Source organism: Acomys russatus, chromosome 18 (genome assembly GCF_903995435.1).
Source record: "Acomys russatus chromosome 18, mAcoRus1.1, whole genome shotgun sequence".
In the NCBI taxonomy this organism is placed as follows: domain Eukaryota; kingdom Metazoa; phylum Chordata; class Mammalia; order Rodentia; family Muridae; genus Acomys; species Acomys russatus.
Genome location: NC_067154.1, coordinates 18,994,946 through 19,067,034, shown reverse-complemented (window position 1 = coordinate 19,067,034; position 72,089 = coordinate 18,994,946). Strand labels below are relative to the sequence as shown.

Sequence of the window (72,089 nt, the reverse complement as noted above, 5' to 3'; positions counted from 1 at the left end):
AATGACTTGGAATCACCTTCTTTGAATCTGTAAGAAATTAAGTCCAACGCAAGCTGATGTACCCAGCACAGCCCAAAGATCATGCTCACTAAGGTTCAGGGGGCCCCTGGACTCTGTATGCAAGCAAGGCAGCTCCACAATTTAGACAAAACTCTCAAGTTGGTAATTACAAGAAAGAAAATGGAGGCATGGAGGCTGTGGGCATTTCCTACATAGTTTTCTCCTCAAGAACAGGTACACAGGGAGCTGACTCAACTTGTTGAACATCAGAACCGCGTGACCCCAGACTGTCCTTGGTACTGCTGTGCTGTCACTATGGCCTCGTCCCTAGAATGCACAACCCAGCTGCATGAACAAACCAAACAATTGTATGGCTGTCTGTTTCCACAGGGAGACATTGAATGATAGCTCTGGTAAAGAAAGAATGAGAGGAATGGCATTAGTGAAAGCTTGGTGAGAACTCTTTGATGGTGGCAGTGTCAGAGGACACCTTGGGTGATGATAATATGTTCATAGCCCTGTTAACACCTTTGTTCCTCATTGGGCCATTATATTTCTCCTCCGATATATCAAACCTTCCCCTGGTCTCATGTTCTGACACTGAAATCTCCTAAACACTGTCTCTTCAAATCCTTGTCAGCTTCTTGCTCTAACTGTGCTTTGCTGCCTCCTAAGGGACCTGAGTCTCCAGCACACTTCTCAAGTAGGGACCCCTTGTATACTCAACCCCTAGTCACTCACTAGGCTGACAGGCCCCCCACTATCATCACCCTAGACCTCCCTGTGTAGTCACCTCTACATCAACTGCACCATGTCAGCACTGTCATGATGGCTGCCATCTTCAACATTACTCCAGCGACAGGCACAGAAATGGCTCCCAAATGTCCTTTAAAGATGGCCTGTATTAAAATGGAGCCTTCCTTCCTCTCACTGGAACTGTGATAAGAGCAAACCAAAGCTTCTCCTGTCCAGACAAAAGGCCTGTTGAGGACATGGCATGAAGACACTGTTTACAAGCCAAGGAGACAGTTGTGGGAAGAAACCAAAACTGCCAAGGTTCATTTTGAACTTCTAACCTCCAGGACTGTGAGAAAATTGGTTTCTGTGGTTTAAACCCCCAGTTTGGGAGGTTTGTTATGGTAGATCTAGACCTAGGCATAGAATACATACAGGGACATGAGGGAGTTAAGGTTGCAAGCAGAATTAAGACTGCTCATAAGCCAGGCATGGTGGCTCATGCCTTTAGTCCCAGCACTTGGGAGGCAGAAGCAGGCAGATCTCTGTGAGTTTGAGGCCAGCCTGGTCTACAAAGCAAATCCAGCACAGCCAGGGCTACACAGAAAAACCTTGTCTCAAAAAAAAAAAAAAAAAAAAAAAAAAAAAAAAAAAAAGACTGCTCATGAAGTGGCTTTAAAAGAGGCAGAGTGGGGTCTGGGGTGACAACTTGGTTGCTGGGGTACCTGCTGCTCAGGCAGGAGGCCTTGGGTTTGGATGCCCAGTATGCATATCAAACCTGAGCACATAGGTGAGCATCTATAATCCCAGTGCTGGGAGGAGGAAGGAGAGATGGGGAGGACTCAGGGTCTCCGTGGCCATACAAGCTAGTCAAGTTGGTAAACTCTGGGTTCACTGACAGATGCCATCTCAAAAATTAAGGGGGGCGGAAATTAAGGAAGACACTCTGTTGACCCCTGTCCACATGTACACATATGAAAGTACACCCTTAGAAATGGATACCTGAACACCACACACACTATACATGATATATCATGTATTATATACAATATAAATCTGAAATATAAGATCTATTATATATCATATATCCTATATACATGTATTATCTTATATGCATTATATATCTTATATGTATATATCCACATTACACATATATGCAATATATATGTATTATATCTTATAATAATGTTTATGTGTATATAATATATAAGATATCTATTTTATATATTATATATAACATATATCTATATAAGACATACAATATACATAGATAGATGTATTTGCATATAGATATATATGACATATATTTTATATGTGTATATATTTTTACATATATCTTATGGATATGTCTTATATACATTATGTATATAACATGTATAAAACACGTGTGTATTAGATATAATGTATGATAATACATATGTAAATTGTGTATTATATACATATATGGAGATGGCCTCACAAGTTCTGAAAAAGACAGGAGATAGTGCCTTCAGGTGTGATTACTCTTTCAGCCCCTTGGCCCCAACCAAGAAATCCATGAGATGCCTGTGTTGGATTTCTACCTACCCCACACCCCCCCCCCAAAAAAAAACCAATACACTGCTTTTATGTTGCTTAAACCACTAAGTTTGTGTTGATGTGTTACATCAGTGATAGGAAATACATCTTGGCACACGCCCGTGTGATTTTAATATCCACACAGATTAGGCAATCATTGCATAACCTTCCTGTGACCTCACTTTCCATCACCACCCTCTTCAATCTCCACCTCTCTGCCCTTTCCACTTTGCATTCTCTGGTCCAGCTCCCAGACGCCAAAAGTCCTCCCCTACACTTTCCCTCCCCAGCGAACGCAGTAGTGGCCATGAAGGCTTCCTTCGTACACCTCATTCAACTCTATCCTTCTTTCTTTACCTAATACTCGCATGGGAAAGAAAACCAGACCCTGGGAAAATCCACCACTCCCACACCCACCCTGTACTCAGTCCAAGGGAGATTCTCTGCCAGACTCATCTGGCTCCACTTAAAATAATGACTCGTCTCCCAGGAGTATCTGCAGTGCTGCCAGCATTATACCTCTTTCCACTCTTGCCGTTTCTAATCTCCTCGATAGACATACTACACTTGAGCTCTGATCTAAGATACCTACTCCTACAGGAAGCCATCCTTGATCTCCCCCCTGAGCACCCCAATGTTGTGTAAGGTACATTCCTCAAGGCTCCTAAATATTCTGTGTACTTTTTCCTTCACCAGCTCAAATTTTATTTATTTCCAGACCCATGGGATAATAAGACCTTAGGAGGGTGGTGACCATGGGGATCTCCTACCTTTTTGTTTGTTTGTTTTTGGTTTTTGGTTTTTCGAGACAGGGTTTCTCTGTGTAGCCTTGGCTGTCCTGGACTGGATTTATAGACCAGGCTGGCCCTCAATTTACAGGTATCTTCCTGCCTCTGCCTCCTGAGTGCTGGGATTACAGGCAGGTGCCACTGCACCTGGCTACTTTCCCCCTTTTTATTCAATAATACTTAAAGAATGGATGAAGAAACAAATGTCTGTGTGAATCAAGAAGGTAAAGCTGAAGGGAAGAGGCATCTGGGAATCCAGAAACATGCAATGTTATGTGGTGTTTCATTTTCTTTTCCTCTGAACCACTTCCCCCACCACCGCCCAAAGAGGTGAAAGTAAGACGGCCTGCCAACTGACCCAAGGCATTTAGTGCACTAGGTAAATATCTTGAGCTCATTGAAGCGGACAGTACACATGTTTGGCCCTTTAGAGACTTCTCAGAGCCTCAATCATGAGTTTAGACTAGAATAGGACCTTGGGGGTCACGTGAGAGCATCTCCTCTGAGCTTCCACACCCAACCCCAGGAAAGACCTTGGCTTCTAAACACTGCTGTTCTCTGTGTTAGTAAATTTACTAATGTAATAATTCATCCAACCCCAAGCTCTTGGCAACATCCAAAGGACATTGGAAAGTAGACTATTCGCCTTATAATGAGTCAGATAAGATATCCACTGAAATAATTATGTTTGTTTGAAACACTGGGCGAAACCAGGAAGAGATGTGAACCAAGGGCTGAAAATCAAGGCTGATTCTGCCCCTGGGTGTGCGTATGCAAACCTCTGATCCACTCTTGGGTTTTGGCCCATACAATGAATAGCATTGCAACTCCCATCTCTCCTCATAGCCCGGACCGCATCGGGTAGTGCTAATGCGTATAACTCCACTGAGTCCCAAGAGAGTGGGTCTGAGCAAAATGTATGCCTTAAACACTTTTCCACTATTCCTATATGTGTGTGTGTGTGTGTGTGTGTGTGTATACATATATATTCTCATATATATATGATATTAATCATAAACCACATGATGTGACCCAGCCAAATAAGAAAAACACCCCTAATGATTTGGCCCGGCCAAGCCATGAGATCCGCAGCTGGCCATCCTAATGCAAGTAGAAACGTCAGTATCTTGGCTGCTTTTCAGAAGAAAGGTTTGAAAGCCAACGTAAGGGAACATGCTCCTCCCCAGCCCCTTCTCTGTGTTGTCTGTGGTGCTATGATTGGATGTCCACTCCAAACCTTGGGTTAACGTTTCACTGTCCTTGACACAGCATTAAGAGATTTGGGTCTTTAAGGGGTGCTTCGAGGGGTTAGGGGCACAGCTCAGTGGTGGAATGCTAGCCTAGCGCACGTGAGGTCCAGGATTCAATTTCCAGCATTGCAGACAAAAAAAAAAAAAAAAAAAGGAAATAAATTATTAGACACTGAGGACAACACCCTTATGACAGGTTAAGGCATTATCACAGGAGTAAGTTATTTACAAAGGGGAACAGTTCAGCCAAACCATCTCCATGTCTCACGCACATTGCCTTGACTCACGGCCCTGTGGCCTTCCTCACCAGACAGATGCTCTTGGACTCCCCCAGCCTACAGAACCACAAACTAACTAAACTTGCACCATTTACAATTTGTGAAGCCCGGGTGTTCTGTTATAGCAGGGGGGAAAAAATGGAGACACATGGTGTATATTTATTCGTTGTTGTTGTTTGTTCTTTTACCTTTGAATAATGGCAGGGCTGGTCCTTCTGCCAGGGCTGGCACCAGTGGTCCTCCACACCCTGGTGCTCAGGGCTTTCGCCTAGCCTGAGACTCACACATCTGCTCTGCTGCTTTACAGACCTCCAGGCTCTGACTGATTTATGCCACTGGCTTCCCTGGGACCGTGGGACTTCTTGGCTTCCATAACTATGAAAGCCAGTTTCTATAATAAATGTGCCAGTTTCCTTCTGATACAGTGTGCCTCATCCAGCACAACTCCAGGACTGGACCTGACTCGGGTGGAGAAGGAATAGAGAAAAACAAACATAGACAGACACACAGACAGAAACACGGGACTTACAGAAAAGCTGAGATCGGGTGTTCTGGGCTCTCCAGTGAAGGAGCCTCAGCACCCTGGACGTTTGTCGTGTTTATTATATAGAGTTGAATAGAGAGGCTGCTAATTGCATGCAGCAGAACAATGAGGCAACTAACACGGAGGCGGGGCTTATGGTACACAGCTGACAGGGAGGCGGGGTTTATGGTACACAGCTGGATCAAGGGAACAGATTTAGCATTGTCAGTAGGAGCAGCCTCTGTAGGGGAACAGTTTTCAGGATGTAAATATCTAGGGGCTGGGAGGAGGAAACCATGTTGGACATTTTCTGCACAGACTATCAGTGTTCACACTCAGACCCCCATGGAGGGCTCTGCCATCCCTGTGAGCCCGAGGCTGTGGAGTCCTTGACACGGCTGTGCCTGAGTCAGCTGCACACATTCACTCAGGATTTCACTCCCCGGGGGGTCAGTTCTGTTTCTCTGGTTAACTGTGACTAACACGTGCTCCTCATCTCACTTGGATAAGTCTAGTTGCTTTCAACAACCGTAGCCCTGCCTGTCCTGGACTCAGTTTGTAGACCAGGCTGGCCTCAAACTTAGAGATCCACCTGCCTCTGCCTCCTGAGTGCTGGGATTAAAGGCTGCGCCACCACACCAGGCTTGTTTAGTGTCTCTGTATCTGTGTTCCTTTTAAAGCTGATTAAACGAGGGCTTTTGACCCTGGGTTCACTGCTGAGTCCTTGGCAATTTCTTAGGATTACTGCTGCGCCCACAAGGCTGGGATCTTCTCTCCCAGCCTCCTGGTCAAAGCCAGTACCACAGTTCCCACCTTCTCTTAAACCAATAGATACTTAGGTACCAAGGTGGAGCCTGCCTTCTTCTACCTGAGGCCGGATGAGTGCATCATCCTATTGGGCAGGATGGTAATGGCTCCTCACACAGCCTCCCGTGTGTTTACTCCCTAACCACACAGACTGGACTTACTTCCTAACAGACTGAGCAAGCCAGGGGAGCCTTTCCAATGCAGCCAGTGAGGATCTATCTGCAAAGCCTCACTCTGACGCTCCAAGAGTAAGCTTGAGCAAGGGATGCATGTATTCATGGGACGGGGATGCATCTGCCCTGTCTACAAATGTGGAAAGCCAGAACTAGCTCAGGACAGAGATCTGGTGGCAGGACAACACAGACAGGGCATTTTCTCACAAATACCTGACTACCTATTATCACCTGTTTGTCACCTACTTGGGCTGCCCCTGTGATGGTGTTTTCACCATAGCCTATTAGCCTCTGGTGCTTTTAAGGGGTTGTGCGGCTTGTAATTAAGAAGCAGGGCCTGATTGAAGGAAGTTAGGTCACTGGGAGTGTGTTCTCGAAAGGGATTTGGGACATCTGCCTCCTCTCCATCCCTGTTTCCTGGCCACCACGAGAGGAAGCCTGCTCCTTGCTCTGGCCATGTGCTGCCTCACCACAGGCTCTAAAGCTACAGGAACAACAGACCTTGGGCTGAAACCTCCAAAAGCATGAATCAGAATTACAGCCACGAAAAGCTGACCAAATGCAGTGAAGGAGCTAAGAACCTACAGATAGCGCAAAGAGGCACTCAGAAAACGTACCAATGAAGAGGCAGATAGGCGATGCCGAGGTGGACTTACAAATAGAAGCAAAGTCAGCAGAGAAATAATCAATTCAATCCCACCATTTGAATAACAAGAATTATTTACATGGTATATATATTTTTTGTAGGGGAACTTTAATTTGGAACATGGCTACTCTGGCAAGAGATCACATCCAAAGACCTTCTAGGTTTCTGCGATCCAGCTGAAATACAAACTCACCTTTAATCCAGGAGACAGAGGCAAGCAGATCTGAGTTCAAGGCCAGCCTGGGATAGAGCACATTTCAGGCAAAGAAAAGCTTAGGTCCAGGCATGGTGGTATATGCCTTTAATCCCAAATGAAGGTAAAGTTAGTTTGTAGAGGGAAGCACCCATGTTTGAAAGTGATGCCTAACTGGGTGGCAGAAAAAAAATGACGAATCAGAGAAGATTTGACGGAATAGGGTCTGCCCAGCTCTCATGAGAAGAGAGAGGGAAGGGAAGCTACTAAAGAGTCAATACAGAGAGGACGGAGGAGGCAGTGTTCCAGGGACAGCTTTACAGAGGTTGAAGGAGAGAACAAGCTGGACACAGGTGAAGACTGAACAAGCCAGAGAATGAGAAGGAGCCAGAAGATTAGAGCAGATTGCTGGAGTTAGTTTGAGGCCACGCAGAGAAATGCAGAGTCTCAAATAGAAGCCAGATCATATAAGTTAACTGGAGTTTGGAGAGGTGTTTGAGTCAAAACAGCTGAGTCGAACCAACCAGCTATGAGCCTATTAAGCAGTAAGCCTCAGAGGCTGAAAACATTCTCGGCCTAGGTTAGATTGTATGGAGACTAGCAGCTTCCAGGAGTAGGCCTAGGTTAGCAGACAGAGGCAGTAAGTCTCCAAGACAGCAATTACCTCAGGAGAATAAAAGTGCCTTTTACAGTTTTTAATATATAGTTTTTCTATATATTATTGTACATATATGATTCTACACCTTATAGTATTAAAAAACAAACAAACAGACAAACAAAACAGCTCAATGTGGTGGCACACACCTTCCCCAGCATTTGGAAGGTCGGTGGATGGATCTCTGTGATTTCAAGGCCAGCTTGATCTACAAAGCAAATTCCAGGAATTCCAGGGCTATTATATACAGAGAAACCCTGTCTGGGGTTGCGGAACAGCTCAAAGACTAGGGAAAAACACAAGTAACCTAGAATTTTCAGTAGACAAGACACAAAATCATTGTTTTGTCTATCTCAACATCTTTCATTATTTGTTCTGGAAAAGAAGTTTAATTTTATTATATTTCACTTTGCAGAGAATACATTTATGTATAGAAAAATAGTTATTCACTTAGAGTACTGATTGTCTTTCAACTTTTTAAAGTAACATTTGTAGCATAGTTATAGGTAAAATGTGAACAGTATAGAACAGCTTCCCACAGTTCAATATGCATAAGAATCACTTGGAAAGCCTTGATTAAATTCAGGTCTAGGGTAGTGCCTTAGTTAGGGTTTCCATTGCTGTGAGGAGACACCATGATCAAAGCAACTCTTATAAAGGAAAACATTTAACTGGGGCTGGCTTACAGTTTCAGAGGTTTAGTCCATTATCATCATGGTGGGAAGCGTGGCAGCGTGCAGGCAGACATGGTGGAGGAACTGAGAATTATACAACTTGATGGGTAGGCAGCAAGGAGGAGACTGGATGCATTTCGCACTGAGAGTAGCTTAAGCATTTAAGACCTCAAAGCCTCACCTCCACAGTGACACACTTCCTCCAACAAGGCCACACCTCCTCCAACAAGGCCACACCTCCTCCAAGGCCACACCTCCTCAAACAAGGCCACACCTCCTTATAGAGTCACTTCCTATGGCCAAGCATTCCAATACATAATCTATGCTCAAACCACCACAGATAATGTCGGGGGGGAGGGGGGTGTGCTGCTTCCCTGGTAAGTCCCAGGCAATGCTCCTGAAGGTGGCCTACAGATCACACTTTAAATAGCAAGAAAATAGCCAGTACTAGAGCAGGCAAACAAACAAACAAAAAACGCCCTTGTTGTGATGAAAGCTTGGGGCAGCTGACACTATCAAATGAGGTAAATTGAAATGTTGAAAGAATGTAGTGACAGAGTCAAGATCAGTCATCATTTTCCAGCTCACAGCAAGCTACTTTGTCCTCTGGAGCTGAGGGGATGGGGCAGGAGCCCTGGAGAGCTGCAGCCTCTCTCTCCGAGACTGTTGACGATGGGTTACTGTTGTCGTTGTTGTTCCGCAAGAGTTTCCATGTTACAATCTCCCTAGAGCACTCAGGCTCTGCCTTCCTGTTGGATGAGTTGTTTCTACAGCATTTGTCCTGAATCATTGAGACAAAGAGCAGGCTTCTTGTGACAATCAATTCTGTGAATACAAATGAAAAAATAAAACAAAAAACAAAACTAAACTAAAATCCTAGGCAAGCTGGGCATGGTGGCACACAACTTTATTCCCAGAGGCAGGCAGAAGGAACTCCATGAGTTCAAAGCCTACCTGGTCTATGAAGATCTAAGCCAGCCACAGCTGCTTAGTAAGATTGTCTCAAACAAACAAATTAGAGCAAAGCACCTGTCTTTGAAATTTGAGCCTAGTGGCACTCTTTTGCGTTATGTATATATGAACATTTAGGAGTTTATTGCCCTTCTCCTCCACTTATCCAACAATAAAGAAATTTTTTTTGTTTGTTTTTGTTGTTGTTGTTGTTTGGGTTTTTGAGACAAGGTCTCTCTGTGTTAGTCTTGGCTGTCCTGGACTCACTTTGTAGACCAGGCTAGCCTCAAACTCACAGCGATCTGCCTGCCTCCTGAGTGCTGGGATTAAAGGCATGTACCACCATGCCTGGCTCAAGAAACCATCTTTTTTTTTTTTTTTCTGTAAAGAAACCAACTTTTACGGAACTCTGGACTAGCTCCACACAATGCTTTCTGTCAGTAGTGCACAACATCCCTAAGGTCAACAGCAGGAAGACACAAACAAGCAGACGAATGGACTTTGCAAATAGGTCTCTACAGGAAAGTGGCACCGGACAGAACAAGAGTCTGATTATATGAACACATATTTTAGAAAGAGTTTAGGGAGGTATAATTTGAACACCATAAAACGTACGTATCTTGTGTACGCTTGGATGGATCTCAGTAAACTTGCCGAGCTGGAGAGTCATGGCCTCAGTCCTGACTAAGCCAGTAGTCTAACATCTGTTGCTTCTCAGTCTCCCACTTGGCCTCAAGCTCCCATTTCGCCTTTTCAGGAACCTCTTGTAGGCTTTTGTTGGGCTTTCTCTGTTTTGTGCTTCAGAGTCTCTTTGATGTTGATGTGTTTTTATAATCCATCCTTGTTATTGCTGAGTACAATGAGGTAGCGTGACTGTATCACTTTCTCTGCCCACTCACCCGTTGATTGACATTTGGAGCATTGATGACTAATACTGGTATGACCATTCATACACAATTCTTTGCTTCATATGTATTATAATTTCTCTTGACTTTATATATAAAAGGAGAATTACTGGACTCTAATTGTATGCCTAGTTTTCTTTTTTGTTTCGTTTCGTTTTCTTTTGTTTTTGAGATAGTGTCTCACTGTGTAGCCTTTGGTGATCTAAAACTTACTATGTAGACCAGGCTGGTCGCAAACTCACAGAGATCAGCCTTTTTCTGCCTCTGCCTCCCAAGGCTGGGATTAAAGATGTGTACTTCATGACCTAGTTTTAAAAAATTTTAGTAGCTTTCCAAAGAGACTGAACCAATCTTAAATTCACACCAGCTGCTTGTGTCATATTCTCTCCAACACTTGGTGGCGTTTGTTGTTGTTGTTGTTTCTTCTTCTTTTACAAATGGGCATGTCCTGTCATCTCAGTGTGCTTTCATGTGCATTTCCCTAACTAATGAGATAAACATCTTCTCCCAACTTTGTTTTCACTTCGCTTTCACGAATCTGCTGGTGATTTATCTATTTCAATGCACTTCATTCATGTTCTTAATGACATATTTAAGGAACTACTGCCTAACTCCGAGTTCACCAAGGTTTTCCTCCAGTGAGGAAGGAAAATCTATCCTGGTTTGATTTCTGTTGTTATATTAAAATACCATGATCAAAAGAAAGCTGGGTAAGGAAGGGGTTTCTTCGGTGTGTCCTTCCACATCACAGTCCATCCTTAAGGGAGTCAAGGCAGGAACTCGGAGGCCGGAACTGAAGTAGAGACCATGGAGGGGTGCTGCTTACTGCCTTGATTCCAGCAACTTTTGTTATACAATCCAGAACCACCTGTGTAGGAGTCACACCGCCCACAGTAGGCTGGGCCCTCCTCCATCAGTTAGCACTCACAGACTAATCTGAAGGAGGCGAGTCCTCAAATGAGGCTGTGTTTTCCCAGGTGTGTCTACTTTGTGTCACATTGACTGAAATGTATGCTAGATCTCATGTGTAGATCTGTGATACATTGTGGGTTCATATGTGTGTATAGTACTCATGATAAATCTAATGAAAAAAAAAAAAGAAAGAAAGAAATATAAAAGGAAAACATGACCGCTCCTAAGTCTGGTGAAGGAGGAGGTTTATTGTAGCTATTAGGGAGAGCACAGCCAGAGGCAGAGACATCTGGGAGAGTCCAGAGTGAACATGACCCTGAGCCAGGCCATGTGAGAAGAGAAGGCAGGGAAGAGCCAGGGTACTAGGAGAGTAAAAAGTAGACAAAAACAGCCAGTAATCAAAATGGTTGGATTACATAGAGAAGGCAATGGCGGGAAAAGCAGCCCAGGCCCTGGGATGAAGAAGTTTAGGGTAGAGGGTGGGACATGCCAGCCATGCCCTGTAACAGGTAGACTGAGGGGTGCTGGGAGAACCTGGAGGTGGGCAGGTCTGCTTTGATATGTTAAATAGGCTGTCAGTTAGAAGTTTGTCCCTGTATGAGATCTATCATCAAGTATGTCGTTCTTGTTATTATTATAAAAGTAGATGTCCATTTTTTTTCCAGAATATTTTCCTCCATGGTACCCATTTCAAAATTAACTGACCGCAAATATAGCAGTTATTTATAGACGCTAGTCTTCACCATTGATTTATACACCAACCCTTTTGCCCAAACCACAGGCATTTGATTATTATAAAGCTTTGAAATTGAGTAGTATACATCCTCTAACTTTATTTTTCTTTTTTGAAAGTATTTTGGCTATCTTAACTATTTCAGTTTTTCATAGTAGGATGAAAATAGGAAAAACATGTTCATTTTTTTTTTCCTCCCCACTGTAGCCTTTATCTTATGGAAACAATTTGGTGTTTCTTCTATGTCATTATTTTTTAAATTCTGAATTCTGAGAATTCAGAATTTAATTTTATTTGAAGGGTGCTCCACAGTCTCAAGTATATACAATTGGCCTTAGGGTACAATAGTCTCTAAAAGGGGTACATTTTCCTTCTACCAGAGCTTAGACTTCAGAACAGCAGGGATGCAATCCTGCAAGGATCACTAACCAGGTAAATCATTAACCTCACTGAGCTTCACTTCTGTCCTGTACAGAAGGAGACTGCATCTGCCTCACAGTGTTGTCGCGACTATCAAATGTGAGGTGCCGGGGCCATTAACAGGTTTATCCTAACAACTTATGAATGAGTAAATCAATGCAGGAAAGAGTTGGTGCTTATTCAAACTAAGTCAGAGAATGAACTAGTGACACTCTGAGGCTGTGTGAGAGCAAAGAGCTCGCCTCCAACTTCCCATAGGCCATGTGGGATGTGAAAGCCATCTTTAGACTCAGCTGGCCTCCCGCAAAAGATAGAAAGGGTATTCATCACCCAGCTCTCAGGAGGCCTGGTTAAGACTCTAGAATTTAGGGATTAGCTTTTCTCTTTCTGGGGTTCTATTTAATGCCCTTGCAGCTTAGTACTTTATTTAGTCTTCTGATAAAGAAGTCATTTAGCCAACAAAATTACCGAATGCTCAATTAATTTGAATTTTGAGTAAACAAAGAACAGTTTTTAATCTAAGAATGTCCTATGCAGCTGGGCACAGTAGTGCATACCTGTAATCCCAGCACTCAGGGAGGCAGAGGCAGGTGGGTTGGTGTGAGTTCAAGGCCAGCTTTGTCTACAAAGTGAGCCCAGGATAGTCAAGGCTACATAGAGAAACCCTGTCTTGAAAAAAAAAAAGAAAGAAAGAAAAAAGAATATCCTGAATGTCCTGTGCAATATTTGGGACATACTTATATTTAAAAATTATACCAACTATTACATGGCATATAGCTATACTGAATATCAATCACTAAAATTTAATTGCCTGAACTGTATTTTACTTACATTTGTTTAAGGAACCCTGCATATTATAAACATAAGTAAAGCAAATAATAAATTTAGCAAAAAAAAAAAAAAAAAGCCATCAATATTCTGGCAATATATTTCCAGTCTTTTATACTATTACTAATTATATTATATATGATATATAGTATAAAATCTTACCCATAATAGCATAATTATTGACTGAGCTGAAACAAGGCAAGACAAATGAATGTGTAAGAAACACACAATATTCAGGCATTATTCGCCTCTCTGTTATGATCTAACCATTTCCAGCAGGGAAGTGGTAAGAGAAAGAAGGAAAGTAAGGGCTGTCAGTGGGGGCCTGCACTGGATTCAAGGACCCTTGACGCTCACGGCCCTGCTGAAGCAGGAACACCAAGATGTTGAGTGAAGAGGGTACCACACATGTGCAGGTGCCCGCCGAGATCAGAAGAGGGGGCCAGGTCCCCTGGAACTGGAGTTATGGGCAGTGTGAGTGAGAACAGAGCTGGCTGAGTCCTCAGGTGCCCAGCAAAGAAGGTCTTCTCTTAGTCACTGGCCTGTAATCTTCCCAGGGATAGAGTTAGGGGGCATACAGTGGCAGGTTATATTGTAAACAAGAGCCAGGAGGCCCTACTGTGACTAGCTGAGACTGAACCTAAGGCCCCCCACCAAGAAATACAATTAAAACTAGGCTGAAAACTGTCAGGGAAAAAAAAAAATCACTAAAGCTAGCACTGTCCAGAAGAGCAGACAAAGGTTTGCTTTACTTAACTGACTAGCTGTAGCCTGCCTCTGCATTACCAGAGGACAGCAAATCCACCAAGAGACCATCAATTGTCTGCTCCTGCCGGAGTATTTGGCAATACCCCTTCCTTCCAGGTGCCCTTTGCCTTTAATCTGCAGGAAGCTAGGCACCTCGCCCTGCAGCCAGGGTTCTCCTAGCCCTGCCCTCCTCTACCCTACAGTCCTTCTTTCCCAGCTTCCTTTGCGGAGCCCTACCCATCCCCACTGTCCATCTAATGCTTCAGTTACTTGCAAAGGGCTGGCAGGTGCTCCTGGGCTGTTGGGTATGTGCGTTATGATCCTTATGCCCCCACCCCTCCCATCCCCTTCTTGCTTCTAATTGAACAACACAAATCTTCAAGACCCAGTGTAGATCATCAAGAAAGTAAAGGGCACTGAGTGCTAGTAAAAAATGTAGCCCACTGACTATGGAAATTGCTCAGAAAACTAAATTGTACAACCTAGCTATTCTAAATCCTATGCATATACCTGCGGGAATCTAAGTCCACCTTATACAGAGAAAATTGCATATTCATGTTTTCTGCAGCATGAGTCACAGTAGCCAAGATATGAGTCCAGCCAATAGATGAATGGATAAAGAAAACGTGGTAAATATATGCAAATGAATTTTATTTTATTTTATTATAAAAAGAATAAAATTGTGTTTTAGATCAGATCTTCTCACAGAATGAAATTATTAGCAGAAAAAAATATAGATAGATAGGACTAGAGGTCATGGTGCTAAGCAAAATAAGCCAGACTCAGAAAGACAAATAACACATTTTCAGTCAATGGTGATGGTGGTGAGAGAGAAAATAAAGAAAAATTCATTACAGTACCACTTCAGGACTCATGGACAATTTCACTTTTTGTTTCTAGTATCTGTCATTGTGCCTTTCCAAGGCTTGGCACTCAAAAATGTGTGTCTGAATTGGACATAATCTCATTTGATTTTTTTTCCAGCACCAATCAGAAATCAGTGTATTATCTCATTTACATAACTGAAAACAAAGTCTCAAAGAAGTTTCTAGGCCCAGGCTATTCTAACTACTAAAGTGGTATAAAAGGCTTTCTACTATATTGTGAGTATTAAATTAAATGGCTTTTTACTAATGAGGTTTCTCCAGCTGTTCTGTTTGAAGCAATTAAGCACTGGCCATGCCCTTCAGAGTATACCTCAGCCAGTGACAACTGTTTCCGAACCTTCCCTTTGCATAAAGTTGAGTGGGTGCCATTAGTTGGGAAATAATTATATAGTATATAACACTCAACCCACAGGAGTCTCTGCTTTGTTTTGATTCTTTAATCAACCCTTTTACAGGAAGTTGGTTTTCACCCAGGTAACTGTAGCAAAATATTTATCCAGGTAAGAAAAACATTAGTCAGCCAATCAGAAGCCTTTCTGTGGTGAGACTTCATCTACCTCATTACCAGTTTCTGCCCTGGCCAGCCAAATTACCCTCTGGATGGAACACATCCTGTTTCCACTTGCTCAAACTCTCTGACATGCCCTCGGCTTTCCAGAGCTGGCTGTGGTCTCTCCCAGGAGGCCTTTCTTTGCACACAGCCACGGGGTTGGTCCTGCTCCTCACTTGGAGACATGTTTGGTCATTTGGAAAATAAACACTAGGGTGAGCAAGAACCTGGTCACCATGAAAGGAGGTGACGCCCACCTTGGTATACTAGCCAGTGTCCTGAGGCTCACACCTGTACACCCTCGCCTCCGCACACTCCTCTCCAGGAGAACTGCAGGCCAACCACAAACAGCAGACCACTTACGCCATCAGAATCTCTGATAAGCTAATTTTCTGTCCATTGACACAACATAATGAGGCAAAGATGGGCTTGGTGTTCTAAATGGCTGTTTTTTAAGTACCTGCTCTGACTCTTTGTAGCTGTTCGACCTTGGGCAAGTTACTCAAGGAGCTTGTGTTGTTTGTAAGGAGAGGATAATAATACTATGTAGCTGAAACAAGACAGCATGTTACCGCGCACAGCACGGCTGTCTAGTACAGAACCAAACCCTAGTTTCTTCCGTCTTTTCTTCCTGTTCCTGAACACTCTAGATCAGTGGTTCTCAACCTGTGGGTTGTGACCCCTTTGTTGAACCTCTACCGCCAAAAATATTTACCTTACAATTCATAACAGTAGCAAAATTACAGTTATGAAGTAGCAACAAAAATAATTTTATGGTGGAGGCCGCCAGCACAGCAGGAGGCACTGTATCAAAGGGTCACAGCTTTGGGAAGGCTGAGAATTGCTGCTCTAGCCATAGACTGTATAAATCTACCTAGGGAAAGAGCGCTTAACCATTGTGAAGGAGGCGCAAGTATAAGCTGCAAATCCAGATTCTACCAAGGTCTAAGATGGGAATGTATTTTATTTTGACTTTTATTTTCAGTGTGTGAGTGTACGTTTTTGAAAGGGTTTCATACTAGCCTCAGCAGGCACTGAGTAGACTATGTTGCAAAGAAATGAACTCCTGACTCTCCCGCCTCCACCTCCCAAGTGCTAGAACTACAGGTGTGCCCACTGACTCAAATGACTTTATTAGGCATGCTCAGTGTATACACAAGAGACCATGCTATAGGGAGGGGCCCTGGGGATTAGTGTCAATACATGAGCCCCTGGTCCAGTGTTACTTAATCCTAAAGTGTTCTTTTGTTTGCTTGTTTGCTTGTTTGTTTGTTTGTTTGTTTGAAATACAGGAAACCAAGGCACTCATTCGAAAATTCCCAGCATTAAATGTGGTGTTAAATTAAAAATTGAAATACTTTACAAGTAAAAATAAAACCAAAACAAAACACATTTCAAGCTTATGAGATGGCTCTGTGGATAAAGGCGCTTGCTGCCAAGTCTGATGAAGCACATTTGTTTTCTGAACCTACTTGGTTGAAAAAGAGGAGGGCCTATAACTCCTACAGGTTGCTCACCTGCGTGTGCCCTGCCATGAGCTCAGCCAAATGCATGTGTGAGAGAACATGTAAGTAAATAAATGTAATTTTAAGAAAATATATATTCAATTTGTAATCTCCGTACAAGGTAAAAATTCAAATAGTGCCATGCATGGTGGCGTAGTAGGCTACACTTGAGTGTGAATGTAAATCCTATGACTTCTGCGTCCTTTCTCCATGCCCTGCAAGCCCACACGCAAGCCAGGTAGTGATGACCAGGTAGCTGACACTTAAGGAGCTCTGGTGAGCGGCTGCATTAGTCCACTCATGCCCAGGCTCCTGCAGCACAAGTGTTATGGTGATTGCTATCTCACAGATGACAGCGCTGTCCCAAGATCATCTCTTTGTTAACAGGTAGAGTTGACATCAGCTATCTGTGGTCCCTTGGTACCAGGCAACATCTAGCTGGGAAAATGAAGGCAGGGCAGCCCAAAGGGGAACTTATCAACTTGAATGACACAGGGGTGGTGGGGCCATGGGGTGGGCGGCAGGGGCGCAGTCCTTGTAGTTTAAGCTAGCTTTGAATTTCCTGTGTAGCTGAGAGTGACTTTGAACTCCTGATCCTCTTGTCTCCACCTCCTAAGTGCTGGAACTTTAGGCATGCCCATCTGACTCAGAGAATGTAGTGTGTGTGTGTGTGTGTAGGGCTATGAACCAAGAGAATATGTTCCATAAAGAGGGACCTCTGAGAGTATTACCAAAACACAGACATCTGGCCCAATGTTATTGAAGTCTAAGTTCTTTTAAGAAACAAGAAAGTGGACTGGAGAGATTCGGAGGTTGAGAGCAATGGCTGCTCTTCCAACAGTCCGGAGTTCAATTCCGAGCAACCACATGGTGCCTCACAACCATCTATAATGAGATCTGGTGCCTTCTTCTGACATACAGGCAGACATGGAGGTAGAACATTGTATACATAATAAATAAATCTTTAAAAAAAGAAAAAGAAAAAGAAAAGAAACAAGAAATCAAGGCTTTCATTTAAGAGTTTTATCTACATGAGTGCTTGGCATGGATTTCTAGGCATAAAGTGTTGTGTCTGTCTGAAGTGGATCATTTCCTACTGACCATCTTTAGCTGCAGGCATTTTGGGCTGGGCAAGCTCTCGAGATGAGTGGCTTCCAATCTGCTCAGCCAATAAACAGAAGCCTACACTTAGGAAAATTGGGGTCAATATTTGTTATGGTCATATAGTCCTGCAGACTAACAGGATGTGGGCACAGGGGTAGTCAACAGAGTGTGACACACCTCCCACATGCATTGGGGGGCCACACCCTGGCCTGCCCACCCCCACTGTCTTGCCTGGAACACTGAGGTGAGGACAGAGGGTGGGTGGCAGCTGTGACTCCCACAAGGCTGAGGCTTGCACTACTGTAGACAGAGCCTACATCCTGATGAGGCTAGCATATACACTGGCAATAAACCATCAACAGTGTATTAAAACAACTAACACCATCCTGAACAGTTGTCTGCCCCAACGCCCACGTGTGCTGAGAGGTCTTGGCAGGGCTCTGCCTGAGCAAACTGGTCCAGTGTAATTATGGGGCCAGTTATACTGTGAAAGTCAAGTGTAACTCATGATTGAAAATTGAGAGAAAAAAGGGAAAAGAAAATGGAGGGAAGCCTAGCTGGATGTGGGGCTTATCATCCCAACATTTTAACTTTGCTGAAAGCGAGATTTTAGCTTTTCACAGGCCAACATGAAATAAAATACACTATGGCATAGTAATCTTTGGGCTTAGACAAATCTAGACTTCAATTCTAGAGTTTTTAAATATATTTTTGTATCCCATACTCCTTATCCGTCAAATATGGAAAAGAGTCTGCTTTCGGGGCTAAGTGAATGAACTGGGTCCTTTTTCATTTTTAAGCTACAAGAAACACTGATAAATATCCTATATAAAATATTTGAAATCAGAACCAACTCACAGCAAGTTACTGTAAAATTCTAAGTTGTGGGTTTTTTTTTTTTTCATATTTTCTACAGTGAACAACATAAGCCCATGTCTTATACTTGAAGGAATTTGACCTTTATGTTTCAAATAATAGTTACACCTAAGCAGATAATTCAATAATGTTATTAGTACCCTAATTCATATTGTCAGCCTAAGAAAAGTGCTCATGAGAATCAACGTCATTATGACAGTTTATTTCACTCTGTCAGTGGGTCTCAGTCTTCCTTATGCTAATACAATTCCTCCTGCTGTGATGACCCCGACTATAAAATTATTTTGTACTACTTCGTAACTGTAGTTTTGTTACTATGCAGGATATCTGACATACAAGCCCGGTGAAAGGGTTGTTCAGCCCTCAAAGGGGTGGTGACTCACATGCTGGAAATGGCCGCTGCTCTAGGGGAGGAAGGGGGACGCGTGTGATGCTGGCCCTGATGGTCTGAGTTTGATCCCTGGGACCAACATAGGAGAAGAGGGGACAAACAAGCCCTGTGAGTTTCACATGTGCTACCATGGCACATACACGTGCGCGCGCGCGCACACACACACACACACACACACACACGCACGCGCGCACACACGCACGCGCACCCAGAGATGAGGAGGAGGAGAGACGGGATAGAGGAGTAAATCAAAGGAAGCGTCTATAATAAGAACACACATGCTTTGTATTTCCCAAAGACCACTCATCTGCTTTATTCAATTCCATCACCACTTTGTGAATCAAGAAAACACTCATTTTACACACCCAACAAACAGAAATATAAAATGGCTGACTCATTAAGATCACACTAGCAGCCGAGTGTGGTGGCACACGCCTTTAATCCCAGCACTCGGGAGGCAGTGACAGGCGATCTCTGTCAGTGCGAGGCCAGCCTGGTGTACAAAGAGAGTTCTGGGACAGCCAGGGCTTTTACACAGAAAAACCCTGTCTTGAAAAAGAAAAAAAAAAAAAAATGATTCACAATAGCTAAGTAAAAATCAGAATGATATAGATATTTAAAGTCTTATCTTAAGTTCTTTCCCCCTCTACTCTGAAAGTAACCAAGATGTAAGCCTACTTAGTTAGGCAGCTGGCTTTCTGACCAACTTATTTCATAACCAACAGCCTTGAATTCTTCTTTTTCTTCCAATTTATGAGGCCATAACACCATTTCTTAAGGAAAATAAACTTGATAATCCATTGTGACAGCAAAAGCCAATGTATTCACGTTCATTGTATCCCAGCCTGGCAATTTGCCTGCGTCTTCTGGCATATTCCAATGAAATTACTATTCAACTTACAGTATCTGTCCTCACAGGCCCGAGTAAATTCCCCCGGCCCATTAATCTGTATTTTCATCTAGCCAAGATGTCAACTTGATATCTTATTTTCCATTCTGCGTAAACTCACTAGTAACACAATCTGTGAAACAACACATCGAAAGGGAAATTGCTTCTACGATATGTAGTCATAAACATGTGTCAAGTGGATCACGTGGCAGCTTTGTAAAAATGCAGTTCAGATAGAATTAGGAGATTTAGCACCAAAGATCGATCTGCGTTTTTATTTTCAAACCAAGAAAATAAGATTCCCAGAACTCTGAATTTAAAGGGGATGGTTTTGAGATTTAACCAGCTTCTCTTTCTGGCCCTTTCAGGTCACACATCCATTATATTCACATGCAGGGAATGACAGGGGATTAATCTGTATCCTGTGGAGCCTTCAGCCAAAGCACTTGATTAATCATAATTACTGGTTTTCATTGGATGCCTATTGTGTACCAAGAGTTTTGCACACTACTCCAGGAAACCTGAAACTACTGAGCTGGTTTCATAGGTGACTAAAATTGAGGTTTGGGGAACTTAATAAAGTTACTTAGACCACACAGTAAGTAGAAACTCAGGATTTGAACTAAAAATTTATGCCCTTGACTGCCCAGATAGGAGTTTAATTTGGCCAGAACGTTCATCTTTTAAAATGGAGTTTAAAAGATCTAGGACTATAAACTGCATAGGATGTTGAGTAGCTCCTGGAATGATTCTATTTTTTTGTGTGTTCAGTTCACTGATACTATCTTCTCTCATTCGGCCCAGCCCTGGATGACCTGGTGACCAACAGCAAACACAGTGCTCACTCTCATGGAGCTCGCAGCTCAGAGACACCAGTGCTCACTAAACAGTCACACAAGCAAAAGTGAAACCCAAGGATGTTACATTTAATGCTAAGATGAAGACATATGATAGTCAGAGGTCCCAATTCTTATATTTAATAATTAAAGCAATGATAGAAGGTACCAGGCAGCAGATATTATGTTATATGGAGTTTATTAAATGAGCATGGGAAGAGAAGGAAAAGGGGGGGGGGAAGGGGTACCAGAGAGAGAAGAGAGAGAGAGAAGTAGAGAGATGGATAGAGAGTGTAGAGAGAGGGGTAGAGAAAGCGAGCCGCGTGGAGGGTTGTTCCTTTATACAGCCCTGGGGAGGGCCACACCCCTGTGGCAGGAAAGCCATGACATCACAAATAGGTGGACTGAAGCAGAATGCTAACACCAATAGTTACGATAAAGAAGTCACAACAGCCGGGCGTGGTGGCTCATGCCTTTAATCCCAGTACTCGGGAGGCAGAGGCAGGTGGATCTCTGTGAGTTCGAGGCCAGCCTGGTCTACAAAGTGAGTCCGGGACAGCCAAGGCTACACAGAGAAACTGTGTCTCGAAAAACCAAACCAACCAAACAAACAAACAAAAAAAGAGTCACAGCAGAAAGTATGAGATTCATAGCCTATGAGACACTTACTTTTGAATTTAGTGTATAAGTTTGTTTTTTGTTACTGTGATAAACATCACAACAAAAAGCAATTTGGTGAGGAAAGGAATTACTGGGCTGGCACATCCCAATTACAGGCAATCTTGAAAGTGGTCCAGGCAAGAACTCAAGTAGGACAAAGGCAGAAGGAATGGAGTGCTGTCACTGTTTTGCTCAGCTTGTCTTCTTTTCTTTTTTTCTTTTTTTTTTTTTTCTTTTGTTTCTTTCTTTCCTCTTGCGTTGTTGATATTGTTTTTCCATACAGGGTTTCTCTGTGTAGCCTTGGCTGTCCTGGACTCGATTTATAGACCAGGCTGGCCTGGAACTGCCTTTGCCTCCCAAGTTTTGGGATTAAAGTCATGTGCCACCACGCCCGGCTTCAGCTGGTTTTCTTATACAACAAAGGACTACTTGCCCAGGAGTGACACTACCCACATTGGGTGTGGCCTCACACACACACACACACACATACACACACAGACTTGCCCAGAAGCCAAACCCATGGAAGGCAATCCATCAGTTCAGGACCTCACCCTCCCACTCCCCGACCCCCGCTTTCCCAGGTGACTCTAGTTTGTGTCAAGTTGAGAAAAAAAAAAACCAAACCACCAAGGAAATAGCAAAGACATTAAGTAGGGGTCTCTAACCGAGTCTGGTGGTCAGTGGCTTCCAATGGTAACTAGTGTGGCTCCCTGCCAACTTGGCTTCATAGCGATTCTCCTATAGCAAAAGACACCATCTCCATCCGAACCTAAGCATGTTTTGAAGAGCATATCTGTTGACGACTTGAATGAGGAAGACGACAGGTGAAATAGCATCGAGGATGACAAAGAGAATATAACTGGAGGGGTAGGAACTGGCGTGGTCATTTACAAGTAGATTTGTATTCTAACAGCACCTCCCATTTTAGACCTAGAAACATAAGTGATGCTGAAAATGCCTAAGTGAGAATATACATACATACATACATACATATATACATACACATATGTGGAATTTGTCTGCCCTCTGTAATAGTAAATTTTTATTAAATCATTGTGACCGCCATTCTCTTGGTGCCTGCTCTGTGTGCCCACACTTCGTAGCTGTTGAATAAGCCTGTAAGGTGGGCACCGTCAGCACCTCCGTTGCACCAGATGGGCGTCTCAGAGGCAAGGTCAACACAATAATGCTGAGCCAGAATTCAAAACCATTCTCTATACAGCGGTGGGTTCCAGCTCAGGTGAGCATCTTCTACACTTCACTGCTCAAGGCCACCCTTTAGAGGAAGCACTGCTTCCCATAGACGGGAATGCAAAGCCCTCGCTAAGACACAGAGCTCTAGAACAGGAACTCGTACCTTCGGGTCCCACATAAAGTTTTCTCTCTACTCTCCTCAAGCTGCCCCCCTCAAAGTTCAAGAGCTCTGCTTTGAGAAGCCTGGAGAGAAAGCAGGAAATTCCCACAGGTGCTGAGAAGAAAGGAAGGAGCCAAGACAAGAAAAAGAAAGTGGGGGTGGGGCAGACAACAGTAACTAGATAGCTACTTCCTGCTGAGAAGCCCCTGGAATTGTTGCTGATAGCCCGCTGTGGTTGCAAGGTTTGGGGTCTGATAGGCAAAAGCTGAGCTTACGGTTCCTGTCCTTAAATGAGCACATTAGGGAGAAAGTCGTGCCTCACAGAGCTGCACATCTGTCAGATGATCGGCTCAAAAAAAGAGTGGCAAATTTCCAGAGAAGCCAAAAAGGACTTGAGTTATCAGAAAGGACTTCATAAGCTGTGCGGTTGGTGGCCACACACCTTTAATCCCAGCACTCGGGAGGCAGAGGCAGCTGATCTCTGTGAGTTTGAGGCCAGCCTGGTCTACAAATCAAGTTCCAGGGCAGTCAAGGCTACACAGAGAGACCCTGTCTCAAAATAAATAAATAAATAAATAAATAAAAATTAAAACAGATAAACAAAGCCAACTTCATGACTCCTGGAAGGATAACGGATAGCAGTGGGTATTCTACCCAGAATCCTTGTCTGCTCTGACTCTTCTGTTTTTAAATACATTTGTTTATTTATCTTAATTCCTTCTGAACCAAGATGGGAGATATATTCATTTTTCTTACCTAAGAAAAATGAGGATAAAGACAAATTCTCTGACTACAGTGTGGAGATGGCTATCTGAACATCTGAATGGCTCCTTGCAAAGCTCTGGTGAGAGCCCAGAGCTGAGGTCTGAACTGCAGTCAAGCAGCACCCCCATTCCCCCAAAACTCACCTCCTTTTAGAATCAGCATTCCTGGTGCTAGAGAGTAGCAATATTCAAGAAATAGAAGTAGTTTTTGGCTCTTAGTATTGACATGTTTAGTGAAGTGACTTCCTTAACTAATGTAAAGAAATCACAAAAGGCGGGCCCTTTAGTAAGGAACCCTCTGGGCTGTACATCTCTGTGTACATATCCAGCATGTCAAAAACAGACGTGTGAAATGAAATGTTTTACATATCTTCTCCCTCGGGGTATAGAACCCCCTGTGGCTGTGAGGTGGGGGAAGGGCTTGCCCGATAGGCTCAGGGGTTCCACTAGTGATGAGTGTGCATGATGGTGTGTGTTACCCCAATGCCATCAGACCATATCCTTAAACCTGGCTAAAGTGGTCAATTTTATGTATATTTTATCTTTAAACCTTAAATGTAAAGAGAATCTGTGCTAAAAGCCAACTAGCCAAGTGTGATTGTGTACATCTATGCAACCCCAGCACTTGAGATGCTGGGAAGCAAGTTCCACCCAGGCCTACACAGGCAGACCTTGTCTCACACGTTTAAAACAAACCAAACAAAATTAACTAGAATCGGAGTCATGAGTAGGGCAACTGCTACCTTCCTCAGTGACCATCAGTTTTCAGTAAACTTTGGAAAGCATCGCAAATGGCCGAAAGAAGAAGAAGAAGAGCTTCTAGAAGGCTCAACGTGAAGATGACGCAAGCTGTTTGCTGGAAGCCGAGTGAGTAACTCGGGTGAACCATGGCTGTTTCCTGAGTGTTAAGGACAAGTCCTGCCATCCATGTGCTTATCCAGCGTCTCAGAGCAGCTGTAAGGCTCTTCCAGGCAATCGTGTTGAGTTAACAAGACTCAACTTCTGTACCATCTCAACCCTAGAACATACAGTTTCACAAAGAAAAATACAGCAGAAGCTACTGCGAGAGAGGGTTGTTTGTTTGTTTGTTTGTTTTTGTTTTGTTTCTTTTTAATACATTGAGTTTTCATTGGAACAAAGAAATTCTAGAAAGAGGGTTGATTGTTAACTGACGGTGAGTGGGTTTTTTTTGTTTTTTTGTTTTGTTTTGTTTTGTTTTTTAGTGTACAACTGGGTCTTGTTTCATATGCATATACTTAATGTCAAATTGTTTTTTTGTTTGTTTGTTTGTTTGTTTTGAGACAGGGTTTCTCTGTGTAGCCTTGGCCATCCTGGACTCACTTTGTAGACCAGGCTGGCCTCGAACTCACAGCGATCTGCCTGCCTCTGCCTCCCGAGTGCTGGGATTAAAGGCGTGCGCCACCACGCCCGGCTCTTAATGTCAAATTGTACATTTGGAAACATTTAAACTCTATGTTACCAGGACACAAAATAAAGATTGTTTAAAAATCTTAAAAGAAAAGACTATTAAAGAACTTGTGGCCACTGAGGGAGGGGCTATGTATCATAGAACAGGTTGCTACGGATACAAGGCCCATTTAGACCACAGCTCTGCAGACATGCCGCCTGGGTCTTTGGCTAGCAAGGCTCTGTTAGGCAGAAGTTTCTAAGAGACTCTTGACTCTTGGGTCTTCCCTCCCACTCCAACTCCCCCTTAACTTTCAGAGCCCTAACTGGACATTTTCTTATTTTATATCGGCATACACCCACGAAAAACAAACAAAGCCCGCAGGACGGAGGGGGATGGTGAGGTCAAGGCCCATTTCGGAATGAAAACAAACAGCCAGGAAAGTGTAAGAGACTAGGGCTGATTCGGACCAGCCCAGCTGTGGAAGTAAGCTTCACACTCGACAATTGTTTCCAGATCTCAACAGGTCAGGGGTGGAGAGAGCGACCGGTGCCGGTTATCAGAGCGAGTTCACACAGGGTGGAGTAGAAGTTAAGGAAATAGATGGGAAAAACACGAAAGCCCCTTTGCGTTAAGCTGACACTGAGAAAATCGAGTGTCATAAAACTGTTGGACGCTGATTAGACTGCGGTTCGGTTTGGGGGCAGGGAAAGAAACGGATTACCAGGGCAGCGGCAGGGGAGTCCGGAAAGGGTGACTTTAGTGTGGTGCTGACAACCACACCTCTACCTCCCAACGGAGCTGAGCAGAAGGGCTGGGACAAAGGCACACAGACACTTACCGAGTGGCTCATAGGCTGGCTCATGTATGGGATTCTAGGAGGGATAAGGAAACCGGAAGAAACAAGGGTCTTCTGCACTCTCGACCCAAGACAGACTTAGACGGCTTGTGAGTTTTTAATGAGCTCTTATCAGATGCTAGGGCACCAGGGCATCCAAAGCCTTAGGAAATACCAGGTGTGAAGCCAGGTGTGGCGGCACATGGCTTTAATCTCAGCACTCAGGAGGCAGAGGCAGGTGGGTCTGGTTTACAAAGTGAGTTCTAGGAGAGCCAGGGTGAGTTCTAGGACAGCCAGGGCTACACAAAGAAACCCTGTCTAGAAAAAAAAAAAGAAAGAAAGAAAGAAAAAGAAAAGAAAAGAAGAAAGAAATCTGACATGACTGGCTGTAGATAAAGTCCCCTGAGTCCCCAAGCTCAGACTCACAGCTGCAGAATGAGGCAGAAGTGAGCTCGCTCCTCCTATGCTCACTCTTCCCTTCCAGGACCTATCAGCACAAGTCCAGCATCCTCCCATAGCATGGAGCCACCACGCCGTTTGCCGTGGAGGCAAGACAGTTCTCTTAACACAGACTCTTAACACAGAACGACTGTGTCAATTGGAAGCCTGTGTGCCTGAATGCCTAAGTCTTTGAAGTACCCACTGAACCCCACCCGTGCGCTGCAGGATCCTCGACCTGAGAAAGGGGTGAAAAAAATCACGAAAACATCAACCAAGTGATATGACGCTCTCACCAAAAACAAACAAAACAAAACAAAAACAAAAACAAAAAAACAACAACAACAAAAAACCAAAACAAAACAACAAAAAAAACCAAAACAAAAAAAAAAAAAACCCAAGGGTAGCAAAGGGAATGAAACTCCAAAGGAGCCCCACAGGGTCAGAAGGACCAGGGGAAACAGTTGAGAAGGTCCCTAGAGAGCCAAGTAGACGTGTAGAAGTGTGACTGCTTGCCACACTAATCCAGTGATGCTGATGCTGCCCACAATTCATGCTAGGAAAGCATCTTTTGCACTCCCCCAAAGGATGGGGGTGGAGGTGCAGGGAAGAAACCTTACTTATATCAGTCCTATTTTCTTCCTTTTATACTTAATTCCTTTAACTGCCAAATTCTCTTTATGACTTTTACGAGAGGATTATGATTAGCTGTGCTAAATAAAATTTAACTATACACCCTACATACTATGAAAACGAGAGAGCAGTGGAAAGTGAACCCCACCCTACAAACACGGTCTCAAATTCACTGAGCCTAGTTTTGACACCCGAAAACCATCTCTCATTATCATGCACCTCACCCCGCCCCACCCTACATGATCTGTTTTTCTACTGTCTGACGGTTGTTTGCACCCCCTTTATTGGGAGGGTTGAGCTGGACGCCCTCCAAGTCCTTTTCAAGCCCCAGTTCCCTTGAGTCTGTGAGGGACTGTGGGATCAGAAGTTGTACAGGGTGTTCTGACAAGGAGCATGGGGCCAGGCAAGCTGAACTTTCACCCAGTGCTGGCCTTGGTGACTGAGAACTGCTGCCTCCTCCCTGTGACGTCACCGGTACTGTGGGACACGGAGGGTATCAGGAAGGGGAGAGGGAACAGCGTGTTTGAGGTTTTGTCTTTTATAAAAAACAAACCAGTGTGCAAACACAACTTCAAGATGTTCCTGCCACTGCCCTTCCCTTCCTGCTTCTGACTTGTCCCCTCAGGTTCTCCCATATAGAAACTGTAAGGATTGCTATCTCCCTGCTAGGGTGCAGATCTCCGGGTGGTGGCAGTGTGAAGATCGAGCAATTAAGCCCTGCCCAAAAAAAAAAAAAAATTGCTCTGAAGATCGCACAATAGGACAGCCCACCTGCCAGAAAGGAGTCACACTACTCCCGGAGGCCTGGCCTGAGGTGCGGGCCGCAGCACCTGTCACCCTAGGCTGGCATTTTGTCACACTAGGACAAAGGACTCTGGAGTCAAAGGGCAGCTCTTATAAGCCACATGTCCAATATGAGGCTAAGGGGAATTCTTGGGAATTGTTACTGCTGAGGATTGCCAACTGGCCTGCGTCACATCCCTTTTCCCCAACTCAGCTCCCTGATGAAGCCAGGTACATGCATTTGTTGAGGAAGGACCCACCATTGTCTTGTCCCTCTGCCTCAGAGCCCAGGTGATGTGAGCTTTTTAAAGCTAGTTTGGTTTTTGTTTTTTTTTTATTTTCTTTCAGTTTGTGGTTTGTGGTTTGTTTTTGTTTGGGTTGGTTTTCAGAAACCGGGTCTTCTTATATACCCCAGGCTGGCCTTGAACCCGCAGTCCCCTTGGCTCTCCTGAGTGCTGGGATCACAGGTGAGCCTCTGTGCTGGCAAACATGAGGGCTCTAATGCTTCTTTCTACCATAAACTAGATAGCAACTTCTACCCAAGCTTCCTTTTTCTATTCTCTGCCTAATTCCAACCCTGCCTGAGGCTTCCTTGCAATACTGAGTGACTTTCAGGCCACTCTTGCCCAAGAGGCAGCTCCACCCACATGAAGCTGGGGAAACCAGTGGCCTGGAGGTGTTGTGTGGTTCCAGAACCACCTTTATCTCACTGAAAACCAGCTGTCCTTGCACCTGGGTTTTCTACAGATGGGTCAGTAAGCCACATACAGCACTGCCCATATGGTCTTCATAAAATCTTTTGAAAGCATGTTAGATATGGCAGGTTTTAGGAACCATTAGAGGCTGGGATCCCGGGTTTAGCATACAGGCATTTGGAAGGCAGAAACACTGCTGAGGATTTGGCAGCTTCCTTCAATGACTCGTGATGAAGTTGTTGAAAGAACTTGAAACTTGATTGATAGAAATAAAAACAATAACTCTGAGAAATACATTAATTGGATCTATAAAGCCTGAATGTTAATGGTAATTTTTTTCCATTTATATGACGAGTAAATACAGAAGCCACTCAAGAATGGCCTACATCTGTGCTTGATGCCTGATATATGAATTTGTGTTGTGTTTCTAGCACAAGTTGACTCTGAATAAATGAAATACAAACCACATAGGCTGCTGAATAGACAGTTCAAGTAACTAATTTATGACTCAAATCTTTTCAAATCTCGTCCCATCATGCTTTTCGTCTCTAACACACCTTGATGAACAGTCTTGGCTCTATCTCGGCAGCCTGCTGCCTGCGTATCTGCTTTTTCCTGTGCCTTTCTGTGATTCACAAACTGCACAAAGGCACACCTTTGGTTAAGGAGAAGTCAAAGGTAACTGGCTTGTCAACAAATGTGGCCTTGATCTCATAAATACAGCACTCATTCTAAGTGGTACACTTTATAAAGGAAGAGAAGAATCATTTAACACTTAACCAAGGTTGCTTATCCAATACCACCTAAGTGTGAGAAAAGGAGTCTGATCTCATACACGTTATATTGGGTTACGAATTAATGGCGCCCCTCAGAAGGACAACTGGACAAAGGCCCTTTACACTAAGATGGGTATAACCTATGAATTACTCTTCCAGAAAATTACCAATTAGGTACACGCATGTATGCCTACAAAACACTGAGCAAGCTGTTGTTGGTTTGTGGTAGAAGAAAAAAGAAAAGAAAGAACCAACCTAAGTAGTCACCAGGAGAGGATTGGCTTACTCAGCTGTGACATCTAAATATGAAGCAACACTTTGCCACCATTTTTAAAGATGTCTATTTAGTGAATGTGTGAGGACAACTTATGAGAGCCGGTTCTCTTTTTCCATCACTGTATCACCAGCGATCACACTTTGGTCATGAGGCTTGGCGGCAAGCACTTTTATCCGCCAAGCAATTTTGTCAGTCCTCCATGCGACCATTTTAAAAAAGTGACAGCTACCTAGATGAAATTATATGGCTGTATATTAGCTATTAAGTGAAAATGAAATAAAATACAAATTAGATACATATTATATTAAGTTATATGATAGTATTTGGTATTTTTGGAATGTATGGGTTTTTTTTAATCAATTATATCTCAATAACGCTAAAAGGAAAACCAAGTCTGTTTTATTAAAGGTAGATATACATGTTATAGGAAAAAAGTATTAAAAGATACCTTTATTTAAATAACAAAATATCCACTTCTATTATGTGGGGGTTTTTTGTTTTTTGGTTTTTTTTGTTTTTGTTATTGTTGTTGTTGTTGTTATTTGGTTTTGTTTTGAGACTCGGTTTCTCTGTGTAGCCTTTGCTGTCCTGGACTCACTTTGTAGAACAGGCTGGTCTAGAACTCATAGAGATCTGCCTGCTTCTGCCTCCCTGAGTGCTGGGATTATAAGTGTGAGCCACCGTGCCCGGCTGCTAGAAGTTTTCTATTGTGTACATATACCCCATTTATAATTGTGAACAGTGCTGTGACAAATATCGACATACAAGTATCTCCGTGATATGTTCATCTGAAATCCTATGGGTAAAACCCCAGGAGTTATATTACTAGATCATATGGTAGACCTATTTTTAATATTTTTGAGAAACCATATTGATTTCCACAGTGGCTGGACTGGTTTACATTCCCAGGAACAAGGAGTTCCCATTTGTCTATATCTTCACCAGCATTTGTTGTTATTTGTTTTCTGAATGATTGCCTTTCTGGCTAGGGTGACACAGAATCTCCGTGCAGCTTCGGCTTGCATTTCTTTGATGACTAGCGAGGCCCATCAGTTTTTCTTACACTTACTGGTCACTTGTGTTTCCTTTCTTGAGAACTTGTTCATTGTCCCTTGTATTGAGTTGTCCTTTAGTCCACACAGGGATTAAATGGGTTTTACAACAAGTTTATTCTGATACTAGATAAATAAGCAAAACAGGTATAACTATATATCATGCAAGCATGAAAAGTGGGGGACAATGGAGGTTGGTTTTAATGCAGAACTTAAGGAGTATGCTATACTTTTTTTTTTTTTTTTTTATGTTTTGCTATGATAACAGCTGAATTTCTTAATGAAAAATTTTAAGTAATTAAGGAAAATATGGAGATTTGGGAGGACAGTCCCCCAATTGGGAGGACAATCTCCCACATCCATGGTCCTTTTTTACTATCTGCACTTCCAAGCTAATAAACAACGTGGGTCTGAGGACCCTAAGTGAGCTGCTAGCCATGTGAGTGCAGGGACTATGGCTCACTTACTGTTTTTATTGGGTTGGGTTGGGTCAGCTTAGTGTTTTGAAATCAAGGTTCCTCATGTAACCCAGGCTGACCTTGAGAGCTCACTATTTAATCCTTGATGACAAATTCAAAACACCTCTCCTACCTCAGCTTTCCTAGTGCTGGGATGACAGATGTGCCCACCCCATCCCACCCCATCCCACCCCATGGCTCATTTGTTTTGAAGTTCCCTGGGGACTGACTTAGGTTTTGTCAAATTGTCTCTTCAGTGGTAAAGCTGAGGTGCTGGCCACAGTGCTAGTGGACATTCCTTAGGTGATGCTCCTGGGCCCAGTTTCTTCCTTGTTACTCTCAGCGTGGATTATCTCACCCCGTCTCCAAGGAAACCTAAGGAATATCAGGAGTATGGCTGTAATCACACCCATTTAACAGATGGAGAGGCTTACGTTACAAAGGTAGAGGAACCAGAGCCGTTCTCAGGATCCTTGGGCTTAGGGGGCTGTGACAGAAGCAAGAAAGAGCAGATGAAAAGACAGGTTTGGCCCTTTTAGGAAATGCTTTAGCTGTGGTGACTAATGTCATCTCTTTCCCTCTAGGAAACTCTCCTAAGTGAATCACAAGCATTTACCTGGTTGAATGAAAACAAGGTAAGATGACTAACAGAATTTTAGCAGGGGCCTGGCCACACTTGAGGTGGGACATGTGGCAGTACCTCTCACATTCCCTGTGCCGGAAGTCACCAGGGAAAGGCTTTCAGTGGGGGTGCATTTTCTTTTCCTTCGAGATACAATGGCTTTCTTGTTATTAGTAACAGACGTGGCCAGGCAATTACAGACTTAGCTGGGTAATCACGCCTCCATTTTAAGGCTTAATCAGATCTTCTCCACAGCCAAGGCCTCACACAGCCATTGTGGCAGGTCAGTTCTGTCTCTTGGCTTTTGATGACTGGCATTCCTCTACAGTGGGACTTATCTTTGTTTGTGCACGTATGTGTGCTCACATGTGTGTGATTTCCTCTCCTGCGCATGTGTAGCGGGTTGCTCCAAAGCTCAGCCTCTAAAGAGGTCGAACTACTCTGCCTCCCACTTGTTTACCTGGTAACTACTCTGTTGACCGAGAATGGAGGCGGGGTCAAGAGGCTCGGGTCCTGCTTTAGGCTTGCTATAGCTTCCTCTGCAATGCCAAGGCTCCTGCTCACCTGTGAAAGTGGGGCAATCTCACAATACACGCTTAGCTGTCCTTCCGCCAACTGAGAGCTCCCTAAAGCAAAAATCCTATTAGCATAGCTGGGCATGGTGGCGCATGCCTTTAATCCCAGCACTTGAGAGACAGAGGTAGGCAGATCGTTGTGAGTTCAAGGCCAGAAACGGGTCCACAGAACCTTCATCTAAGAACCAAACGGACTCCAGGTAGCATTAGCTGTCAGCTTGCATCCTGGCTACCTTTTTCTCTACCCACCATTGACGCGTCAGCACAAACATTTCCCCCGAGGGGTTAATAGAACTTTATAGGGGCATGGCTTGGGACTTCCCTGATTTTCTTCTCGCGTGACCAGGAAGCTGAACGAGACTGAAATCTCAGTGCTGTGCTGGCTTCACCTTGGCAGAATGTGCCTGTCAACCACCCCCAGCCATACTGAGGAACTGCCCCACTAATTGCACTGTCTCGGTAGCCTCTAGCCTCAGTTTACCTCTCAGGAGCAAGCTGAAAGAAATGCCGTTTGTAATCAATGCCTGATGCTTCCGCTGCGCTTACCAGTTTTCCCAGGTGTGGAACAGGACATTCCAACATTCTGGGTGGGTGGGTTTGTTTTAACGTGCATTGGAGCTCTCATGTACTTACACCTCTGGATATGTCTGTGAAAGAGTGTCTAGATTAGGTTAACAGAGGCGGTAAAAATCCACCCTGCATGTGGCCAGCACTATTCCATGAGCTACATAAAGAGGAAAAGCCCCCACTGAACAATAGCACCGTCCATTGCTACTTCCCCGGATGTTGTGACCAGCTGCCTCAAGTTCCTGGGGCCACAACAGCCCTGCCGTGACGAATTACCCTGAGGCTGTGAGCCTAAGTAACCCTTTCTTCTGGAAGTCGCTTTTGTCCGGTGTTTTGGCGTAGCCGTGAGAAGAGTAACTAACACAAGCGGTTTTGCTGGAATGGTTCAGAGAGCTCGGGAAGCACTGAGCGTTTATTAAAAGGCTTCGCAGAGCTGCAGGTGAAAGGCCAGATGGAAAAGGGCCACACATCAGGGTAAGGGGAGCAGCCCACAGCTCCCACACCCCTCCGAGGCCCTCCCTGTGCTCTGCCATCCAGTGGCTCACTCAATGAAGTCCTTCAGGGATTCTAGAAAGGCTTTATTATAGTGATGCTGCGGTTGGCGGCATCATTGGCTATTAGTAATCAACTCAACTTCTGGCCTTTCTTCCGTCCCCGGAGGTTGGGAACAGGGCCAAAAGTCCCCATTCTCATCACCACGCTTGAGTCTCTCTACTGACTGTTCTCCAACTACGAGCTACCGGGGACCCCTCCAACCCCAGGGTACTTGTTAGCAAACAGAAGGCGCTCTGATCACTATAGAGCTTCCGAGGTTGGAGAAGCTTCCCAAGAAGTAGTTACAACAACGATATGCTCTGCAATATCACACAGTTATACCTAGAAAAGCACATAAAAATACGCGCACAAAAGATGCTTTATTGAGCGTTGCTCAACCAGTACATATATTATTGTTCAATGAAGGGTGTTGGCAATCACCTATCAATGGCATCATTCAATATAGTGCTATATGTTCATATTCAGGGGCAAGTATAAAAACAGGTATAGAGTTACAACAGTGCTTTTGATATGTTAAGTGTGGAGACAGTGAGGTGACAGAAGAGCATCACTCCATTTGTCATGGTGATTTTGTGTTTGTCTTTTTAAAAGTAGGGTCCTCATATTGGGGAGGGGGAAGCTTAAACTGGAGACTCCCCTATCAGCCTCCTGAATGTGGGAATAGGTATCCTCCACCACACTCAGCTTCTGTTTGGACTTTTGAAGGGACCTTACAAATAGGCAGGCCAATGACAGATGGGTAGGTGGGTAGATAGATAGATATAGATAAATATTGGAATACTAAGAATGCAACTTAGAAAATATGGGAACGGAGGAGTTACTTTTCATTGGACTTTTTACTGTGAGCAGGTCCTCTGTTTATAATTAAAACTAATCTTAAATGCCATAAATTAAAATTAAAGGAGTAAAATTATTCCCTAACAGGCAGAAAACAACAAGAAATAATAAATCTTCCTCAATAAGGTTGTCTCTGTGGAGCTAAGAACACTGGGCTTGAAGTCTCGAAGTGGAAACTGCCTATCTGACCTCACTACTCTACCTAGTCACTGACATAACAGAGTCAGGCAGAAGCCCCTTTGGATCTCTTACAATAGCCATGCTCAGTGGGTGGCCCGGCAGAGGTAGAGGTGCCTACCCCCTCTGCAGAAAAGCCAGTGGTCCTTAAAATCAGGGACTAGAATGGGGCAGACTTGAGTGATCCTGTGATGACAGTGGCTGTTCATAATGATTTATGAAGCCAGTCGTTGCTCATTCAAGTGAAAGGTTTCCTTTTTTTTTTAATTTTTTAAATTTTATGTATTACATATACAGTGTTCTGCCTGCACATATGCCTGCACAGATCTCATTATAGATGGTTGTGAGCCATCATGTGGTTGCTGGGAATTGAACTCTGGACCTCAGGGAGAGCAGACAGCGCTCTTAACCACTAAGCCATCTCTCCAGCCCATGGAGAGGTTTCTAACCAGCGGATAGAAGGGTGTGCTGGCTGGTTTTGCGTCAACTTGACCAAAGCTGGAGTCTTCAGAGAGGAAGGAGCCTCGGTTGAGGAAATGCCTCCATGAGACTAAACTGTAAGGCATTTCGTTAATTAGAGATCGATAGGGGAGGGCCCAGCCCCATTGTGTGTGGAGCCACCCTTGGGCTCGTGGTCCCAAGTGCAATAAGAAAGCTGACTGAGCAAGCCAGGAGAAAGCAAGCCAGTAAGCAGCACTGTTCCACGGCCTCTGCATCAGCTCCTGCCTTCAGAATCCTGCTGTTTGAGTTCCTGTCTTGATTTCTTCCTTCAGTAATGAATAACAACATAAAAGTGTAAGACAAATAACCCTTTTCTCCCCAACTTGCTTTTCGGTCTTGGTGTTTCATCGCAGCAGCAATAGAAACCCTAAGACAAAGAGTATCAACAAAAGAGCTCTTCCTAACTTCCCACCCACATAGAAAATTCTGCCCATACCAGAGCCTATTGAAACTCAGCCTGCAGCGCCTGCAAGACTGGACCAGAGCTGCATCAGCCAAATTGCTGTCCTTCCTCACTCTGCGGTGCTACTGCGTGTCGCCCTAACCTCTGGACCACCACTTCTTCCCCAACTCTTCCTTCGTTTCCCCCTTTCCTCCTCCTGAGCTCCAAGGAGCTAACTCCGCCATGCTCGGTGCGGTTAAGATAAGCAGTAAAGGCCTCATCCTCAATCTATGTCTCAGTATCCCCATTCGGAGATTCAAACATTGGTTTTGTCCTTTCACTGCAAGGAAACTCCCAGTGCTGTCTGGGAGTCCACACCCAGCAGCCCCTGAAATAAAGGTGCTGGAGATAGTCCAAGATGCCCCCAAGGCAGTGCTGGTGGGGAGTTCAAGCCCTGGTCAGCGCTTTGGCTATGGGTAATGACCACCCAAATCTTCGGGTGTTGTAAGGCTCACGACCTCTTCCATCCTCTGTGCTCTACTCAGCTGTTCCGATGGCAATCTTCCAGTGTTATGCCCACCACTACCAAGGCGAGAAGGCCTGGTCCAACTCCATCCTCAAGACCTCTGGTTTGTTAGGGATTGAAAGAGGCTTCCAGATTCCCTCTTCCTATGTCACAAAGGGTCTCTTCGCACAGCCCTATAGAAGGCCTCAAGTGAGATTTCATCAGACACCTAAAGAGCAGGTTCCTTTGGGCTATCCTCCAACCGTGCTACCTGAAACTGGTCAGGTTCAGCTTGCCTTTTGAAGACCAGGGCTCGGTACCTAGACTAGGGTCTAACCTTCAGCCTTCAGCACCGGTGCCCCAATCCTTGCCTGGCCTGAGGTGGTCAGGAAACACAGTCAGGGGTCGCCAGGCCAGGTGGGGCTACGTCCCCAGCCCCCACGCATGCACAAACGCGGTGTCGCCCGAACCCTGTGCCCCGCAGCGTTCGATCTCAGGACCGGGACACCCTGGGCCAGGGTCCCCCTTGGCTCGGCGGCGGCGCGCGGCGCTGTAGCAGCGCCCGCCTCCCGGTTCCCTCCTCCTGCCTCGGTGGCCGCGCAGGGTAGGTAGCTGGGGGAACCGGAAGGATGGCGAGGAAGTTGGAGAGGGTTTCCTGAGATGAGAGATTACTTCCGTCCGCGCGCTGGCCTCTCTCCGGAGCCGGCTGGCTGGGGCTCGGGGAGCGGGGTGCGCGGGGCTCTGCCGCGCCTTGCCACCTGCAGCGCCGGAGCAGGCCCCGGGGCCTCGCGGCAGCGGCTCACCAGGGCCATCCTTGCAGGTGGGAGTAGACAGCATCTCTCCAAGCGCCCAAGCCATGGTGGCCAAACAGCGGATCCGGATGGCTAACGAGAAGCACAGCAAAAATATCACCCAGAGGGGAAACGTAGCCAAAACCTTGGTAAGGCGGGGGCGGTGCCGGCCGGGCGGAGGTGGCAGGACCCGCGGGGCGGAGCAGGGTGGAGCGGGCGGGCCAAGGGCTCAGTGCCAGGTCTCCCTGGCCCCTCCTCCGGGGTCCCGCAGACTAGGGGGACACTGCGGGGCTCTCGGGGCGCAGACTGCTTTCTCGTGGGCGGAGAGGGCTCTGGTTGGTGGAGCCTCCCCACGAGAGAATGAGCCACTGTCCTTGAAACGGGTTAAAGGCTGCAGGGGCCAGTGAAGCCAGCTGGGCTGGGAGCCTAGTAGGTGAGTGTGATGAATGAATGACTGAATGAATGCATGGATGGTTGAACGAATGACAGACCGCCACTTATCTTCAGCTTCCAGACTCCGCCCCTGGACTCTCCCCACCCCTATACTAAGGTTTCCTTTCCACTTTCTGTGATGATCTGTCTCGTCTCCCTGTATGTATTGAACAGGCTTAAAAGTAGGGCGTAATTCCGACCCACATTTTTCTCCACCTCCTCTCTCTCCTGCAAAATGAGGCCTCCAGCCGTTACTGGGCTTAAGTTTACTGCCTATATCGTTACCCTATGGATTTGGGCTAATTATGATGCTGCAACCGTAGAAACCAGCTTATTGCCCGGGGTTCTTTGCTCCCAGAACTGCAGATTAAAGCTTTACCCCTGGAATCTTAAGTAAACTCTGTACCTTAGATGCAGAGGTTTCCTTCAGTAAACCAAGTTGTCTGATACAGAAAATGTCAGGCCTGTGACTTTGAACCATCCCGAGCCTTGAGTGGGTTGTGTCCTTGCGGAAGAGCTGGTTTGCAAAGGCGCCTGGAATCTATTATCCCATAAGATTAAGGAGAAGTCCAGCCGAAGCTTGGGGTTTGTCTGGAAACACAGACTTGATGAGGCAATGCCTTTTAGCCAAAGAAATTATGTTGGTTTGATTAACTGAGGGAAAAGCTGGGTGTGTAGTCATCACACCGGAATTCTTGCTAAACGAAGCAGAATTGTGGAAGAGAAGCCATAGCATCAAACTCAGAGCTTTATACACGGCCCCAGACTTAAGTAACCCTTAAAATTCATTCTTTTGGGGATTAGGCCATTTAGCTGTGATTAGAGGGAACAAAATGCCAGCCAGGGCACCATAGAATGAGAACCATATTTTTACGGAGATCTGTTTCCCTTATATGTTTTTACTGGGCGGGGGCAGGGAGCCACTGTCCAAGTGGACTTTAGAAGCAATTATGTTCCTAGGAGACCAGTTCTTCCTTTTCAAGGTGTCAGTCCTATTTGCTGACATAGTGGAAATATGTAGATGTGGTTCTTTCTAAGGAATCAGAGTTCAGACGTTAAATGATCTCAGTTGATGGCTTACATGAGGGCAAAGGGAACAACACAAGGACTGATTTGCAGGGCCGTTTTCTCCATCAGCCTCGTTAGACTTGAGAAAATGTTGGGAACCTAAAACAAGATGGAAAAAACCTGTTGTCTTTAAAATCAGGGGGGAGGAGAGGGAAACAGAGCCTGGAGTGGTGGCCCATGCCCTTAATCCCAGCACTCGGGAGGCAGAGGCAGGCAGCTCTCTGTGAGTTCGAGGCCAGCCTGGTCTACAAAGGGAATCCAGACAGCCAGGCTATATACAGAGAAACCCTGTCTTGAGAAACAATAAATAAATAAATAATAGAAAGAAATAAAAAGGAAATGGGAAAACGCTATACAGTGGGCGTAACTAGTCGACTGTAGTTCAGCTCAACTTTCCCAGCTACATTTACATTATATGTAATGTGCAGCATAAGTGCATTTAACTGGTTCTGCTGTTACCATGGACGGCCTTCCGCAGCAGTGCCTGGCGCCTGTGAAGACCTGGAATTGGCCAGACTAAATCTGTAATGAGAGGTTTCTAAACCAAGCCCCAATAAACGTTTATTTTCAGTTGTTTTGAAGGGTCTTTTGGTATTGTAAGTGGATCAGCATCAAAAAAAATTTTTTTTTCTCTCTGTAAACCCCAAACCTTGTTTTGCTGATTACAAGTTAAGCACGGTTATACTTTGATAGAATTCACTTCGAAATGATGCCTAGTTCTGGGTAGACTTAAGTAAGTGGGAACAGATTTGCAAGTTCCAATTGAGAATTCAAGTTCCGAAGTCCAACCTCCGTCAGTCACTGTGTGCAGATGCTCCCATCCTTCATGATTAGCTAATGGCTTCTGGGTAAGCCAGTGTTCTCCTCCCAAATAGCAGATTGCTATGAGAAACAGAAATGGAAGGACTGCTTGGGGTGTTGGACAGTAGGAATTTCTCCCCAGTGAAAGGGGGATTTAAGTTGCAGAGTTCTGAGCTGCCCTGCAAGGATTTTATCAGAAAATAAAGACAGCCCCTCCCATGTTGGGGTCCCATGCTGAAGGTGAGCCTTGGTCTTTACAGACTCGCTGTAGGACCGTTTCCCCTGTCTTTTGTAGCAGTAGAATGGGGCTTATGTGAAATGTCCCAGTGGGGTTGTATTGGCATTCTTTAAAAACAAGCAAACAAACAAACAAAAACAAACAAACAAAACAAACCCTCTATGAAGAACTGTGCTGGTATTATGATCAGCCATGTGCTCCAGAGCTCTGGCAGTCCACAGGTAACCTCCATTCCCTGGGGAATGCCTTCCAAAAGGGCTCTGTGTTATATACTCCAGGCTATGCGATGGTGCTTTGTGTTTATCTGTATGTATAAAATACAGGACTCCATTTGGCATCCTTAGGAGCTCAGTGATTCATATAGAGACTCCTGGATTCACTTATTGGCTTTTGCTGGGAATGGAGCTGGGATAAATCTCTTTCTAATGTGCCCTGAGTTGCAATAGTGCACACTTGACTTCTGAGGGAAACTAAAACCTAGTTTTGGGTGCTAAGGAGTGACACAGTACAGTTCTATTGTGCAATTCTTTTGTTGTTGTTTTGTTTTTTGTTTTTGTTTTTTAGGATTTTTTTGTTGTTGTTTGGGTTTTTTGTTGTTTTGTTTTTTAGGGTTTGTTGTTGTTGTTTGGGTTTTGTTGTTGTTGTTTTGTTTTTTTGTCTTTTGAGACAGTGTTTCTCTGTATATCCTTGGCTGTCCTGGACTCGCTTTATAGACCAGGCTGGCCTCAAACTCACAGAGATCTGCCTGCCTCTGCCTCCCGAGTGCTGGGATTACAGGTGTGCATCACCATGTCCGGTCTTCTATGCAATTCTTAAAGACTTACTTGGTTCTTTTCTGGTGAAAAGCAACAACCTGTGACTCCCCAGCACACATGTGGGTCAGAGCCAAAGAGTGAGCAGCTTTAATCTTGACTCAAAATTGACCTGATGTTGACACACTTATCTCTACTTCAATATCTAGTAAGTGAAATATAGGGATGACCCACCCATTACTACCAATTATAAAGTATTACTAAAAAGATGGCTGAGCATGTAGCTCAGTTGGCAGACTGTTGTCCTAGCATGCAGACAGCCTGGGGTTTGATACTCTAGCACCACATAAAACAGGGAGTTGGGGTGCATACTGATATTCTCAACATTTGGGAGGTGTAAGGCGAGAAAGAAGTCAGATTATCATTGTCTTCATAAATTGAGAAGGTTATATCATCCTTAGCTACATGTCAAGTTCAAGGCCAGCCTGGGCTAGAAGAAAGCCTGCGTCAGTCATCATCATCGTCGTCGTCGTCATCATCATCATCATCATCTTTGTAGACTCACATTTTACCTGACTTATAAAATAACATTTAATTAAACATGCACGCTCATTCATTCTTTAACGAATATTTATTATCTTCTTTAAGTCTATGCCATACAGACTTATGCTATACAAATAGGTTGCTATATGTTGGTGTCTCAAAGAAACTCATTGCCAGCCCTTGTGGGGCCTGCAGTATAGTGGAAAGATTGACATTAAACATGCTCCCTGGGGAACCAATAATTCTAAACTATTAAAAAAAAATGTCAAGAAAACACAAATGGCCATACAGATGACAAATAAGCCTAAGTAAGGTAGAGAGGAAAGGCTAAGAATGCAATAGGTAAGTTGAGACCTAACAAGTTGTAGCCTAAATCTATTTTTAAAAATGAGAAATTCCTAACTTTCTTTTTTTCAGTACTGGGGACTAAGGCCAGGCCTTTGTACACGCTAGGCAAGTGCTCTACCACTGAGCTATGTAATGAAATAGGGTTGTCCTATGTGGCCCATGCCGGCCTTGAATTTACTACATAATCTCAAGCATACAAACTCCTTAGCAGTCTAATTGCTGAGATTCTAGGTATGTGCCATCATGCCCAGCAAATGGAGAATATGATTAAATATGGAATGGCAGTTTATTAATAAATACAACATATTTTGTAGTTTTAATACAATGAACTTTTCGGGAAAGCAAATCAAAGAAAGATTGTACTGTTTTATTCAAAAGTTTACTAAAACTTGCACAATGTGTCAGGAAATTTCATCCTCAATGACAGAACCATTTGATTTCCTTTGAAGCATTAATGTCATGCACCTCCTAAATATGTCACCGTCAGGTCAGCCCATACTTTACCATGTTGAGTATATATTCAAATGTTCACAGCTTTTCATTGAAACCCACAGCTCGAGTTTGTGATTTGCTCTGATTTTGCAAACTGTCTTTTCTACCAGGGCACTTCCCTGCATGCTCTTTAGCTTAAACTGAATGCAGCCTATCTTTTGCTCAAGTTATTGAGGAAGCAACCTTGCTTTTGTGCCCCGCCCCCCACTCTTGGTTTGTCTGAGAAATCACTGCTTTTTCTGGTGTCTTCCCTAAAGCCTAGCATGTTCCATGCACTTATTTGGTCTTAAAGAGAATCTGTATGCAGGCCTCAAGGTGCTGTGGAGAGATATTCTTATTAAACCCTTAATCTTGCTTTGAGAAAGCTCCAAGCATACCAGACTCTTCCTGCAGAGCCAGCTGTCCTGCTGGCCGGTGTGTGGAAGCTTTCTCTGAGTGCAAGCATTAGGAAGGCTTACCAGCTCTTTTAGAAAGTGTTGCTCCCCTCTCATCCACTCTCCAGAACACTTCTCTAGCTACAGAAATTTCCACTGAATGAACTCCTTCCACTTCCAATATTTTGATGGTTTGGGGGAAAGGTCTGTGCTCTCTGGTCCTTCTAGGAACTCACAGACATGAGAATGAAAGACAAATCTGGTCATGAAAGATTCTCAATCCCATCTCCTACTCAAAAGCAAACTTTGAACCTCAGGTTCTCAGTTACAAAATAGAAATAATAACAGTCCTTGCACTGAGCGAGCCATTTGGGCTGGAGATAAGACACATGGGCCACCTGGACTATGCTTTCAACAGATGGACACAGTGATTACTATCACTAGTTTAAAATCACTGTGTATGGCTGGGCATGGTGGCACATGCCTTTAATCCCAGCACGTGGGGGACAGAGGCAGACGAATCTCTGTGAGTTTGAGGCCAGCCTGGTCTACAAAGAGAGTCTAGTACAGCCAGAACTGTTTACACAGAGAAACCTTGTCTTTGAAAAACAAACAAACAAACAAACACACACACACACACAAAGCGCTGTGCATGTTTATATATTTAGACACCATTCACCCCAACAATATTTCAGAACCACCAAATTCACTAATATTAATAAAGTACTAAGTGCCTTGTTTTACAGAGTTGAGGCTAGCCTTTTGTAATTGGCTTTCCTCAGCCACGTACCTATCCACTAAGGGCTGCAACCGAGCATGTCATTTGGACACAGTAGGATTCTCAGCACACCAGTGCCCAGCAGCACCTGTCAATGTTTACTGATTCAGTGAACCTGACCTTAAACTTTTTATTCCCTTACAGAGGCCACAAGAAGAGAAATATCCTGTTGGGCCATGGCTGTTGGCACTGTTTGTTTTTGTTGTCTGTGGCTCAGGTATGGCATTTCCTTGAATTATAGCCCATGTTCTCTACTGCCCTTGAAATACTGTGTTTCTGTCCACAACCTAAATACGCAGAGAAGTATTGATTTGGGGTTCAGGTTCATCGCTGCTTTTAACGTCAATCTTAATGGGTTTTTATTTCTCTTCTATTCCAAGTATGACCAGACGGAGTTGATACACTATCAAATTGTAGTCATAAAATGATTACAAGAAATTAAATACTGTGAATAGAGCTTAAATAGGGCATTTGGAACAGAAAGTAGAATACCTGTCTGCTCAAGATAAACCCACATTCCAAAGACAGGGAAGGGCCGTACCACCCGAGAACATTCTACAGAAAACACAAACAGGAACAGGACCTTTGACCTAAGCCGTAGATATGGGTCTCTTGAGACCTTGGGGTGGCAAGTACAGAGAGCTGTGCTTAAACACTTGCAGATTCATATACACGTCTGCACAAGGGACACAAGCCAAGGAAAAAAGCATGCAGTTCTGCTTGGATGCTGTTCCTGGAGCCTTGCCTGGGCTCCTGGTGCTCAGGTACTAAGTTTCTGCAATAGTGGTAGAGTTGTTTTCCCTTAGCCGGGCGGTGGTGGCAGCACATGCCTTTAATCCCAGCACTTGGGAGGCAGAGACAGGTGGATCACTGTGAGTTCAAGGCCAGCCTGGTCTACAAGTGAGTCCAGGACAGCCAAGGCTACACAGAGAAACCCTGTCTCGAAAACAAAACAAACAAACAAACAAAAAGAGTTGTTTTCCCAAGGGAACAGAAGCTCTTGGGAGGTGGGATGTTGGGGATGGGATGGAGGAGTGTCTGAAGCAGTTGTGGATATCGCTGCTTATGTTTGAAGCATTTTAAAGGGGACTCAGTGTTTCAAGAAGAGAAAATTACCCACTTGAAAAGTAAAAATTCTAAGCCTTGTCAGAGTTTCTCTGGGGAAGGCTACCCAGTCTGTGAGTGCCCCCAGCACCGATCTGAATGTATTCACCCATCCCCTAACTGTTTCCATGAATGGATTGCCTACCTCCCAAAGAAGCAAAAACCCTGTTCCTGGCCAGCTGCCACGCAGTGCCAGTCCTTGCGTAGCTAAAGCAAGGAGGATCGTCACTTTGAGGCCAGCTTTGGGCTACACAAAACGTCCTAGGCCAATCTTGGCTGCAGAGAGGAGAGACACTGCCTCAAAACCAAGAGCAACAACAACAATTCTATCCCCGCTCTCTGCTGAGCCTGCGTGCCTGGTTGAACCTTCTTTGGACCGACCTCCCCCGGCTGACTCAACCCGGCCTCAAAAGATGTGCGTTCTAGGCTCTTCTTCCAGCAGTTCCTAATGACTTTCTTCCAGCACAGCATTAGCACCTTCAGAAGACAACCCAGAAGAGCCGCGACCAACAGAGGCAGTAGGATGGCCACCACCCTTGGTTGTGTGACTCTGCCTCTGTTGCCGTGACCAGAGATTTCCGTTTAACCCTCATGCTTTTCAGTGGGGCTCTGTCAGCCATCAGGCCCCATCCAATCTTTCTCCACATGTATCTCCTGCTGGCCTCAAAGTGCATCTGTGCACCTCTTTGCCCCTCCCCCAAAGAATTCGCTGTCCCCCAACACATGTTTCATTTTTACTCTGGTCCTCATCATGTTAGACTCCCTCATCTCCTCCCGTACTGCCTGTTTCCTCCCACAAGAATGCTCAAGGGAGGCTGTAATGCTCTTCCACCCAGTCTGGAGAGCCTGCACAGTACTCGACACAGAGCAAGCGGTGCAGTGGGTGAGTGAGTGGTGCAAGCACAGATGGATGGCCAGGCACTGCCCACGCTATAGGTAGATAATGGTCTGCTTTCCTACTATAGTTAGATACCAGTTTAATTTTCAAGACCTAATATAAAGAAAGCCACACGGTCTTAAAACTTTTTCTGTTGGTGGGGCTCAGTTGTCTTTCCACAGCCGCCAAGTTTACGGACAAGCAAAAGACGTTTCTGACGTTACGATCTGTTAACGCAACATAACCAGTGGCATTGCGTGATATAGTCAACAGGTATCAATGGAAACATCGCTCACAATTGCAAGAGATTGATCTATTAATGCAGTGCCTCCCTCTGTGTGTATGTATTCATCTAGAATTCACGACCTCTGACGTTCTGCCTAATTTTTCAACTAAAAATGAAGCAAAACAAACCGTTGTCTTAAGCATGCCAGCCTACATTAAAGAGTTACCTGTGCTCTGATGCCAGCTACATGAAAGAGTTATCTGTGCTCTGATGATGCCAGCCTACATTAAAGAGTTATCTGTGCTCTGATGCCAGCCTACATTAAAGAGTTGTTATCTGTGCTCTGGAGCTTTATGACAAGTATACACAGATGGATTTTGAACTTTGAGACTTTAATATAATTATACGCTCCCAGCTTCATGGTCTCTGAACATACATTATAGCTCCAAGTCACTGGTGAAAGGTCTCAGACTTGGAGAAAGCCATGGAGCACAGTGAGACAGCCTCCTTTGCCTTGACTGGGAAACCCCAGCACCTTGCAGCCTCGCTCTATGCTGGGTTTTGCAACGCAAACTCCTTAGGAGCTTGTGGGCACTTGGGGAGCCCTGGCAAGGAGGGGTACCAGAGCAGTCCTGGAGACAGCACCCCAGATTGACCACTTTGAGCTCAGCAGTTGTGGATAAGGGCCTTCCCCAGCACGCAGGGCTGAGGAGGGACCTTCCTGGAGTTCAGCTGAGTTTGGAAGTAAGAATTCAGACAGATGGGGTGAAGAAGGTGACCCTACAAGAAGGAAGAGGATGTGCCATAGGCACAGAGACATCCCACAAGCCCAGTCACACGACCTGTGACCTTGTTGCCTAGGTCCTAAGTGGATACATAGTTTTTTTTGGTTTGTTTGTTTGGTTTGGGGTTTTGGTTTTTTGTTTGTTTGTTTGTTTTTTGTTTGTTTGTTTTTTGGTTTGGTTTGGTTTTGGTTTTTCCAGACGGGTTTTTGTGTGTGTGTGTGTAGCTTTAGCTGTCTTGGACTCACTTTGTAGGCCAGGCTGGCCTTGAACTCACAGCAATCGACCTGCCTCTGCCTCCTGAGTGCTGGGATTAAAAGTGTGTGCAACCACCGCCCAGCTTGTGAATATATAGCTAATGCATGTTTCTTTTTCTAGCATCAAAGTTTATAGTAAAGACACTGTAGCTCTCCAACATAGCTTGTCTGGGTGCAAGCCAGTAAAGGATTGTGAGTCTCCGAGAGTCCAGTCTCAGGGACCAGGACTGTTGCCTAGGTGGGCTTTGCTGCCTTTTCCCAGGTCTATCAGGTCCCTGGGATGTAGCATTGCATGATATATTCAACAGATATCAATGGAAACATCAATAGGGATGTGGCCCTATGCGGAAGGTCCTGGAGCTTTGGACCAAAATAGCTCAGACCACTTCTTATACTCATCTGTCTCCTCCAACCCTCTTGTGTCTTTCTTTTTTCTTTTCTTCTTTAAATTTATTCTTTTGTTTTGTTTTGTTTTTTGAGACTGGGTTTCTCTGTGTATTCTTGGCTGTCCTAGACTCACTTTGGAAAGCAGGCTGGCCTCAAACTCACAGCGATCTGCCTGCCTCTGCCTCCTGAGTACTGGGATTAAAGGCATGTGCTACCATGCCCGCCTCTTTAAAAAAAAAAATGTTTAATTTTATTTTATGTGCATTGGTATGGGGGCAAGGGTGTCAGATCCCTTGGAACTGGGATTACAGACAGTTGTGAGCTGCCATGTGGGTGCTGGGAATTGAACCCAGGTCCTTTGGAAGAGTGCTCTTAAACCACTGAGCCATCTCTCCAGCTTCGACCCTCTTGTTTCTTTGCATGGGTGGGGGTGGGGTGGGTATTGAAGATAAAAACCAAAGGCCTCCTTTGTGGTAAATGTTTTTCTTCTGTGCTGCATAGCCAGCTCCTCCACTGTTCGACTGGCACCTTATTCGGTCTTTCCAACTAGACCATTTTATTTCTCGTGTCAAGTAAGCTATGGGAGCCAAGGTGCAATACTTTTTCTGTTCCCTCTTAACGTGCTGCCATTTCCCCCAAAGCAGTGGGCTTCATCTCTTTTCAAGTCACAGCTAAAAATAGTACACACATCACCCCCCTCCCACCCCGCCACTTCTCCTTTTAACAGCTGTAGTATTGTTTTTATACTCTTCGGCCCAGGCTGCCCACTGTTCTCACCGCAATTGTCACTCCTCCCAATTTATCCTTGGTGCACTACCCTCTCATCTTTGGACGCATCCCTTTCTAAACAGAACACGTCATGAAAAACACAATTGTTCCTTCAGATCTGTCCCCGTTGCTAGCTCTTCAGGATTGGTCATTTCATCTTGCAGAACCTTTCCAACTCTTGACTTCCCTCCCCTTCCCCCCTTCTGCCCCCCCGCACGCCCCCGTAAGGGTCACAGACTACCAGCCCATCCCCCTCTCTTCTCTCCATTTGAAAGGATGTGATTTTTGTCAACTCTAGCCCTGTGTATTGCTCCTCTAACTTAGTGGGAGCCTTCCTACAGGCCCTAGGATGCTAGAAACTCTCCTCCCTGGAGGGTCTGGCTAAAGTTCCAGTTCTAAAGTCCAGCACAGGAAAGACCTTCTCATCCCAAGGCTCTTACCCGCCATGCTCGTACAGTGTACACTGACGCTTGCTGCAGGAGTCCCACACCTCTGCACAGTCACTCTGTCCTGTCCTCCTCCGTCTTCTGCTTCTTCTTTGAGCATCATAGACCCCCCCACCCCCCCCCCTTACCCTCCCACCCCCGGTGTAGGCAAAAATTTTGTCCCACCAAGTTCCCAACAGAGCTTTTTGCCATCTGTGAGCTCGTGTAGTGAGCTTCTCTTATTTTGTGTAACTTCGTGGAGACACTGAGGACAAGGTAACATCTCCTGTGAACAAAGATATTGCTCATCTATGCTAATGTCTTGAAAGTGTCATGGCTTTCGTTATCTTATTTTATTAACCTACTTTCCTAGATGACGATTGGTTGAGTGAAGTGCCCTTTTAAGAAACAGTGTCAGGGTACTGATGGCAAATAAATATTTAGGTCAGGCTAGTAGTAAGAAACACACATTTTATTTCTTTTTTTTTTTTTTTTTTTTTCCCCCCTCTCACTGTAGTCTCAGAGAGAATTAGAGCTGGCAGGGAGCTAGCATTTAAACATGCTCACTTTGCTGGTCCCACTTGCTCCATTACGTGGAAAAGCTGGTGAGCAAACCTATGGAAGTCCTGTACAGCTTTTCAGCACCCCTCCTGTGGTCTTCCTCATCCAGGGCATTAGCCCTTTCCAGAGGAGTCAGAGGAGTTGTCTGCATCCAGAGGTTTAAACCCACATCCAGGAAATGCCATCCCCACATTGAGAAGTCAGATGAAGCCATAGACCTCCTGGGGCTGCCTGAAGCCGCCAACATCGGAGGCCTGCCAAACCTGCTCTTGCCACACCCTCTAATAATTACCCGGAAGAGAGGTGAGCGTGGAGGTCACCTAAGTGCACCTGCTGAAGGAGTAAATCTCCACTTTCTGTGACTGCAAACAGGGTCTCAAGCAAGGGACTTCACGGCAACCTAGTAAGAGCCTTCAAATAGAAGGATCGTTGAGAATCTGCCAGATACGAAGGTTCAAAGCCTGGATTCTCTGGGAGTCTGATGAATATCGCTGGACAAGTTAGCTCTCTGTCTCTGTCTCTCTGTCTCTGTCTCTCTGTCTCTCTGTCTCTCTCTGTCTCCCTCCCTCACTCCTTCCTTTCCTTCTTCCTCCTCCCCCTTCCTCCCCCCCCCCCCCCCCGGTCCCGTGTTGTTTTCTTGTTGAGAAAATGGACATAAGAGCTGGGCATGGAGGTGCTTGCCTATGATTCCAGAACCTAAGAGGTTGAGGCAGGAGGATCCTGAGTTTGAGGCTAGTCTAGACTACCTAGCAAGACTCTGACTCGGGTGTGGGAGGGGAGCCAGTCTACCACTGGTGGTTCTGGGGATCTGGCCCATTACAAGCCCAAACCTGCCGCCACCCATTACAGATGCCAGCACCTCGTGGAAAGCATCAGCCCAGCTATGGAATGCTTAGGCATACAAGTGCTCTCCTTGCCCCAGGCTGTGTATCTAATTGGCAGAGCCAGCCTCAACTTTCCATTCTTGGTTTATCGGAAAACCATCAGCCGGCATGCCTGCCTGCCTCTTGCCTCTGAGGATGAGCTGGAGTGGTTTTCGAGGCTAACACTGTTTCCCTATATGGTAGAACAGATGCACCATCCCTACCCAGGAGGAAGGAAGCACCACCATGTGGAGCAGCCTCAGAGAATAGTGGCTTATACTTCAAAGTGAGTATAGAAAACACAGTGTGTTTCATTTCCTTAAAGCGATGCTGATACACCCCGTTTTGGTGTAGTTTTCCTGGTGAGATTCAAAACAGTAGGAATCATGGAATCTTTTGAGACTTCTGTTGCCGAACAGGGACATCTCTGGACCATTTCTTGCTTTGTTACATTGTGTTTAATTTCCTAGCAAGCTTTATTTTTATTCATGTTATACACGTTATATCTGAAATGTAAGACATATTTCTCAATCAGATGCCTGCTCTTAGCCTGGGATTTGCAAGTCCTTGAGCCTGCTGAACTGGCTGGATTTGTTTCTCTCTACTTAATCTCTTAGATACAGACCCATATCTGAAGTCTAAGGAATTCAAGTGCCCTGTGGGAGGTTGTGCCCCCTTTTGTCCTTTTTATCTTCTGTTTTTTCAGGCAATGGGGCCTCTTTGCCGATAAGCATCTCCGAGAACAGTCGGTCTTGGGTTTCAAAATCGCCCCCTTTGGAGTATGGTTCACAGTCTTGGTTTTTTATCTCAGGACTCAGAGTCAAGCATCCTCTGGAATGTCTGTGACTGTCCCCTGCGGAGATACTGCCACACAGATACCCTGGCTGCTATCTCTTCAGGCCTCCTGAAGACCCGTGCAGCCTTGATCCTATTCCCCAGACCACTGAGGGATCCCACTGTGACCATTTGTGCATCAAACTGTAATCCCTAGGTTCCTTCCCCTTCCTCCTCTTCCTCTTTGGTTGGTATTTTTATTTTGTGATGCTGGGGACTGAGCCAGGACCTCTTCACATGCAGAGGGAAGACACTGTACCATTAGGCTATTCTTCAAATAGCCTCAGCTAGTCTTAGTAGGTAGCGATTGACTAGAACATGTTGTGGTCACCAGAGCCAACAGGACAACTGTGCTCAGTGTTTTCCACTTTCCTCCTTGACCAACTGCCTCCTAAACATTGTCTTAATATGCTATCTGCGTAGTTTTTTTGTTTTTTTTTTTTTAATTTAGCCTCAGCATGTGCATTCTTCTGGTGGTCTCAGTGCTATTTATCTCTCCCGAGCCCAGGCTGTGACACTGTACAGTGGTCTGCCAGAGCAGCATCTGAGGTGTTCTCTTTGTGGCAATAGTGTATCCTGTTTCCTCCTCAGTTGGATCCTGTTCCAACTTCAGCTGGCATCAGTGGAGCCATTTAATCCCCAGCATCCTTTGCTTCCCTGCCAGAACCTCTTAAATACCAACCACACCCCGTTCCTTCCCAGGCTGTTTCTCCCTTGTGTATTCCTAATTTCATTTTATTTCTCCTCTCTGTCAAGCCTTAATATTCATTTCCTACTCAGAAATTGAGAGTTTTGAGGGTTCCCAAAGACTGCTCATTCTTGAGTTTCCCCACCAAAGGGACTTTGTAGTGGATAGGATTAACTAATGACTGTTTTTTCCCCCATAATTTTCTGTATTGTATAAATTTGCCAATGAGTTTGTATTTTATAATCAGAATGATTTCTGAGAACAAAAGCCTGGATGAGTGCTTTTCAGCCCTTTTCGTTTGGGAGACTGAGGACTTCGCTAAAGACTTAATAAAGAGCAGCTGTTTAATTGACATAGTGGTGTGCTTGTTAACATGTGTTTGTGCTTTTGTACATGTATGTCAGGCAATGGGTAGGTTTCTACATATTGTAACACATGTAGCTTCTGTGTTTGTGTGTGGTATTTGTGGACCTATGTGTTTATATATGTATAGATGTGTTGATGTGTAGGTTTCTATGCGTTTATATTTCCATACATACATATCTCTGTGTACATGTGTATGTGTTTATTGAATGTGTAGATTTACATATGTGTCTGTTTGTGTACATCTGTGGATTCCTATGTTTTCATGTGCTTGTTTCTCTCTATATGTGTGTCCATGTGTATATTTGCTATATGGTCTTCTTATATGTATGCTTATATATATGTTTAGGTTCCTATGTGTTTGTGAGTGAATGTAGTCATGTGTGTTTTGTGTGTGCATATCTGTGTACATGTGTGTAAGCTGTGTGTTTGTGTTGGGGGAGTAGGTGGGTAATGTGTCTGAGCATATGTATATGCGTTGTGAATATGAATGTACATGTGTGTACACATATGTGTATCGTTGTGTCTGTGTGTATCTGTATGTATATGTATCTGTATCTGTGTGTTTGTATGTGTCTTATGTATTTATCTGTGTATGTGCCGGCCTATTGCCCTGTATAGTTAGATATTCTGACTTTGGTATCTGTGGAAAGCAGCAACCGTCTTTGCTCATGGATCTGCCTCTAACTACAGAGTTAAAGCCTTTCAGCACAGAGCCTGCTCTGTTTATTTGGCACTATGCAGCCAGCCAGCTCCCTTGTTTCTGGGCGGGGACATTGCTTTTGTTTGTCACTTGACAGACTGTACTCTTCTCCCAGACTCTCCAGGGACTCTGCCTACAGGAGGTGGTTATGGGGACAGAGATAGCATGTCACAGGCAGGCCCTTTTTCAGGACAGCCTTTTCAGAAGGGATGAGAAATGACTTTGAGATGTTCTTGGCTGGGCCTGAACTCTTCCCCTGTGCCCAGTCTCGAGGGTAAGGTGGTCCACCTCTGTCCCTGAGTGGATGCCCTGGTAGACTGCCTCTGCAGTGAGCCACACCCTGATCTTCCTTAAGGCTCATCTTTTATGTTCAGAATAATATAGGGGAGGGAAGAAATACACGTGAAAGGACAAAGAATTTCTCCCCTTAGTGTCCTCTGCTGTAGTCGCTGTGTGATGCTCATGTGGGCACCAGCTTTGTGGTGACATGTCTTTTAGCCCAAGGCTCAGACACCAAAACAAAGTCCTTTTGCAAAAGCTGAGAGACCCCCCTGTGTGAAAGACTGCTACTTTCCCAGAACTTTTGGGAACACAGGAGAAGGCCTGCACTTTGTTTGGAGTGTGTCGGTTGCAAGCCAGCAAGTGGACAATTATCTCAGTTACTAAGAGTTCCAACACCAACCCAGCCTCTGCTGGAACCTGGTCCGCCACCTACTTCCCAGCTGGGTGGCCTTGTCCGAGCCAATGCCCACTCAAGCCTCACGGCTCCTGTCGTTCAAGAGGGTGGGGATGGTTCTGAGCTCGCTGTCCTCATGACAGCTCCTCCCAAGGACCGACACTTCACACAGAAAATGCTCAGTGGCGGCACGATGATGGTTTTATGTTTCTTCTTATTGTAATGAAGCCTCTGGCTCTTCTTCATACGGCCTCCCTCCCTCCGCCTCCCCAGTTAGCTTCTGACCACGACTGTAAATGCTCACACCTTTTTAGTAGCCCTGCTGGTACAGACAGGCATGGTCAGGGAGAGAGAAGCTCCGAGCTCCCAAACCACCAGCCCCATCTTGACCAGCTGTATCTAACGGGGAGATCTGGGGGACAGAGGGAACCTGTTCTGGAACTCATTATGACCCAGCCCCTCGCCCCCCCCCCCCGCTCCCCGCCCCCCTTGCCCCGCGATGTGAGAGCAGGAACTGTTGCTTCTAATGCACCTGCCGTTTCCTGGGGACTCATTGTAATGCCAAGCTCTGTGCATTTTCCCTCCTAACCACACAGCCCCTCCAAAAGGAGGCTACTCCAGCTCCTCTCCAGATGATAAAACTGCCGCGCGTAGAGAAAGGCAGCCAGAATTTCATATCTAAAAAAATTGAGATAGCTGGTTCTCAAACTTAGCTCTTCGAGATGCCAAACCCGTGTGGTTCTGTGGTCTAAAAAGGTTAGTACCCTAGACTTGGGGACTTCAGACCCCATCTGCTTTCTATTGTCCCCACATTCCCTCTCACATGATCTTCCTAAAAGCACTATGGAGCAAAAGTTTGCTACCTTTAGGCCTTGCAGATGACTACATTGAAAAGAGTTCCTGTTAAAGCACCCTCTGGATTCTGCTGCCAGAAAACTGTTTTCTAAATATTCCAGATGTTTAACCATCTGCTCCCAAACAGAGATCGTTCCCCAGCCACAGACTGCTCTTTTATTGGTTCCCCAGCCACAGGCTGCTCTTTCGTTGGTTCCCTAGCCACAGACTGCTCTTTCATTGGTTCTCCACCCATGGGTTGCTCTTTCATTGGTTCCCCAGCCACAGGCTGCTCTTTGATTGGTTCCCCAGCCACAGGCTGCTCTTTCATCGGCTCACCAATGTTCTCACTCTACTTCCACTTTCCTGGAAGCTTGCTCCAGGATAGACTTGAATCTCTCATGTTTGCAGGTTGACCACATAAATACTGGCCTTTCCTGGAGACTGCCAGAACATTCTAGAAACTGCTCCCAGAGAATGCCACCCCAGAGACCATCATGAGGTGCATAAGAATCGGACAGCCCCAGAGGACCAAGATGGACAGTTGGAGGAGACATCTCAGCAGCCATCGGCTCTCATAAGGTGACCTGTGGCACTCTTGTCATGTGCCCCTGTGTAAGGTCTCTTTCTGGGAGGACATCCCAATCTATTTTTAGTAACACCTGTTTTTTGACATCTTCCTGCCCTAACCTAACTCTAGCACTTCCCTAGTCTTTCTTCTCTGGAACAGTGGAAAATGGCACCTTGCTTGTGTCTTTCTTTTTCTCTCTCTGAGAGCTTACAGGGTCAGCTTTGCTGTGCCTTGGCTCTTGTTACTTCTGCTTGTCTTTCGGGGGACCCAAGCTTTTCTTTAACTGGCTTTTCCCCCCCACCCATCTTTTTCTTAATAAAACATAAAGTTTGATTTCTATAGTTATCTTATCTGCCTAAATGATATTGAACTGGCCTGACTTGATCTCTTCTTAGCAACTCTCTTGATCTCTCTCACCATTAAGTATTTATCTGCATTAAAAGTGGCCTTGAGCCTCCTATTGGAGCAGAGTCCCAGCTTCTGTCATTTTCCTGTGACCCACACCCCAGAGACTCATGCTTTCTCATGGTTACAGCTACAGCTAGGCTGGGTTCATTTCTTAGCTGTTGTGAATAGTAAAGCCATTAATATGTATGTGCCAGCACTTCTGGGGTGTGTCGATTTCCATGTACCTACCAGCAGTGGATAGATGTTTTCTTTCCCTACGTTCTCACCAGCATTTGCGGCATTTATTATCATTGGTTTTGTTTGTTTTTGTTTTTTCCTTGATGATGGCCATTCTGACTGGCATGAGATAGACTCTCAAAGCAGTTTTGATTTGCATTGCTTTAATGGCTAATGATATTGATCACTTTTTGAAAAGCTTAAGAACTGTCTATTTGCCGGGTGTGGTGGTACAGGCCTTTAATCCCAGCACTCGGGAAGCAGAGGCAGGCGGATTGATGTGAGTTCGAGGACAGCCTGGTCTACAAAGCGAGTCCAGGACAGTTAAGGCTACACAGAAAGACCCTGCCTCGGAAAAAAAAAAAAACAAAAACAAAACCAAACCGTCTATTCAGTTCGTTAGCTGATTTATTCTTTGGGGGTAAGGTTTTTGTTGTTTTTCATTTGCTGATTGTTTTGGCATTTGATGTTTTCTAGCAGCTATGAAAGAATATTTCAACACATTCTCAGAAGATTGTCATACATTCATGTTTAGGATTGTCTGCTCCAAGGAATCAAAGACATTCTCTTTGAGTGTATGGAGAAAGTAGGCTACATGGTAGGAGAGAACATGGATTTCAGACAGAATAGCCTGGGATAAAGCGTTGCAGCTCAGATACAAGTTTTGGAAATCATGAGGGAGTCTCTGTGCAAGGGAAAGAATTTGCCAGGTGACTCTGGACAGGTGGGCAGGGGACAGAAACTGCAAGTCATGGCAGTCCTATTGAGAATTTAGCAAGAGTTTGTCTCTGGTTTGCTTTAAACAGGAGGTAATCCCGTGCTGTCCTGCTTTTATTTAAAGCTAAAATCTGAGTATCTTGTAGAAAAGGGATTGAAAAAGAGCCAAAGTAGAGCCATTGGGTTGGAAGTCCTTGCAGAGTTCAGGAAAGATGATGGCAATTTGACCTGGGAGGGGGGGGGGGTGGAGAAGAATACATATCCCAAGGCTCTCACGTGAAGTTCACAAGTCATCATCAGTCAGTCGTAAGGCTATGGATGATGCTAGAGTTCTGGGTTTACACGCAAGATGTAAGATGACGTCACCAATTTGATCAACAGGAAGACAGATGAGAAAGCCTGGCAGTAACTAGATGACAGACTGTCTGGGGATGGAGAGTCCCATTGTCAGCAGTCACCAGCTGAGTGGCCGTTATCCCTGTGGGCCAGGACAGGTTACCTCATGAGAAAGAATAGAGACCAAGAAGAGGCAAATGACTAAGCCTGTGGAGGAATTCCAGTGCCCAAGCTCAGAGTGTGGTGGAGGAAGATAATAACCCCATAAAACTCTAGGAGAGGAAAGAGCCAAAGAGAAGAAACTAAGGGCCCAAGACATTCCAAAGGCCAGAGGAGGAGCATTTTGGAAGGGAGAACCCAGCGGTAGGGAGGAGGAGCGTGGCCAAAGGAGGCTGAGGAACATCTTCACACTAGGTGATACAGGGGTCTCTTGTGATTTAAGTGGAGAGAGCAAAAAGTAGAGTAAGGGGGGCTGAGGTGGGAACCGAAGGTAGGGGCATGAGGAGAATGTCTGTGAGCAGCTCTTTAGACATGTGGGCCAGCTGCAGGGAGATAGAACATCAGACATACTGAAATTTGAGTTGGATAAAAGATGGAAGGTGAAGACCCTTGAGCTGTGAGCGTCTAAGGCAACGGTTCTCAACTTGTGGGTCGCAACCCCCTTCGGGAGTCCAGCGACCCTTTCACAGGGGTCACCTAAGACCATTGGAAAACACAGATGTTTACATTACAATATATAACAATAGCAAAATCACAGTTATGAAGTAGCAACGAAAGTAAGTTTATGGTTGGGGTCTCCACAACATGAGGAACTGCATTAAAGTGTCACAGCGTCAGGAAGGGTGAGAACCACTGCGCTAAGGTCTCTGAGGGTCAGAGTCCCAGACACCGACTGAAAGGTGCAGAGTCCACTCACTTCAGCTGTCCTTGCTCCTGCAGACTTTCCCAAGCCTCTGTTTGCGACCCGCCCTGGACCTGGTGGCTGGCCTGGAATGCCCGCCTCCCTGCCCTTTCTTGGTATCTCTCTTCCCTCCTGTCTAGTCTGTCCTCGGCCCCTCTCCTGCAGCCCATTCAGCTGTTTTCTCAGCTTTGTTCACCCACTGTTAAGTTATTAACTTCTCAGGGTCTAGGCTCTCTGCTTCCTTTTCCTCTTTGATCTCGCTGCTGGCTCCCTTCCTGTTTGCAGCATGGAAAGTCAGCATTTACAGAGCCGAGGGTCACTCTGCAGGGCAGTGTTGGCAGGCATGCGGAATTGCAAGCAAACTAATTGGCATAAAATGTAGAAAACTTGAGGACATCAATACAACTGGAAAAGGAATAATAAACATCCCCGTCTCTCCACAGTCTTAGATGTGAACTTAAAATAGACTTCAGGCGGTCATATCTCCAAGAGGGAGTTGCTCTGTAGACAAGTGAAAAGTCATAAACGGTATGCATGTTAATTGGGAGCTTCAGTTAGCTTCAGGTATGACTGCTTCTAAAGAGTACTTAAATAGGCACATTGTTTTAATATGTCTTGCCCCTCTGAGGCTTGTCAACTGTGTCTGCTTCCTTAGACTAACGGCTCTGAAAGAAGAATTGAGTAGCTGTATCTTAGAACTTCTAAAGTCACAAAGTGACTTAGTATGAAATGTGGCCCACTAAGACACAGCACATCTTCTATTCAGTGACCCATGGCCCACCAGTCCTCAGATGAGATAAATGAAAAGGTAACATGTTTTAGCGTTAACCATGTCCAGGTAGACCTTTACACATGCCACCATATTTATTCCTGAGAATCCATGGTTTTATAACCAGACAAAGTAGAACTCAGAACCGTGATTCCCTGAAGCTTACACGTTATCAGGGTGCAGATAGCATGTGAGTGCTACTTCCGGGGGCACGCGTGGGCAAGCAGCGGCCACTGTTCTAACAGTAATATGGGTTCAGTGTCTAGTCTGAAAACTTGAAACCCAAAATCTTCCCAAATCTAAAGTTTCTGAGTGCTAACATGTTCTCATAAGTGTTAAGTTCTAATGTTTGACCTCAGGTAATGAGTGGTCATGGACAAAATTAAAGTGCAGTGAAAATATTGTATAAAATGATCTTCTGGGGCCGAAGAGATGGCTCAGTGGTTAAGAACCTCTTAGTCCACTTGCCAGCACCCACATCAGGTACAACCACCACCTGTCACTCCAGCTCCAAGGTTCAGATGGCCTCTTCTAGCCTCCAAGGGTACCAGCATACACATGGTGCATATACCGATGTGCAGGTACACACACGCGTGCGCGGGCACATACACACACACACATGCACGCATGCACATACACGCACACATGCATGCATACATGCACACGCATTTTGGGGTTTTTTTTTTTTTTGGTTTTGGGTTTCTTGTTTTTAAGGAATTATCAAGACACTTAAGTGTATACTAGGTATAAATGAAACATACATAAATTTAATGTTTAGACTTAGGTCTTATTCCTGTAGCTCATTGTGTATGTGTAAACAACTACAAATGAAAAACAAAAAAATCTGGCCCCAGCTGGCAGGTACGATGAAGTGCACTGTGTTTTCAGTGTATGAGGAGCCTTAGCGTATGTTGTATCACTTAATCCCTTGACGGTGTTGCTGTGCTGGTACTTGCTTCTCAGAAGAAGGAACAGTCTGGTGGACACTCACAGTGGCTGTGATTCAACCCAGTTCCTATCCTAGTCTAGCCTTCTGCCTTTTGTAAAATCACTTTGCTTGACCAGACTGGGCTGACTCTCATCCCGGAACGTGACAGATGGGCATGTGGTTTTTCCCCTAATGTGACAGAGTACCTGGCTCCCTCATGCCGTTCCTACTGAGTCTGAATAGTGGCTGTTTGTTAAACCTCCGCTTCCTGTCAGGCTTGCTGGGGAGGAGAGAAACACTAGGTGTTTTGTCAAGTGTCTAGGTTCTGGTAGGAAACTGTCCCATCAAGAGCCATCCAAGGACCCATTTGCCAAGAAAGCCTGTGAGCAGAGCCAGAATTAAGTATTGTCAGTTGCCGAAGTAACTCCTTCATATCCACACAATCCTAAGATTAGTCCACAGCAGCAAAGTACCAGTGCTTGTGAGTGCAGTAACGCCAGGGGACCAGAGGGGACAGTAAGGGGACAAAATGACAAAAAACTGGATCAACGTGTGCAGGTGGCCAAACACTGCGTCCACATAACAGCAGAAACCCAAAAATGCACTAACAGGCTGTCTGCTTTAAAATCCAGCCACCCAAGGATGATTTCTTTGGCCTTCCTCCTTGTCGCTGAGCACAGGCTCCTATACGCATCACAACGCTGAGCACCCCGACTGCAAGCTCCTGAGATATGAAATTCTCTAAAATCTCAACTTTTTGATAGTGATGTGACGCCACAAGTGGAAAAAGTCAATGCCATGAAGCTTTGCCTCATGCACAAAATAAGTAAAAATGCTGCACAATGTCCCCTTCAGGCTATCCGGTGTATATGAGATAGAAATGAATTCCACACTGAGGCTTTGGGGCCCATTCCTAAGAAATCTCACTGCATATGCAAATATTCCAAATTAAAAAGCAAAACAAAACAAAGCAAAACAACCCTGAAATCTTCAACACTCTGGTCTGACACATTCAGATTAGAGCTGTTCAGCCTCCAGGTGCCTAGTCCCTTGAACGTGATAGCTACCCCAAATGATGGGAGCTCCTGAGAGCCCCACGTTCTGGTGGTCCCTTAGGAAGTGGAGTTTCCTGGATATTTCCTGGGATGACTTTGTGCAGAAAAGACATGAGACTCTTGACAGTTCCATGTTTATTCTGTTTTTATACAGTGATTAAATGACATGTTGCCTAACCGCCCTCTAAAAATTAAAAAAATATTAGAGTGCCTGCAATTCCTCTTCTGTTTATCATCATCTTCATCAGTGTTGAGACCCACAGGATCACTGGGGAAGATGTTCTTTAAAAACACCACACACACACACACACACACACACACACACACACACAGACAGACACACACACACACACACAACACACACGACTTTCTTTTCCTTAGAAACAGATTCGGTATTACTTAACCAGATACACCGAGTCCTCTAGGCTCCTACCCGGCTCCAGATACCAACAGCGCAGCTAATTAAAGAGGGAACCCCACAGCTTGTTAGTTCTGCACACAATGAGAGACAGTGGGCTTCAGAGTCACAGGGAAGCTGAAAGACAGATGTGTTCAGGGTCATGGGCAGCCAAGGCCAGCCTTGAGTGTGTGCTCTGAACACCTGGCCTGCCCTCCCCGTCTGCCCCCCAGAACTGGCTGTTTCACAGGTCATGGCCATTTTGAAAAGGCAGACTCACTGACCTGCTGCTTAATGCATGCAGTTTCTGCACGAAGGCCCACATCTCGCTCCTCAGCAGCCCCTCAACATAGATGGGGAAGGAGGCCAAGGCTATCTTCCATGCCTCAGAGATTTCTGGCTGCAGCTCCTGGTGGAATTAGCAGAAGGTATCTATTAATCTCAGAGGCATCCATCAACAGCTAGAGCTGGGCTGACTCTGAGTAGCTCTTTATTAGGAAGTATCTAATCGGCCTTGGGCCAGCCAGCGAGGGGCAGGGTTGGCGGAAGCAGGCTACCGGGGACGATTGTGTTTCCAGCATTAGCCTGTCTGGTTTCTGAGCTGTCTGCCTTTTTTCCTCCTCAGCTATCTTCCAGATCATACAGAGCATAAGAATGGGCATGTGAGGGGGCAGGGATGTTGCCTGCTGCCGCCCTCCTGCTGGCTGGTAGAGGACCACGGAGAGAGGCCTTCGGCGGGTCTACAGGAAGCCAACAAGCCGCCAGCAATAGAAAGGAGGTCCCCTGTTGTGCCCTCCCACTCCGTAGTGGAGGTCAGACCAAATTGCCTTCTCACAGGACATCGCCGTGCATCTGTGTCCTCCAGCGGAAAGGACTCTGCTCTTCCGTCGTCGGCCGACTGGAAGCCACGTGGGGGGGGTCGGCAGCAGTGCTCTCTGTCTGATTCCCCGGGTTTCACTGTGGTGTGCATGTGGCCCTCCGAGCGACCGTCCATTTCCATCCTGCCAATATTACAATCTCTTCTGTGTCAGGTATTGGTTTTACAAATAAACGTCTTCATTCAACCTTAATACCGTGTGCGCGTTGCAGAGCAAAACTGAAACAGCAGAAGGAAGGACTCGAGGGTCCCGGCAGGTGAGAACTTGGTTCCGCAATGGGGAACCAGAGCTGGCCTTATTGGGTCCTCACCAAGACTCTCCGCATCATTGCCTAAGGCGGTTTGTAGGCAACTCTGATGATCCTGCTTATGTCTCAGGCTTGACTTGTTTTTAAAAGTGTGTTCGTATATCTGTATATACACGTGTATGTATGAGTTAGGATATGTATTTATCCCTTGTTTGGGTTTTTATTGTTCTTTTCTTTCTTCAGTGCAGAAAAGGCGCCCAGTATGTGTGTTGACGTCTGATTAGCTGTTATCTCCCTGTAGTCTGCCTGGGAGCAGCACAGACCCAGATGTCTCAGGCCTCTTGGTGAAAACCACCCTACCCCGAGGCCCAGCAGCTGACTGCAAGACCTTGTGGGGGGGGGGGTGTAAGTGTTGACAGCACTGGGTGGGCAGCAGGCACTCCCTCCTCTGTATCCTAGCTACCTCACAGCCTAGTACAGCTCAGGGTCATTGAAGAAAGTTACAGGAACAGCCCCTGAGATCTCAGGCAGGACTAAGAACAGATACACACAACCTTAAACACACTGTGGCTATTTAATTCTATCTTTGTATTGCTATACTATTCTATTTTTCTTCCCCCCTCCTTTTTATTTATTTATTTATTTTTATGTATTTATTTATTTATTTTAGCATGATGAGAACTTTTAAAAGGAAGTATCAGGAGTGGTTAGTAAGACCTCATTAAATTAAGTGGCACATTTCAGACCAGAGCGCTTTCTCACTAGTCTCACCTGAACTTTTGGTGATATTCTTGAAAGCTATCCACCCTCCCACCTTCTGAGTTCCCAAAGGATCCCTCTCCCCTCCATCCTCCTTTCTACCCCACCAAAAAGGCAACACAACTGTCTCCATATTAGCGTCCCCCATGCATGGGCTGTCACCCTGTGCTAGGGCCAGCAGCCTCACTGCCTACCAAGAGGTAGAAGGTGGCTTCACTTCGGATGCTGCCCTGCCCAGTCACCCCCCTTTGACCCCAACAGTGTGTCTTTTTCTTTCTCCCCACTGCCTCCCCACTCCCCCTACCTAGCACACACCACAGAAGTTTGATACTAGGCCAGGGTATTGGGCTCAGTTTCCCTCTCTTTAATGCAGACTTTCCCATACCAGTCAAAGGGGATTGGATATCCTCATTTCATTGGTGAAACTTCTACAAAGGGCAGCTCCCGAGAAACCCAGCTCACCTCTGGTGACAGAGATGGTGGCTGATCAGCTACCGTCCAGAAAACTACCCTGATTGATTTCTTCCCCAATCCGTGCACATTGCCCACCAACTGGCAATTCAGTTCCCAGGTTTGCCTCCTGGAAGTGTTTGTATGTAACAGTCACTCCAGTGACGGACTCTGTCAATCCTCTGCAGAGAACTGCCACAAGCACTTGAAGATCATGGCTGCTCCACACCACACAGCAGGGGATGTAGTCACATGACACCTAGTGAGACATAGTTGTCCAATGGGCAGCACCCCCAGCTCGTGAGTTTCACAAATGGTGCATACTCTCACCTTAGAAAGTGCACACTGATTTTTTTTCCTACACTATTTAACTTCTAAAATGCCTGTTGCATCTTTCACAACTAATTTTATAGTTCATAAATGGGATTAAACCACATCCTTAGACACTTTGAACTGCATGGGAAATTGGAGCCCTCGATGGGAGACAGATAAACTGGATTACATGGGTAAGAAAACTGGAACCCTACTTGGCAGCCCGATAAGCGTCTAAGGGGCTGTTGCAGCCACATAAGGCCGTATGGTCAATCCAGTTACAGCAAATGTGCAAATCTTCATCTCAGGGCATTATGGTAAGCCAGATTTGAAAACCCGAGCAAGGTAGAAATAAGTAAGCAAGCATTCAGACCCAAACTGCCAGTCTTCCCCATCCCAAGAAAGAATAATGGGTATCCTTTGGGTTTCTCCCTACTCCACCAAAGAAAGAGAATAGTGCCTGAAGTTCAGCAAGTATCTATGAAACACACACACACACACACACACACACACATACACATACACACACACACACACACACACACACACACACACACACACACACACACACACACACACACACACACACACACACACACACACACACACACACACACACACACAAATGAATAGCCCATTAGTAAGTACGTGACATTGGCAGGGCTCATGCCACAGAATCACAGAGCTAGCCCAGGAATGGACGTTTGCGTCCTTGGTTCTTGCCCATCACTTTGTTCTCCGGGCCGCAGTGTGCTCAAGAGTGTGTTTAAAGATGCCCTGACATTCTCAGGGCTGTTATGGGAAGCAAACGATACAATGTACGTCACATTGCTCTTTAAAAACTGTAAACACTATACAAATTATATCCAGGGTTACTTACCTGTGATTACATGTTTAATCCATTGGCAGTCCTATAATCATCTTGTAATAATTGCTAGGCAAGATAGTCTTAGGGGGCCTGAATGGGGACACTTTTGCTTTGCAGTCATTCCCCTGCCTCGTCTTAGGACAAGCTCTTAGCAGCATGAGTGCCTAGAATGGAGACCGTGAAAGGCACAACACCCTGACCCTTCAGATGGAGGAAGAGCCCACACGCGCGCACACACACGGCTTCACGTTTTCACGTGTTTTTGTCCTTTGTAGTACTCTATGAATGTGGTGTTTAGGCAAGTCTCAAAAATGACTCTGGGCTCAAGAAGACCAAGGCATCTACGAGGTTACCCACTTCACTGGCTTCTGCACAGCCTTAAGCTCCGGCCTGGAGTCTTCCCTTTGTTCAGCAGCTGCCGGAAAACACACAAGGGTTGGCCAGGAGCAGCACTGCTCCTGGGAGTCAGCTCCATTCACAGAAAGAATCACCAAACCTGCATTTCAGAGGTCATCTCTCCATCTTTAGGTCCCAGGTTGGCCTGCATCCCTGATGGGGGACTGCGGCCTGGCTCTTGGAGACCTCAGGCCTCCACAGAAACCCACGCCTCGTCTTCTAACATCCTGGTTACTCCCCGTGGTTTGTTTGTGTTGGAAAAGCTCCTGCTGCTTTCCACAGGAGACTCTCCCCCCCGGGGGGCAGAGAGGGGAAAGTCGATGAGGTAATAAGCCAGCTTGAGCTTCCCTGCCGGTTTCGGCACAAGGGCACAGGAGGAAGCCAGTGCACAGCCTTCCCATGACAGCTAGGCATCTGAGAACCAGGCAGCTGAAAATAGTCTCCATATCTCCCCAGCAAGGATGCTACCCTGGGCGGCATGTCCCTAGGGCCTCTTTCTGCCTGCCTCCACACCAGCATCACCACCCTGCCCATTGTGTTGTCACTACATCTTACAGGACTACTTATTTTGGGCTTTCAGATGCAAACTGTGCCCAGACTTGTGGGTTTTTTTTTAACGCCGGTATCTTCTGAAGCTTCATCAAGCCTGGATCTGGCAGACCATGGCACCCCTGAGCTGGCCAGAGCCTTCGTCCCAAAGCGAAATAAATGGGTAGAGCCCCTTGAGCACAGAAGCCTGGTTTCTTTTAGTTTCTGCTATGGAAACAGAGCCCTGCAGGGAGGGGCTGGTACAAATGCAGACGATTACCTGTCGTGGTTATTTGTTTTGCTCACACAAGGGTGTGAGAAAAGTCCCAGTACAGCTGCCATCCACAGGGATGACAGAGACAATGTCACAAAGGATAGCAGGGGCGCTGGGACACGCCACCACAGCTGTCAGCCTTGTCGGGCATAAGCCCGCTAAGCTGCACTCTTGTCAGTCTCCGTCTAGAACCCAGAGAGAAAGACAGAGTTTGAAACAGTGACTTTAAAAATTCCATGGTGGCATGGATTGTAAACCAGCCCAGATGGTGTGGACTTCAAGTTCAGGTGGGTTCGAAAGGAGATGGCCTGAGAAATCACTGCAGGCCTTGGAGGGCCAAGGACCCTTCTCTGCTCTTTGATCTCGCATATCTGCAAAGAAGCACCCTTCCTACCTAATGGAGGGCAAAGCCCAGATGACTTATGGGGACAACAAGAAGCTGAGCCGAGGGACCTAGTGTGGGAGGCGTGAGGCATACTGCAGCTCCTATGATGTCCTACTGCCCGTGCCTGTTGCCAGGCAGATGTTCTAAGCTCAGACTTTTGTCAGGTTGACAGGGCTTCAAAAGCAGATTTCTCCTCTACCTCCTGGCCCCACTTTTTTCTCTGTGTGTCTCTGCTGCTTCTGTCTGTAGTCACAGGCTATGCAGCAGGTACCCCCGGGCCCTGGGCTGAGGCTGTGGACCAGCAAGGGTCCGTTCTTTCTCCTGCTCTGAGCAGGACAGAGACAAGCACAGAGGAGCTGAGAAAGAAAAAAAAAAAAAAAAAAAAAAAGGAAGCTGCTGTCATTTCTGGCAGCTGGCTTTTTGACAGCAGGCCTCACTTGAGACAGGGAGCCTGGACTCTATCCTGGCTGAGCCACTCCTGACCCCTGGATGTCTGGCAGGCCGTTTACTGTGTGTTTCTGGTTTTCCCACGGGGAGATAGATTAGATCTATTTTTAATTTTAGGAGCAGAGGCACACACTGTGTAGAAATATGTGACCACAGGAGGGGAGGGAACCCATGCTTCCCTGTCTACTTTTTGCCTTCTCCTCTGCACCAGCCCTGCCCAAATTTGCTCATCCAATGAGCCTAGTGAGGACCCTACCTTTTGCCTTACTGCTAACATCCAGATGGGAGATGCAGTCACAGGCTCCCTGCCAACCAAGAAGCACAGCAGAGAGGAAAGAGGAACCCACCAGCCAAGCAGGGCCAGTAACTGGAGACGCTATGAATAGGGATGGTGAGCAGAGTGGACACGGAACAGGGACCTGAAATTGCTCTCCTGCTCCCTGGGTGTGGAACCTAAGGAACTGACAGAGGGACCTGAATGAGATCCATGGACAATTGAGTTCTTAGCAGCATTAGCCACAGCAGCCAATCAGGGAGCTCCCAGGGGGAACAGCAGCCTTGAGGTAAACAGACAACAAAAGATTTAGTATATTCACAAGCAGAGCATTATTCAGCCTGAAACAGCCAGAAGATTCTAGAATGAGCTGCAGCAAGGATGAGGCTGGAAGATGCTGGGCTAGGTGAAATAAGACTATGTCAACTAATCTGACTCATAGAGACAGAAGTGGGGGTGGTGACCATTGGCTGGAGGGCGGGCTGGGAGTCCTTTGATAATGCTTCAGTTGGGGATGGTGAAACCCTTCAGGAAAGAGATTGTGATGGCAGTTTTGTGGCAGTGTAAAGACATCGTCACAGATCTATCCACAACAACATGGTTCAGATGGCAAACTTTGCCATGCAGATTTTTACCACAACTAAAAACAATAATTTTAAAGGCTGGGCTGTAGCTCGGTGGTAAATTTATCCAGGGTCCTCCATCAAACTTCATCTGTGACTAATGATGCAAATAATTTGTGGGATGGTACTAGGGATTGGACGTACGGTTGTGCATTGCTAAGCAATTGTTTTACTACTTTGGACTAATCATTAAAGAAGCATTGAGTAAGGACTGTAGAGACGGTTAAGTGGTTAAGACCACTCACCGCTTTTGCAGAGGACCCAGGTTTGATTCCCAAGACCCACACGGTGGTCCACAACCGCTTGTAACCCCAGTCTTAGTATTCATTCAATGGCACAGAACAGTCCTTACCTCCAGTTCTAGGGGATCTAACACCCACTTCTGACCTCCATGGGCACCAGGCACCCACAAGGTGCACATTCATACACACAGGCAAAACACGCATGAACATAAATCTTTCAAAACGTTTCATAATAAAGCAGTCACTGAGTCTGTGTGCCAAATTGCCCACTGTTTGACAAGAGCTGAGGGGAGGTGACAAGGGACTGCTAAGACTGTTGAGTCACTGACCTCTGCCTCCGGCTCTGGGTGAGACTCACCTCATTACCACCTTGGCACTCTACACATGACCATCCTCTCACGAGCATGCACACTCGCCCTGTACACTGCCCTGAATACACCTTCGTCGGCGCACGTCTTTGCAGTACTTAGCACATCTCCCGTGTTTTGATATGGACCTTGCTTATCTGACTCTCTTGTGATTTTCCTCCTAGAGCACTAACACAAGCAAAGAGTGTCTATTGTGTCCACTGTCCTGTACGGCACCATGTCTGGCCTATTATAGGTTGGTAAACTAGCAGTGGAGGATGGACTGAACACTAGATGGTTGACAGAGCTTGCCAAGGCTCCCCTTTAGAGACAGAGACTAAATTCCCATCTGGTTATAGGTCTACCTCCCTGGGATTGACTTCTTTCCCTTTCTCTCTCAAGAAAGAGCCTTGTGTGAACGTTATGTCTGGCTGAATGTAGAGTTTATAGATTTGTCTCCAAATGGAAGCTAAAAAAAAAATATACCTGTGGCCATGTTCCGCCCTTCGGCTTAGCAATTTAGGTATCAGAAGAAGGACAGACAACTAGTGAGTCCAAAGAAAAAAACTGAAGTTTTTAGAAAACATATAACTCGGCCACGAACCAATAGTTTTGTAGTGGTCAGGCCCGAGGGCCAGGACAGAGTTAGCAATGTCAGTGAAGGGCTCTTGAGTTGCAAATGGAGCTTAATTTAAGGCCCCAGCATTGCAAGCAAACAGGCCCATGTGCTCTGCCAGTCGAGCAAAGAACAAAATTAGTCATTGGCAATGAGGACGTGTTTGTGCCAGCAGGACACAGTGAGTAAGGCCAGGGACCCTCAGGCAAACATCCAAGATGAGCTGCCTTCTCCAGGCTTGCTCTGGAGCCCACTGTATCTGGTCAGCAGAGAGACCGATGGTTTCCAGGCACAAACTCTGATGAACATAACACCTAAAGGCACTCATATTAGCAGCTTGCTTTGCCAGGTCTAAAATCAGACCATTCTTAAATCAGGATAAAGCTTTAAACCAAAGAGACCAGCATTGAATAAGACCTTCTATGAAACTTTAGGATAGCAATTACATCTGTGGTTGATTTTTGTTTGCTTTTTTGGGGGGGAGGGGGGCAAAGATACCAATCCTCATTAAATGCATCACTATTAGAATGCTACCACTGATTCTGGGATGGCGCTATCTCCGTGATGGAATCAATATCAAAGGCCAATGCTTCCTAAGCTGTAGGCTGAACTGGCTTGTAAGCTATGAAATCAGTTTAACACTCCATAATGAGAAGTTAATTCAAAACTGAAATGGAGCAAAATTAAATAGAAAACATTTCAGTATGTCTCACATAGCAAAGGTAGCACGTTTCCCTAAACCTCTTGATCAGGTGTGTGTGTGTGTGTGTGTGTGTGTGTGTGTGTGTGTGTGTGTGTGTGTGTGTGTTAGTGGTAGTGGGTGTTTGTGTGTGCATGCCACATTGCAGTATGAATGACATATCTTATTATGAGTTATTTTTTTCTTTAAATAATTTATTCAGATTACATCGCAATTGTTATCCCCTCGCTTGTATCTTCCTGTTCCCCCTCCCTCCCTCTTTCATCCTATTGCCCTCCCCTAGGCCTGTGATAGAAGGGAACCTCCTCCCTCACCATGTGATCACAGCACATCATATCTACTCACTTATAATTGGACACCAGTCCAGCAGGGATGTCCTCTGAGAGTCTTCATTTAGCAGGGGATTGGGATAGATGCTGGGACTTCCTACTGGGACTCCAGGTGAGAGAGGTATAGGAGAATTGGGAAATGAAGAAACCTAGAGGGTACTGGAACCCTACAAGAAGACCATCAAAGTTGGTGGATCTGCATGGGAGTTGGAGATGTACTCAAACTACCGTACCAACCAAGGACAATGCTTGCAGTAAACCTAGACCCCCCCCCCCATTCATATCTAACCAATGGACAGCACATTCTCCACAGTTGTGTGGAGAGTGGAGACTGACTCTGACATGAACTATAGTGCCCCCTATTTGACCACTTCCCCTTGGTGGGGAGGTCTGGTGGCACTCAGAGGAAGGGGAAGCAAGCTACCAGGATGAGACCTACAATATACCCAAATATATGGGAATCATTGAAAACAGTGCTAAGAGGAAAATTCATAGCACTAAGTCCCTTCATAAAGAAATTGGAAACATCTCATATAGGCAACTTAACAACATATCTGGAAGCCCTGGGGTGGGGGGGAAGAAGCAGAAACACCCAAGAGGAGTAGATACCTGGAAATAATCAAACTCAGGGCAGATATCAATAAATTACAAACAAAGAGAACAATTCAGAGAATCAACAAAACCAAGAGCTGGTTCTTTGAAAAAAATCAACAAGATAGACAAACCACTAACTAAAAGGCAGAGAGACACTATCTAAATCAACAAAATCAGAAATGAAAAGGGAGACATAACAACAGACACTGGAGAAATACAAAGAAACAGTAGGCTTCTATGCTACAAAATTTGAAAATCTAAAGGAAATGGACAATTTTCTTGATTGATTCCACTTACCAAAGTTGAATCAAGCTCAGATAAACAAATTAAATAGTCCTACTTCTCCTACAGAAATAGAAACAGTCATTAAAAGTCTCCCAACCAAAAAAAAAAAAAGCCCGGGCCAGATGGTTTCAGTGCAGAATTCTACCATACCTTCAACAAAGATACCTAAGATACTGATACTCTTCAAGCTACTTCACAAAATAGAAACAGGTAGAACATTACCAAATTCAATCTGTGAGGCCACAGTCACTTTGATACCTAAACCTCACAAAGACCCAACAAAGAAAGAGAATTTCAGACCAATTTCTCTTATGAACATTGATGCAAATGTACTCAGTAGAATACTCACAAATCAAATCCAAGAGCACAACAAAGATATCATTTACCATGACCAAGTAGGCTTCAGCCCAGGCATGCAGGGATGGTTCAATATACAGAAATTCATCAATGTAATCCATCATGTAAACAAACTGAAAGAAAAAAAAATCATATGATCATCTCCTTAGATGCCAAAAAAGCATTTGACAAAATCCAATACCTATGAGTTATTTTAAAAAATTGAAAGTTTCTCTCCTAGTCCGTTTTTCATATAGTACTTAATATTCCTCGATTTTTCATATAGTATCAGTTTTTCTTCATATCCAGCCAATGCATAAGCATTCCTTAATTCTGTAGTTTATGAAATGCCTGTGGTATAGAAGGTACTGAGCTGGGTCCTAGGATGATAAAACTGAATAAAAGACAGTGATTGGCCTGGGGCCTGGCAGGATCCAGGTGGTTTACTGTGACTGTTTCATGTGAGGAGAGCAAAGGACAGGGTGGGAAAGTCTAAGGAGACAGAGCTACCCCTGAAGTGTGATGAACAAGAAAAAGATGGAGAAGGCAAGTGAAGGAAGCCATGTTCACAACCTGACCTGTGTGGACAGTCACATTGCCGAGACTGTCACCTCCAGTTCACCAGGTGTCCAGCAACCTGCAGCAAAGTGGAGAGAGAGAGAGAGAGAGAGAGAGAGAGAGAGAGAGAGAGAGAGAGAGAGAGAGAGAGAACCAGCTTGGTTCTCAACTCCTGCTCATGAGTGCCTAAGCCCAATAGAAGCCAATCAACCCAGTCATGTAGTCTACATAGGCAGAGGGTGGCAGAGATGCAAATGGATGGTAGAAGGGGCCTTTTTGACAATAAAATCCCTGCCTCCCAGACACTTGCATTGGCTGGAGGCATGTAATCAAACACCCACAGTAACACAACTCACACAGGAAGAAGGAAATTCCTGGAAGTCTCTGGAAGAGGGAGGGTGGACGAATTGATTTCTGGAGAAACGGGGCCAGGGAAGCTTAGAGGAGGGCTGTGAGTGTGGAGACGGACATAGCATTCTCTCCCCAGCATCTGCTCTTCTTTGGAGAGCTGCCTCCATAGTCCTGGGAGGACCTCAGAGCGGTGCCCTGTTCTCCGCTGCAGGTTGACACATGTGAATGCACCCTGTTCCCTGGCCCCAGTTTCCAGAGTCCTTCCTGGGCATCTTCTCCTGAGAACTGTTTACGGCCTCTCAATACAGGACACTGAATGGATGCTATTTATTGGCCGCTGTCTCCTCACTCCTGGCAAGCTCCGTACATACTCTACCTAAGGGAACCCAAGAGTAGAGTAGAGGCTCTTCTGCCTGGCATTTGCTTTATATTCTGGGCTACTTTGTATTTGGATCTTGTGTTATCTTTCTGTCACAAGACCTAAGATGACCACCTTGACAAGAGACGAGGCCTCCTCGTGACTCATGGTTCTGCGGTTTCTAGTGCATGATTCATTGGCCCTGTTGCTTTGTATCTGGGGGTAAGACAAGCTCATTATGATTGGAGTAGGCAGCCGAGCTAAACTATCCACTGGGTGCCCTGGAGGCCAAAACACTAGGTTCTTACAATCTTGTTCAAGGATATAGCTTCGATGACATGAACGCCTTCCAGTAGGCACCACCTCTTAAAGGCTCAACCGATAGTTTAACCAGGGGACCAAGCCTCAAATATATGGGGCTTTGGGAGACACTCAAAGTTGAAACTACAGTTGGCATTTACTGTGCATGGTGTTAATATGGGTTTCCTTCTGAGTGAGTCTGAGTCTCTGTCCATGCAGAGGAAAGCACAGGTGCAGTATGGTGGAGATTTGAAAAAAAAAAAAAGTGCTTGGCATACTAAGGACCTACTGGATGTGTGTCCTGCCTACAGCCCAAGATACCTGGGAAAGAAGAAACGTCACTAGGCTAAATGGTAACAATGGACTTGGGACAGATCATGAAAACCTTGGGCCAGGTGATGACCGTACAGGAATGTGTTAAGAATTAGAACAGGGAGTGACACACACTTATAAACCTCAGAAAGTTGGACCCGAGAGCTTTGTGAGCACAGGATGGAAGGGAGCAAACCCTGAAGGAAGGGATGGGACAGAAACTTGTGGGAGACACGTGGGCACCAGAACTCAGCTGGCCATAGCAAAGGACATAAAAGAGTGCCTGGACCTAAGAGACCCTGGATGAAGAAGGAGTCCACAATGAAAGTATCAAGGCCTGGTTTGGGGGGGGGGGGCAAGGTGTGTGGGGCATGGAGAGCGTCTCCCCCTTCCCAGTCATCCTCCCCTGAGAGCACTTGTAGCTCCTCCATTCCTCTAGGAAGTTATGGGCTACACAGTGAACTCTGTCCGGAGCTAGCCCAAGGGGCGGTACCCTGATGAAGTTTTATGAACATATCCTGTAGGCTCTAAGGATTTCCTAAGCAAACATTTCACAGTTGTGACTCTCGTGCAATCTAATTATCCCTTCTCACCTCTGTGGGGATGGGCTCCAGGGGCCCCGCTCCTGTAGGTACCAAAGTCCACAGCTGCTCAAGTCTCTTACATAAAATGGCGGTGTGTTTACACGTGATTTCTTCACATCTTCTTGCGTGTGCTGAAGGAACTCTAGACTGCTTATCATACCTAGCACAATGAAATACTATTCCGTTGTTATGCTTCGCTGTTTATGAGATACGGACCAAGAAAAGACCACACATGCGCAATATGAGTGCAATACTTTCACAAAATACATTCTATCTCTGTGTGTCTGTGGATGAGGAAGCTGTAGTTGCTGAGGGTTGAATGCACAGTTTTCTGTACTGTAAATCTCTTTTCACGTAGGCTCTGAATTACCTTTTTTTTAAAAAAATTACCTTTTAATAGGCTAGCAAATATTTTCACAAATGAATAACTCTTTTGTTTAGAAAGCCTGTAATTCAGATTTCTTCTGTCATGAAGTTTACGGTAACTCCCTAAATTGGAGACTGGTGGTCCTCTGGTCCTTGGAATTTAAGAAAGTAGTCAGCCAAGGTTCTAGAACAGATGCCAGGGAAGACTCAAGAAAAGAACATGGTCACACTGTTTCAAAGTACATTACAATCTGGGAGGAGGGGAGAGAGACTCACAGTTACAACCGTTGCTTGTGGAATGTTTGTGAAGGTTACCATGACAACATTCTGAAAGTACTTAGCATGAGAGTCCGCACATAAGCTTCACAGCTCAGCATCTCTGAATTGTCACCATGTAACCTCCTTGCCTGTTATCTGTCTACTCTGTGGATGACTCA

The 72,089-nt window shown here is 45.4% G+C and overlaps 1 protein-coding gene across 1 annotated transcript; it reads left to right on the top strand.

Moving 5' to 3' along the window:
* The first annotated feature begins 36,282 nt into the window (after positions 1-36,282).
* Positions 36,283-60,018, top strand: Serp2 (stress associated endoplasmic reticulum protein family member 2). The gene is given in 5 exon segments (XM_051160853.1): positions 36,283-36,610; positions 53,047-53,100; positions 53,103-53,175; positions 53,178-53,217; positions 59,559-60,018. Coding segments are annotated over 5 exon segments (696 nt in total). The 5' UTR covers positions 36,283-36,526; the 3' UTR covers positions 60,004-60,018.
* The last annotated feature ends 12,071 nt before the right edge of the window (positions 60,019-72,089 follow it).